This window comes from Vipera berus (assembly GCF_964194415.1).
Source record: "Vipera berus genome assembly, chromosome: 2".
Lineage (NCBI taxonomy): Eukaryota > Metazoa > Chordata > Lepidosauria > Squamata > Viperidae > Vipera > Vipera berus.
The window spans coordinates 136,694,805-136,766,893 of NC_138203.1; the positions used below are offsets into that span (position 1 = coordinate 136,694,805).

At 43.3% G+C, this 72,089-nt stretch overlaps 1 long non-coding RNA gene across 1 annotated transcript; it reads left to right on the forward strand.

Moving 5' to 3' along the window:
* Positions 1–14,047: 14,047 nt before the first annotated feature.
* On the forward strand, positions 14,048–39,555 carry LOC308664166. The gene is made up of 3 exons (XR_014025618.1): positions 14,048–14,139; positions 28,093–28,233; positions 39,543–39,555. It is a non-coding gene; the product is annotated as an uncharacterized lncRNA (long non-coding RNA).
* Positions 39,556–72,089: the final 32,534 nt, after the last annotated feature.

A 72,089-nucleotide genomic window follows, 5' to 3' on the forward strand; every position in this document is an offset into this window, starting at 1 on the left:
CTTCCAACTCTGTTATTCTATTGAAGGACAGTGTAGGTGTCAAACTTGCGACGTTACGTGACGTCGCGCAGAGTATCGGAGCTTTTTCTCCATTGCCGGCAATGGAGTGGGCGCAGTTTCCTGATGACGCGTCCGGCCTGTGGGCCGGCAGTTTGACACCCCTGGTGTAGAAGATGTACTTGAGCTAGTATACCATGAAGGCTTATGGAATACCAAAGAGACCAAACAGGCCTTCAAGAAAGGCCAAATGAAGAAGACATGGCAAGGCAAAGTATTACATGGTTACTATGCACACATCTGTTCATATGTACATGCACGTGTACACGCATACACACATAGGTAAAGCAGATAACAAGATCTGGCAATGGCTAACGGCAGGAAACAAAGAGAGAAGCTACTTCTGGCTGCACAAGACCAAGGCATGAGAACAAATGCATATAATGCCAGAATTGAGAAGACAGCAAATGCCACCTCAGTGAAGAAGAAACACACCTCAGCAAGATCACACAGACTGACTACAAACAATGGCATGGAAAGTAACAACAATGTTGCATTGGAATATCTGTAAAAAATACTGTTACCTGCAAGCAAGAACTGGGGACCAAGAAGTAGACAAAATAGAAAATGAAGCAACTAAAATATGCAGGGATTTTTGAATTCAAACAGACAAGTATCTGCCACACAGCATCTCAGACTTAACAATGATTGATAAGAAAAACACAGTCTGAGTTGTGAATGTTGCAGTACCTGGAAAGAACAGAATAGGGGGAAAAAAGTACTAGATAAAATTGTACTGGAGAAAATCAGAAAATACAAAGACAACAAATAGAAGTAGAGCAACTGTTATAAAAGAAAACAAGGACAGTACCTATAATAATAGGCGCCTTGTGTGCAATTCCAAAACATTTATAGCATCTCGAACACCATCAACATTGCCCAAATCACCATCAATCAATTGCACAAGGCAGCTTTATTTGGAATGGCTTACATCCTGAGACAATACCTTTAATATTATTAAAGAACAACATCTGTCTATCCCAGGTCCTTGGGAAGGGATAGGAGGACAAAAATGCCATATCCAGTCTAAACACTTGACTGACTGCAACCAACCATAATAATAATTTGTTAAATTTATATGCCACCCAATTTGCAACAACTCTAGGCTGCTTAACAGGTATTATTTTTTTTTAAAAAAAAACAAAGAATAGGAAAAGCACGCAGACGCACACAAATAGCATGACAGAAGAATAACAATGGCGAAGAAACCCAGAGTGGAACAGAAAGAAACAAGTATTAATCATCCTCACCAAAGATCTGGGTGAAAAGCCAGGTCTTTAAGGCCCTATGAAATACCAGCAGGATGCGAGCTGTTCAAATCTCAGGAGGAACTTTATTCCAAACGGTAGCTGCTACTACCTAGATGATGCATTTCTGGAACCCCAATAGGGGGGATTGTTTAACTAATGGGACCCAGAATATGCCAGCCCTGCCAGATTAAACATACTGAGGTGCGTTCACATCACCCACACTGCTGTATTCTGGATCAGCTGAAGCTTCTGGATAGTCTTTCAAGCAAGATTTGTTTTTTACATGTAGAAAAAAATCCTTAATATAAACATTTTAAAAATATATGGTAGGTGGTATTGAAAGTTGCCAAGAAAGCAAGGAACACAAGGATGGATCCACCACCATCATTCTGACTCTGCCACAGGTCATCCAGAACCTCAGACTGCCTCAACGCTAAACCCTAGTCTAAAACCAAATTGAAAAGGGGCTAGATAATCTGTTTCTCCCAGGGTTCTCATCAGAAGAAAGTAAAGTTGCCTTGAGTTTCTATGTGAATCTTTTGAGAATTGCAGAGGACAATTAATCAACACTCTTGAAATGATGTTAGCCAGCCACAATGCACCCAAGAGAAAGGTAACACTTGAGGCAATTTATCATGCTAACAGCTCTTTCTGTTGCCACTGTGTACCTGTTGGATACACCGGTGGCAAATATTTAGACCAAAACAGAATAACAGAGTTGGAAGGGGCATTGGAAGTGTTCTGGTCCAACCTCCTGCTCTAGCAGGAGACCCTATACCATATCAGACAAGTGGTTATCCAATCTCTTCTTAAAAACCTCCAATGATGGAGCACCCACAACTTCTGAAGGCAAGCTGTTCCACTAGTTAATTGTTCTGTCAGGAAAATCCTCCTTATTTCTAGCTTGGTTCTCTTCTTGATTATTTTCCACCCATTACTTCTTGTCCTGCCTTCAGGTGCTTGGTAGAATAGCTTGATTCCCTCTGCTTTGTGGTAGCCCCTGAGATGTTGGAACACTGCTATCAGGTCACCCTTCATCCTTATTTTCATTAAATAGCCATACCCAATTCCTGCAACCGTTCTTCATATATTTTAGCCTCCAGTCTCCTAATCATCTTTGTTTCTCTTCCTTGCACTCTTTTGTTCTGTACCAGCCTGCTACCGGCCTTGCAGAAAGGCAACCCCTGTACAAACGGCAGAGGCTGGAAAGCGTCTGAGGCTGGAAAACGTCTGCCAAGTTTATTACACAAACAAACAACAAAACATGAAACAAGATACCGGAGCTTTGATCCTCAAATGGAGCGGTTGCTTTCAGCAACCAGCCCTTCTCCAAACACTCCCTTTATTAGAGTTCAGGGCGTGGCCTCCCTGTGCCTCCTTCCGAGAAGTCCCACAGCCTTTCTCTGCTTGCTCCTGCTTGACTGCCTCCTGCGTCGGGCGTCCTTGAACAGGGCCAGCTGTGGGTCATCATCATCCGCACTGTCGGGCTCGCGCAGCTGAGTCTCCACCAAGTAAGAGGGCCCTGGCTGGGGGCTCTGCGAAGCCTCCAAGCCATCATCAGCAAGTTCGTCTTCAACACCCTCCTCCTCCCCCTCGTCTGAGTCATCCGAGTCATCCGACCCGGCTGCCGGACCCACAGGCTGACCCTGAATCACAACACTATCCCGCACCGCAGGGCCCTTCCCCCGGGGCTGCCGATCCGGATGCGGTCGGGATGGGAATTGTTCGTGAAAAGCAGTCACCAACGCAGGGGCATGAACGGCGGTCGCGTCTTCCCAGGTGAAGTCCTCCGGCCCGTAACCTTTCCACTCGATCAGGTACTGGAAATGACCTTTCAGCCAACGGGAATCCCTGATGCTGGCGACCTCGTACTCGGGGGTGCTGCCTCCATCACGAGGTCCTGATGGGGGAGGTTCCGCTTGGCGGAGTGGACAAGCCGGTTGCTCGGGGACCAACAGAGACCGATGGAAGACTGGGTGCACGCGCAGGGAACGTGGCAGAGTTAAGCGATAGGCGACCGGATTGATGACAGCCTCGACTGGGAACGGTCCTAAATATCGGTGATCTAACTTCCTCACCGGCCGTGTGGACGGTAAGTTCCTGGTGGACAGCCAGACCTGATCCCCCACCGATAGTGGAGGCGTATCCCGTCTTGACCGATCAGCAAACCTTTTGTAATCGGCCTTGGCCTTCTCCAATTGCCGTCGCACCAATCGATGGATCGCCTGTAACTCTGCCATGAAGTCGTTCGCTGCCGGCTCCGGTGAGTCCACGGGAGAAAGGGGGAAAAACCGGGGGTGATAACCCACATTGGCCAAGAACGGTGTCATCTGTGTGGAGGTGTGCTGCGAGTTGTTAAAGGCAAACTCAGCTATGGCCAGATAGTCCACCCAATTGTTCTGCTGCAGATTGACGTAGCAGCGCAGATACTGTTCCAGGATACCGATGACCTTCTCGGTTCCCCCGTCAGTTTGAGGATGATGCGCGGACGAGAGGCAAACCTTGATATCCAACGCATGCATCAACTCCTGCCAGAAGCGGGCTGTAAACTGGGCCCCCCTATCGGAGACGACTCTATCAGGGAGGCCGTGCAACCGAAACACCTGTTGAATAAACATACGACTAGTGGCGCGAGCTGACGGTAAGCCGCGACAGGGGATGAAGTGCGCCATCTTGGTCAGCATGTCCACCACCACAAACACTGTCTTGAAACCAGAGGATGGGGGTAAATCCGTCAGAAAGTCCATGGACACAGCCCCCCAGGGTCTTTTGGGTGTTGGCAAAGGCTGCAGTAATCCAGGCGGGGCCCCTGTCGCTGACTTGGCCTGCCTGCATGGGATGCAGGAGGTGACATAAGACTGGACGTCATGTCGGACTCGGGGCCACCAGAAGGTACGGGAGACCAGGTTCAGGGTCTTGAACAGGCCAAAATGCCCCGCTGCCGGATTATCGTGACACTGGCTGAGGACGAGTCCCCTGAGTGGCCCTCCCGGAACATAGAGCCGGTCACGATAATACAAGAGTCCATCCGTGACCGTCCAAGGCGAATCTGGCCCCACCTCCTCCTTCCGCTGAGCCACCCACGCCTCCTGCTGCTGTGCCTCCCGGATCCGAGCCCGTATATCAACCGGCTCCCGTACCGCAGCAAAAGACTCGACGGGGATCACTGTCCTGGGCAGAAGCTTGTCTTCCACTCGGGTATATTCGGGCTTCCTGGACAGAGCATCCGCTCTCTGATTGTGCCCGCTTGGTATGTACCGAACCCGGAAGTCAAACCTCGCAAAGAAAAGAGACCACCGGATCTGGCGTTGGTTCAAATTCCGAGCGGTCTGCAGGCTTTCCAGATTCTTATGGTCCGTCCGGACCTCGATTTGATGCCGCGCTCCCTCCAGATGATGCCTCCAGGCCTCGAACGCCGCTTTGATGGCCAGCAGCTCCTTCTCCCAGATGGTATAGTTGCGCTCCGAGGGGTTCAATTTTCGAGAGTGATACGCGCAAGGGAAAAGGGTACCGCTGGGTGTCGTTGCCTGGAGTAACACTGCCCCAATGGCAATGTCGGAGGCGTCCGCCTCCACGACAAACGGCCGTTGCGGGTCAGGATGCTTCAAGATGGGCTCCTTCATGAAGGCGTCCTTCAAAGCCTGGAACGCCTGTTGTTCTGGTGCGTTCCACTGGAACCGAGTCTTCTTCTGCAGGAGCCGGGTGAGGGGGGCTGTCAAGGCAGCAAAGCCAGGGATGAAAGTTCGGTAGTAGTTGGCAAATCCAAGAAGTCGCTGAACATCCTTCACGCGACGCGGGGGTTGCCAACTCTGCAACGACTCAACCTTACTCGGCTCCATGGCGATGCCCTCAGGAGAAATGCGGTGACCCAGGAAATCGATGGTCACCCGGTAGAACTGGCACTTCTCCAACTTGGCAAACAGCCGATGTTCTCGGAGTCGCTGCAGGACCTGACGGAGATGCTGATGATGCACTTCACGCGACGGGGAGTAGATCAGGATGTCGTCCAAATAGATCACGACAAACTGGTCCAACAAATCCCGGAAGATGTCGTTCATGAAATGCTGAAACACAGCGGGAGCGTTGGTCAGGCCAAACGGCATCACCGTGTACTCAAAATGTCCATAGCGAGTACCAAACGCCGTCTTCCACTCATCACCCGGCCGAACTCTGACGAGGTTGTAAGCTCCACGCAGGTCCAGTTTCGTGAAGATCTTAGCCTCCCGGAGTCGGTCCAAGAGCTCGGGGATGAGGGGCAGCGGGTAACGGTTGCGCACCGTGATGGCGTTGAGTTTCCGGCAGTCGCAGCAAAGCTGTAATTCGCCCGACTTCTTTTTGACGAAGAGCACGGGTGCAGACACTGGCGAGGACGAGGGCCGGATGAAACCGCGAGCCAAATTCTTCTCCAGAAAGTCCCGCAATGCAGCCAAATCGGGGTCCGACATGGAGTACAAACGCCCCACTGGGAGAGGCGCATCAGGGACTAAATCAATGGAGCAGTCATAGGGCCTGTGCGGGGGTAATTGATCCGCCTCTGACTCGCTGAACACATCAGCAAAGTCGGACAGTTCGGGAGGCAAGGAAACCCCTGGGGAACCCTCCACCTGGCCGGCACAGATATGGCGGGAGTGGTCCACGCACTGCAAGCTTGGGAAGGTGACCAAGTTCTGTGACCAATAGATCTGTGGGTCATGCGCCCGGAGCCACGCCAGTCCCAAGACCACGGGGAAGTGCAGATCTGAGGTGATATAGAACCACAAAGGCTGAGTCCATAAAGTTTGTGGTGGCCCCAGAATCAATTAAGGCATGGACTGGAATCCCCTCTGGCTTGCCAGGAAGGATCAGACGTGCCTCCAAAATCAAATGCCGTGGAGGTTCACAGGCACCATCGGAAAGGCGTCGCTCGGTGTTGTTGTGGGACGCCCGATCTCTCACACCGTCTAGATCGGGCTCGGGGCGTTTCCCGACAGCAAAGTAGGGGACTGTCTCGGGGCAGGCTTGGTCACTGATGCCCGCTGACGCTTCTTTGGGCAAAAAGCAGCCAAATGTCCAGGGTCCCCACAGTAAAAACACAACCCCCCCCGATCGTCGTCTGTTCATTTCAGTCACCGATAGACGAGACCTGGCGGCACCCAGCTCCATTGGCTCCTCCCTTTGAACTGGGGGCTCACGCACAACAGGGGCGGCAGGGGTCTGTGGGGTGGCACGGCGACTCTTTCGCTGCTGCAACCGAGCATCGATCCGCAGGCAGAGATGGATCAGCCCATTCAGGTCTGAGGGAATATCCACACGGGCCAGCTCATCCAACATCTCTTCCGACAATCCATCCTGGAAGGCATCCACGAGCGCAGCCTCATTCCAGGCGGAATCCTGGCTAAGCAGCCGGAAATCGCTGATATAGCCCTGTAGGGGGCGTTGACCCTGCCTCAGAGCTTTCAGGCGTCGAGTGGCAGTCTGCGTCTTAATTGGGTCCTCGTACATCAGACGCATATGGTCACAAAACCCCACAAAGTTGTCCAACAATGGGCTAGGTTGAGCCAGCAGAGGCGTGCCCCAACGAGCTGCATCACCCGAAAGAAGGCTTAACACAAACCCCACCTTATCCCGGTCAGTGGGGAAATCAGCTGCTCTCACGCTGATAAAGAGCTGGCATTGTCCCAGGAAAGCAGGAAACAGTTCTGGAGTACCTGTAAATTTATCCGGCATTGCAACTTGGCATTTTCTCCTGGGTGGGGGTGCAGCATGAACCTGAGCTTGCAGTTGAGCCACCTGAGCTGCCAGCAAAGTGAGTTGCTGGGTGAGCTGAGCATTCTCGGCACGTAGCTGCTCCATAATAGTAGTAAGGGGTGGGAGGCTGAAAGCAAACTGTTCTGTACCAGCCTGCTACCGGCCTTGCAGAAAGGCAACCCCTGTACAAACGGCAGAGGCTGGAAAGCGTCTGAGGCTGGAAAACGTCTGCCAAGTTTATTACACAAACAAACAACAAAACATGAAACAAGATACCGGAGCTTTGATCCTCAAACGGAGCGGTTGCTTTCAGCAACCAGCCCTTCCCCAAACACTCCCTTTATTAGAGTTCAGGGCGTGGCCTCCCTGTGCCTCCTTCCGAGAAGTCCCACAGCCTTTCTCTGCTTGCTCCTGCTTGACTGCCTCCTGCGTCGGGCGTCCTTGAACAGGGCCAGCTGTGGGTCATCATCATCCGCACTGTCGGGCTCGCGCAGCTGAGTCTCCACCAAGTAAGAGGGCCCTGGCTGGGGGCTCTGCGAAGCCTCCAAGCCATCATCAGCAAGTTCGTCTTCAACACCCTCCTCCTCCCCCTCGTCTGAGTCATCCGAGTCATCCGACCCAGCTGCCGGACCCACAGGCTGACCCTGAATCACAACATCTTTTTAGAGTCTCAACATCTTTTTATATTGTAGCAAAACTGGATGCAGTATTCCAAGTGTGGTCTTATCAAGGTTTTATAAAGTGGTACCAACACTTATGATCTTCAAAATAAATCTTAAGTACCAGTAAGCATTTGGAAAACATTAGAGATCAGAAATTTCATCAACTTAATTTTGGACATCTGCATCAAACCCCTTCATGGATTACTGCCTTGTCATGGCGAAGGGGCTTGTGTAATTCAATGAAGCTATGAGCTATGCCATGCAGGGCCACCCAAAATGGACAGGTCATAGCAGAGAGTCCTGACAAAACGTGATTCACTACAGAAGGAAATGGCAACCCACTCCAGTATCTTTGCCAAGAAAACCCCATGGACAGTACCCAAAGGCAAAAAGATATGACATTGGAAGATGAGCCCCTCAGGTTGGAAGGCATCCAATATGCTACTGGGAAGAGCAGAGGGCTAGTACTAGTAGTGCCAGAAAGAATGAAGCAACTGGGCCAAAGCCAAAAGGATGCTCAACTGTGGATGTATTTGGTGATGAAAGGAAAGTCCAATGCTGTAAAGATTTTTTTCCCATAGGAACCTGGAATGTAAGAGCCATGAATCAAGGCAAGCTGGGCATGGTCAAACGAGATGACAACACTGAACATCGACATCTTAGTGACAGTGACAGGACAGGACAGGAATGGGTGAATTTAATTCAGATGGCCATCAGGTATACTACTGTGAGCAAGAATCCCTCAGAAGAAATAGAGTAGCCTTCATAGTCAACAAAAGAGTAGGAAAAGCAATATTGGGATACAATACCCAAAATGACAGAATGATCTCAGTTTGAATCCAAGGCAAACCATTCGATATCACAGTAGTCCAAGTCTATGCTGCAACTAACAGTGCTGAAGAGGATGAAATTGACCAGTTCTATGAAGCACTACAGCACCTTATAGAACTAACACCAAAAAATGATGTCCTTATCATCATGGGGGATTGGAATGCTAAAGTAGGAAGCCAAAAGATAACTGGAATAACAGGCAAGTTTGGCCTTGGAGTACAAAATGAAGCAGGGCACAGGCTGATAGAATTTTGTCAAGAGAATACGATGGTCATAGCAAACACACTTTTCCAACAACCCAAGAGATGGCTGTACACATGGACATCACCAGACGGTCAACACAGAAATCAGATTGACTATGTGCTCTGCAGCCAAAGATGGAGAACCTCTATACAGTCAGTAAAAAGAAGACCAGGAGCTGACTGTGGCTCAGACCATGAGCTTCTCATTGCAAAGTTTAGGCTTAAACTGAAGAAAGTAGGGAAAAGCACTAGGCCACTCAGGTATGAATTAAATCATATCCCTGTTGAATATACAGTAGAGGTGACAAATAGATTTAAGGAATTAGATCTGATAGAGTGCCTGAAGAACTATGGACGGAGGTTTGCAACATTGTACAACAGGTAGCAACCAAAACCATCCCAAAGAAAAAGAAATGCAAGAAAGCAAAATGGCTGTCTGAGGAAGCTTTGCAAATAGCTGAGGAAAGGAGAGAAGCGAAAGGCAAGGGAGAAAAAGAAAGATATGCCCAATTGAATGCAGAATTCCAGAGAATAGCTAGAAGAGATAAGAATGCCTTCTTAAATGAACAGTGCAAAGAAATAGAAGAAAACAATAGAATTGGGAGGACCAGAGATCTCTTCAAGAAAATTGGAGAGATGAAGGGAACGTTTAATGAAAAAATGGGCATGATAAAGGACCAAAATGGCAGGGACCTAACAGAGGCAGAAGAGATTAAGAAGAGGTGGCAAAATTACACAGAAGAACTATACAAGAACGAGCTTAATATCCCTGATAACCACAATGAGGTGGTCACTGACCTCGAGCCAGACATCCTAGAATGTGAAGTGAAGTGGGCCTTAGAAAAGCTGAGCAACAACAAAGCTAGTGGAGGTGACAGTATTCCAGCTGAGCTATTCAAAATCTTAAAAGACGATGCAGTAAAAATGCTACACTCAATTTGCCACTGGATTTGGAAAAGAACAGTGGCTACAGGATTGGAAAAGATCAGTTTACGTTCCAATTCCAAAGAAAGGCAGTGCCAAAGAATGTTCAAACTATCGTAGCATTGCACTCATTTCACATGCTAGTAAAGTTATGCTTAAAATCCTACAAGCTAGACTCCAGCAGTATGTGGATCGAGAACTACCAGAAGTACAGGCAGAATTTCGAAGAGGCAGAGGAACTAGAGATCAAATTGCCAACATATGCTGGATCATGGAGAAAGCTAGGGAGTTCCAGAAAAACATCTACCTCTGCTTCATTGACTATGCTAAAGCATTTGATTGTGTGGATCACAACAAACTGTGCCAAGTTCTTAAAGAGATGGGAGTACCAGGCCATCTAATTTGTCTCTTGAGAAACCTATATGCGGGTCAAGAAGCAACAGTGAGAACTGGACACGGAACCACTGATTGGTTCCAAATTGGGAAAGGAGTCCGACAAGGCTGTATACTGTCACCCTGCCTATTTAACTTATATGCAGAGCACATCATGAGAAAGACATGGCTAGATGAATCAAAAGTTGGAATTAAGATTGCCGGGAGAAATGATATGCAGATGATACCACTCTAATGGCAGAAAGTGAAGAGGATCTAAAGAGCCTCTTGTTGCGGGTGAAGAAGGAGAGTGCAAAAGTTGGGTTGAAACATTTAAGAAAACCAAGATCATGGCATCTGGCCCTCTCAATTCCTGGCAAATAGATGGGGAAGAAATGGAGGTAGTGACAGATTTTCTTTTCCTGGGCTCCAAGGTCACCACAGATGGGGACTGCAGCCAAGAAATTAAAAGATGCTTGCTCCTTGGGAGGAAAGCCATGGCAAATCTAGACAGCACACTAAAAAGCAGAGACATCACCCTGCCAACAAAAGTGCGTATAGTCTAGGCTATGGTCTTCCCAGTTGCAATGTATGGCAGTGAAAGTTGGACCATAAGAAAGGCTGAGTGCCAAAGATTTGAGGCCTTTGAACTATGGTGCTGGAGAAGACTCCTGCGAGTCCCTTGGACTGCAAGGCAATCAAACCGGTCAGTCCTACAGGAGATCAACCCTGACTGCTCTTTAGAAGGCCAGATCCTGAAGTTGAAACTCAAATACTTTGGCCACCTAATGAGAAGGAAGGACTCACTGGAGAAGAGCCTAATGCTCGGAAAGATTGAGGGCAATAGAAGAAGGGGACGACAGAGAATGAGGTGGCTGGATGGAGTCACTGAAGCAGTAGGCGTGAGCTTAAATGGACTCCAGAAGATGGTAGAGGACAGGAAGGTCTGGAGGAACTTTGTCCATGGGGTTGCAAAGGGTCAGACACAACTTTGCAACTAACAACAACAACATCATCAAACTGTATTTAACAACCAGTTAGAAGTTGGAATCCATGTGTTACTACTCATATCCATTTAAAATATATTGTCTGATATTGGTGAGTAATACTGCTTTTCTTTTCTAGTTCTGCTGTATGAGTGTGTGACCTTCTATGAAAAAACAGATACACAAATCAAAACCCATTTTCTTTTGTCTTTAGGAAAATTAATGAAAGTTAGAAATATACAAACCAGATCATTAACCAACTCAGACTCTCACCTTCCCCTAGCAATTTAATCTTTCTGACATTTATATGGAAGATGTTTTAATGCATTGTTCAATCTCCTCCAGTGCTGAATTGGGATATAGCGATGAGTTATTTCCCATTCTACAAAGGATGTCTTGAGGCACAGTTTCATTATTCTTGTCATTATCGTATAAAATTACATCTATTCATAATCCTTAGCTAACAGTTTGTCTTCTGTTCGGCACTACATGGTTTTTGTAGAAATTTTCTGATTCTAGTGGCGCAGAAAAAGGAAAGGATTTACCAGTCATGCCATGTAAGAGTTAATTCAAACAACGCTTCTAAAACAGCCTTCCCCCCCCCCAAACAATGGGCTCTATATAAATCTTCCTGCTTGAGGTACTTCCATGGATGCTGTCTGCTCTAGGAATAAAAACATAAGCTACACAGTCCCAAAAGTGGTTTTTCAAAAGGCAGTTGGACTTTCCTTGGTTTTTTTCAATTCTGAAGAACTGAAGAAGCTTCTTGAATGAGAAGCGAACCATTTTCAAGGAAACACCCTCCCCCCCATAAAAATCCTTTTGCTTTTTAAAAAAGCACCTTTGGGACAACCTGGACAATTGAGAATCTATAGAGACATAAGCTACACAGGTGCTGATTAAAACTTTCTTTCTGTTTTTCTTCACATGTGCCCCTATCCTATCAATCAGCTGCCTTCTACCATCTTCAAGATGTTAGCATGCATGGTGGAAGGCAGCTGATTGATAGGATAGGGGCACATGTGAAGAAAAACAGAGTTTTAATCAGAACCTGTATAGCTTATGTCTATATAGATCAGTGATGATGAACCTTTTAGAGACCGAGTGCCCAAACTGCCACCTAAAACCCACTTATGTATCATTGGGTGCCAGGTGGGAGTGGCCCATTGGGTGGGCATGGCTGTGGTGGTAACGGCAGACTGGGTGGGACTAAAAAGTTCAATCAATCAATCAATTCCAACTTTGTGAGATCTTTTTTTTCCCCACGAGAAGTTGAAATTGATTTATTGATTGAACCATTTTTTTTTCACACGACGGCGGAGGTCTAAAGTGAAAAGGTTTTATAAAACCCAGCTGAAGGCCTAGGACTGGGGTGACGGTGTGCGTGCCCACAGAGAGGGCTCTGCGTGCCACTTCTGGCATGCATGCCATAGGTTCACCACCACGGATATAGATTCTCGATCGTCTGAGTTATGGTTGTCCCAAAGGTGTCAGGGTAGAGGGCGTGCTTGAAGGAGGCTGGAAAGAATTGGCTGCAGGCCTCTGTTGCAGCTCTCTGATTCAAGTGTGGCTAAAGGTAGCAAGAGACCTCTGGCCCAAAGATTTATTGGAGCTTTTGTGAATGACCCTGAACGAATACAGCCCCAATCTGCCATTTAGCAATTAAATGTTACGGCAAGGAAAACATTTCCTCTGAAAGATGGAAATAATCATCCAAAGCAGAAGGGTATAGAACAGGGGTAGGCAACCTTGGCTCTTTTATGACTGGTGGACTTCAACTCCCAGAATTCCTGAGCCAGCCATACTGAGGGGAAAGGGAGAGGTTTCCATGCTGAGCCATCCTGGCTCAGGAATTCTGGGAGTTGAAGTCCACCAATCATAAAAGAGCCAAGGTTGCCTACCCCTGGTATAGAACAAGCGAAGAGAATGTTATATGCAGGATCCAATCTGGGTTGGTCACCGGGACCAGAGGTTATGTTTTCTGAGCTTTCGGACTTGTGCTAGAGCCCATCCTCAAGGGAACATCTCTCTCTCTCTCTCTCTACCAGAATATGTGCACTGGTTTACTGTCAGCTTATCAGGTACTTAGAAGCCTAGGGTGCAGCAGCATCAACATCCTAATTAACAATTAAAAGAACACACAACCAGGCACCACAGAAATACTCGGCATAGAACACCCAATGCACACATTCTGGAGAGAGAGAAGTTTCCTGAGAATGGCCTCCGGAAGGAGTCCGAAAGCTTGGAAGACTAAATCTCTGGTCCTGGTGACCAACTCAGATCCTACAACATTATCCTGGGACACATAGAAAGTGGGAGTGTTGTATGGCTTACAATTTCCTACCTGGGATATATTATGTGGCATTTGTTTCTAGCAAAGACAAGCCCAGAGATCTCTGCATTTTTGCTCTATTTGAATACATTTCATCTTTTTCTCCACAGCCACTCATTCTTGGCAACTTTTGCAAGCCATCTCTCAATAATCATGTTATTTTGTTTATTTTATTGATACAAAAAAAACCCCAACACAACCACTTTCCCTTTCCTTAAGGTAACTGTGAAGCATGGGGGGGAAAAAAGTTTTTAGAGTTTCATAGAAATTGTGCAATATGAATTCCTCATGGCCAGAGAAGACCTCAATGCGGGATACTCCCCAAATAGTTTCTGTGAAAAAGACTCATATTTCTCCAAACTCTGACTCTCCCTTCCCCTCTGTTCCTCATTTCCAAAGTTAAAGCCCTCCCCTTCTAAGAAAAAAAATAATTCATATTGTTGCTATCTGATAGCTGTAGAAAATCTCCTTCAACTCCTTATGGTTCTTTTCAAAACGCAGGAAATCAACAACTTTCGGTTGCCTCCGAAAAAAAAGGAATCTAGATTACGTTGGCATAGCATTAGATGAGGTTAACCTATTTTAAAATAACCACTTCAGAGAAAAGTAGTAAAAATTGAGTTTTTAATAATCTCTTTTGTATTACAGCCAAATCCAATGTTCATTTTTCCAGACCTGGTCTCAGATCAAGGGCAACTTACTAGAGGATTCTAATCCTGGTGTGAACATTCACCAAGCAGCTCTCCCCCAAATCAGGTAATATTACTCAGAGGTTAATGTACATTGTACATATTCCGATTCTCTTCACCTAATTTGCAAAACAGCTGACCGGTATTTAGACCAGCTGGCTATTTAAGACGTTTTATATTCCTCACTAATTTCAGAATCCAAGGTTGACAAGATTTCTCTTAGGATCAAGTCTGCATGTCATCTATTAAGCTGGGCACTATAGTCAGATCTCGTTCAGGCCCAGGCCTCTGTTCTGGGAGAGTCTGTGTTGGCCTTCTTTGCATGACACATTTAAGTGGATCATGAGGAAGAGTGACTAACATGTTGCACTGACCCATCCCTAAGGAGGTTAGTTTTATCCCAGTCCTGCAGCTGTTTGTGGATCTTTAAAAATCCATGCTCCTGATGGTGATGATCCACCGGGGAGATACTGAGCTTTCATTTATTTGTTTGGATCCAGCAGAAAGGAGGAAGCTGGAGCAGTGGTCTCCCGGTCTCTTTTCTGGTGGGTGAAAGAGTTTGAAGATGGTCTGCAGATGAGTGACCTCTTTATTTCAGATTATCTATTCTCAATACACTGTTCTGTACCAGCCTGCTACCGGCCCTGCAGAAAAGGCAGGGACAACCCCTTTTACAAGAAGGCAAGAGGCTGGAATTACGCCTGCCAAATTTATTGCTACAAAAACAAATAGAACAAGACACGAACCAAGAAACAGGAGCTTTTCAAGTGGTTGCCTTCAGCAAACCAGCCCTCCCACGCATTCCCCCTTAAATACAGTTCAGGGCGTGGCTTCTCTCTGCCTCCTTCCGAGGAGCCCCATTGCCTTCCTCTGTTTACTCCTGATTGACTGCCTCCTGCGTCGGGTGTCCTTGAACAGGGCCAGCTGTGGGTCATCTTCATCCACGCTGTCAGGCTCACACAGCTTGGTCTGCGTCGTGACCAGGTGAGAGGGGCCTGGCTGAGGGCTCTCATCAAGCTGTCCAACCCCCTCAGCAAGCTCTTCAACACCCCCCTCCTCCTCCTCCTCTGAGTCGTCTGACCCAACTGCCGAACCCACAGGCTGACCCTGAATCACAACATACACAAAGACAACTCTCAGTCAATGAGAATGGAGCTGGAAGAGACCTTGGAGGTCTTCTAGTCCAATCCCCTGCTCAAGAAGGAGACTCTATACCAGGGGTAGGCAACCTCGGCTCTTTTATGACTCATGGACTCCAACTCCCAGAATTCCTGAGTCAGCATAGCTGACTCAGGAATTCTGGGAGTTGAAGTCCATGAGTCATAAAAGAGCCGAGGTTGCCTACCCCTGCTCTATACCAAGGGTCGGGAACCTTAAACACTCAAAGAGCCATTTGGACCTGTTTCCTACCGAAAAGAAAACACCGGGAGCCACAAAACCCTTCTGCTTCCCCCCGAACGGAGCGCCCCGCCACCACTGCTTCCCACCACCACCCAATGGAGCGCTTCACCGCCACTGCTGCTTCCCCCTTCACAGAGCACCCCGCCGCTGCTTCCCCCAGTGGCGAAGGTGGAGTTTGGGAGGCAGTGGCAGGGTGTAGCCCAGGCATAGCCCAGCAGCAGCAGCAAAGCTTGTCCTCCCCACTCAAGAGGCCGTCAGTGGCTCCTTGGCTCCATCTGAGTTGAAGAAAGTGGAGGCACAGCAGCGGGATTGCTCTCAATAAGGTGGGTGTACACGAGCGAGCAGCGCACCGGCTCATTGTTTGAGAGCAATCTCACTGCTGCGCCTCTGTTTTGTTCAACTTGGCTCCATCCGAAGCTCCCAAGCCACTGATGGCTGCTTGAGTGGGGAGGTCAAGGAGGAGGAGAAGAGCGGTGAGGCTTTGTGCCAACTGGCCAGCCAGGCAAGGAGTAGGTCGGGCAATGGTGGCTGGCTGGCTGGCTGGGGAGGGGGGAACATGGCCGTTCGGAGGGGGGATCTGCCAAGCCTCATGGCAGCGGCATTGGCAGCTCTCCCACCTGGGCTGTTTCCCCGGCTCCGTACAAGATGCTTGGCAGAAACACCCCCCCTTCCCACCCCCGATCAGACCCACGTGGCACCTTCTTTCCAGCTCCGATGCGGTCCTCCGTCACTTCCTCCGATGCTGTATGTAGTCCCACAAACAAAAGACGTTTGTGGGACTAAAAAAAAAATCAGTTCCAACTTTGCAAGATCTTTTTTTCCCCGAGAGAAGTTGGAATTGATTGATTGAACTTTTTTTTTAGTCTTTTGTTTGTGGGGCTGCACATGACGGCAGAGGACAGAGAGGCGCAGCATAGAGAGCCTCATGCGGCTCCAGAGCCACGGGCTGCTGACCCCTGCCCTATACCATTTCAGACAAGTGACTGTCCAGTCTCTTCTAAAAAACCTCCAGTGATGAAGTGCCTACAACTTCTGGAGGCAAGCTGTTGCACTGGTTAATAGTCCTCACTGTTAGGAAGTTTCTCCTTAGTTCCAGGTTGCTTCTCTCCTTGATTAGTTTCCATTCATTGTTTCTTGTCCTGCCTACAAGTGCTTTGGTAAATAAGTTGACCCCCACTTCTTTGTGGCAACCTCTCAAATACTGGAATACTGTTATCATGTCACCCCTAGTCCTTCTTTTTTCTAGACTAGCCGAACCCAAATCCTGCAACTATTCTTCATATGTTTTAGTCTCCAGGCCTTTAATCACCTTAGTTGTTCTTCTTTGCACTTTTTCCAAAGTCTCAACGTATTTTCTGTAATGCGGTGACCAAAACTGGATGCAGTATTCCAGATGCGGCCTTACTAAGGCTTTATAAAGCAGTACTAATACTTCACGTGGTTTTGATTCTATGCCTCTAGTCTATACATTCTATTCTATGCCTTTGTACAACCAAGATTGTATTAGCTTTTTAGGCTGCTGCCACACACTGCTGGCTCATATTTAAGTGATCATCCACTAGGACTCCAAGACCCCTCTCACAGTTACTGTTTTTGAGGCAGATTTCATCTAATTTGTACTTGTACTTTTGTTTTTTTCCTGCCTAAGTGTAAAACCTTGCTTTTCTCCACATTAAATTTCATGTTGTTGAATAGGGCCCATTGTTCAAGTCTGTCAAGATCTTTTTGGATCCTCAGCTTGTTTTCTGGGGTGTTGGCTATTCCTGCAAGCTTAGTGTCATCTATTCCCTCATCTAAGTCATTTATGAAGGTATTGATGACTACTGGGCCTAAGACATAACCTTGTGGTACCCCACTGCTTCCTTCCTTCCATGTAGATGTAGTACCATTAAGGATGACTCGTTGAATACCGTTTGTCAGCCTAACTAACCATTAGTTGTCTTTGTATATTGGCAATACCTTGGAAGGGACGTCTCAATCCACTATATCTGGTAAACAAGCCTTTAGAAATATGGGAAGAGCACATTGCCAGCCTGTCCAGTGTATTCCTAGAGCAGTGGTGGCAAACCTATGGCATGCATGCCAGAGGCGGCACTCAGAGCCCTTTCTGTGGGCACGCATGCCATGCCCCGGAGATGGCAACCGTCCCTGTTCAACCAGCCGTCTGCTAACTCGCCGAGGTCCCACATGGCCAGATGCATCCCAGCACAGCTGGTTTCCCTCCCCCCACCATCCTGTCCCTCCTGGCCTCGCATGCTCTCCTTTTCCCGGGCATGACCCACTGCATCACCTCCTCAGCTGTCGGCTGGCCATCCAGCTCAGAGGTGGCTTCTTTGAACTGCTGGGTGCAGAGCCCCAGAGTGTGCCGGTTGAGGGGCAAGCAGGCTATGGCTGCTGACAGACACCATCGATCCTCATGCGCTCGCTGGCCTTTGTGTGTGTGGGCCGATGGTGTCAGGCAGCAGCCTCCCTGGACCTTGCCTTGCCCTATGGCAATGGCACCCCCGCCCTGCTTTGCCTCACTCTGCAGGATGAGCCTCCTGCCTATCGCCCCACCTGCCAGAGCCCCCCTGGATCTCCTCCATCCCTGCCCACCCCCCACAGGCGTCCCTCCCCATGAGCAACATTGAGGTGACCATGCCCACCTTGGCCACACCCACCCAATGTGCCGTGACCAATACAGCCATGCCCACCCAGTGGGCCATGCCCACCTGGCACCCAGTGATAAATAAGTGGGTTTTAGGTTGCAGTTTGGGCACTTGGTCTCTAAAAGGCTCGCCATCACTGCCTTTCAGCAACCAGACTGTGATTCAGTTTATGCCATCACACCACCTGTTTTGTGGCTCAGTGCTGTGAACCTTGATAAATGTATGTGAACCAGGTTGCTCTGCTTATTTAAAGAACTATGATTGTATAATATTTCTTGCCTGCATCTCGCAGACACCCTGCATCCAAACTCAATTGCTTCGGGGAAAACTCCTCCCCTTCCCCACTTGCCCTTTTGGAAGGATACTCACACAAAACATGGAGAAGTTAGCCCATTTTCGGCCCCTTGTTCCCTACATTTTATTAATCCACACAGCTTTTCTTTCACCCCTATTTCTGTACCTCTGCTAAACTCGGTTATTAACAGCTAGATGCTGAAGATAGGCATTGCGTTTTAATGGTCTGTGAGTTCTTTGTCCGCCCTATGCAAATATTTTTGCTCCATTACAAGATTGGATGTATTAAGCTAGCCTGCAGCATTTTATCAGCTGTGTCACTCACCTTAAACCCAGCTGCTTTGTTTTCACTTTTGTCATAAATGCGATGTGCAGTGTTCTTTACCTGCAGATTCCAGATGAATCCTTTCCTGATTAGACTGCAGTATACCGAGCTTGGGAAATTTCTAGGCTCCGAAGATCAGTCCCCTTTAGGCCAGATATAGGGAGAAGTTTTAAAAGAAAGATACTTTTGTTTTCATTCCAAAACCCCAGAAACAGAATTAGCCAGGATTTTGTAAGATTGCAGCAATGCCACCCTATTCAAAGAAATTCCCAGCCAAATTTCTGGGAATAAAAAGTTTATTTTGGAAAGAGAAGAACAGAGGACAAAAATATTATACAGAGAGAACTCCACAGAAAATGCATACATTCAATCTAATGTACTAACTAGACATAGATCAACTACTTGTACACATTTTGAGTTTTTGAACCTTTGCTAGTATTTTGCAGAAATAATCTTTAGCCTCTAATAAGATGTTATTAGAAAGATTCAGGTAGAAAGCAGTGTCATTTTTATATAAGAATCTGAGTTTTGTGAAAACAGGCTGCTAGTGAAGACTGTTTTGTTCAGTTATATAATATCCTGAATTTTTGATGTCAATAAACTAACCAACAAATCAAAAACTTACCTGACCTCTTAATTATCTTTCTCAACAACTGCAAACATACAATTTATACAAAGCCTTCCAATTGTAATCAGGCGGGCAGGCTATAAAACAAAGTCCTCATGTAAATTATTATGGAAGATCAAAATATAACATCTGGCCCAGTCAGATTTCCCAGCAGGAAGTTAATTTAGCAGACCCTCCAGAGACATTGCTGAACTGCATTAAAAACAAAAATGCTTTATTTCAAAGGTATTTATATTGCTTTAGGGTATACCAACAGTGCAATGAAAGGCATGCTAGTGAAGTAAGCCTGAATGATATTCTTGAATGATATTCTTAAGTAAATGTGCAAAAAAGATTCAGCAACTTTATTGTGAGAAAGAAAATTTTGGGAGAGCCAATTTCATTAAACCAAGTTTTCTCCTATCAGAGAGACTCCAATCAATCAGTTTAAGAATGTTGGGTCAGATCCTTGACCATAATTAAAGACTTGGAAACCCAGGTATCCAAGAGACAAAATATTATGGAATATTTTGTATCATTATTTTTGCTTTTCTGCAATGTTTGTAGAAATTGCAACCTTGTATTTTTTAAAAAAAAGCTTGCTCAAGCAATTTATCGTCAAAATTAAGGCTGGATATATAGCTTAGCGCTATTTAAAGCAAATTGTTTACTCCTATTGATTTCAGTGAGTTTAATCCAAGCAAAGATTACCTTTTATCTAAAAATTCAGAATTTAAAAAGTGTATGGCCTGACATAATGCAGAATCAGCATTAAAGTTGCCTTTGGATTGCTGAAGGAAAAGCTTGAAGACCATGGGTTCAGAATGGCTGAAATCTAAGCGAAGAGAATACAGTATGTGAAGTTGCAAAGCATACTTCGCTCATCCAATTTATGTTCCATGGAAGTTCAGGTCTCAGCAAAGTATAGATGATTGTCCACAAAACAGTGGGCTGGTTTAAAGTACTGTACAATGATGTGTATTACACTGACAACAGTACAGTACAGTTCTCGTTCTCTCTCGTTCTCTCTCTCTCTCTCTCTCTCTCTCTCTCTCTCTCTCTCTCTCTGTGTGTGTGTGTGTGTGTATGTGTTTCTGAGTCTATGCATGTCTGTGTGTTTACCCTCTGAAGGTTATTTACTTTGGTGACTTAAGTTATTTATTACCTTGTATTTCACATCGGGATATAGTTTATTGTTCTGCAGTCTTCTACATCATAGTCTTCAGGTCAATTCCTGGTGACTCTTTGAATACATCCAGGTTATTTTCTTGGCAATAATATAGAAGTAGTTTAGCAATGGCTTCTTCCAGGTGTTTTTTTTTTGAACTTCACAATCCAGGCTATAATAATGCTGCATGTTTTCTAAGGTTTCCTATTCAATACTAACCTAGTCCACCCTACTTAACTTTTTGACATTAGCCAGGAAATACACTGTGAGGATCTAGGTAGAAAATCAAGTAATGTTGTTTCCATAAAATTTTCTGATATAACTATGGGTAAAAAACAATTACAATTTAATTATAAATTTTTCCATCTTTTAAGTAATCAGCAACAGAGATATGGAGTTATTATAAAATTTCTTATCTGTTTGCTTTGTGCCACAAAAGATTAATGTGGTAGTTAATTGAAAAAGCGGTGGAACTGTAAGTATGTATTGCTCTCTTGTGACATAATATGAATCCACTGAAATGAAATTGATTTGACTACGTTACAATTAGAGAGGGATGTCTGTTAACAGTGTATTGAAAATTGGGTTTTGTTCATCATTGGAATGAAAAATGTAGTGATAAAGAGGAATTTGTTTACGTCTCTGAAAACACGTGTTTTGTGCGACTTTGTTTATGTTTAATACTGCAGATTGCCTAGAACTGCAGTGGAGTTGGGCAGCTTTAAAAATCTGACAAACCAAATAAAGAAGTTATTCTTCATCATTCCTTGAATGTTAGAAGGTTTTTATGGATGTATGTTTTTAAGTGTGGCCCTACTGGTCCAATTTTTCTATAAGCAAGATGTTCAATTTTTATTACCGTAATCCCTCTTTTCCCTAAGTTCACCTCTTGTTCATTTTGAAAACTCTTCTTGAAGGTCTTTTAATCTGTAGGAACCACATTTTAATAGGACTAATGAGGGGGCTCTCCCTCTCTGAGGTCTTCCAGATGTGTTGAGACTTGACCATAATTCCCGGCACTCCCAAGGCCATATTCAGGACACGCAATCCTAATGGGCTACATTCCTAGTTTTAATTCTAGCAGATCAGGGAAGGCTGTCGTAACATTTAAACATATGTAAGTTCATGGAGGCTTTGTTGTCCAGTAGGGAGAACCTTGGCCACATCCCTGGAGCCTGGAACTTAGGCACATGGCCTATGAAAGTTCACATAGCATTCTTATCTAGTAGGCTGATCCTTCTGCCAAGCCCTTCCATGTTTTCCTGCCTTGCAAATTCTTTCCCAGGAAACACAGATAGATAATGAAGTCTGAACACGTATAATATGCTGTAAATGAGGATCTAGCTTTTGATTTTTTTGTGTGGCTGTCAAACTGCCTTTTCCTCCCAATTACCATGTACGGTAGTGTAGTGATTACTCTTTGTGCTCAGAAAAGAAAGCACAGGGCTTTGCAAAGAACAATGCCAAGAGGAAAACAATCACACTTCTTTTAGAGTGGGTTAAATCTTAAACATGTTTTTTTAGAGTATAAGTAGTCCACAACTTGCAACAGTTCTTTATTGACCATTCAAAGTTGCAGTCGCACTGTAAATGTGGACTCTTATAACCATTTGTCACAGTTAACGACCTTTGCAGGATCTCCATGATCATGTGAACAAAATTCAGATGCTTGGCAACTGGTTTATATTGATAACTGTTGCTGTGTCCCAAGGTCATGTGATCCCCTTTTGTGACTTTCTGACAAGCAAAGTTAATGGGCAAGGCAGATTCAATTAACAACCAGGTTACTAACTTATCAACCGCAGTGATTCACTTAACAACTTTGGCAAGAAAGGTCATAAAATGGGGCAAAACTCACTTAACAAATGTCTCACTTAACAACAAAAAATTTGGGGCTTAATTGTGGTCGTACATTGAGAACTACCTGTATTGGATTTTGCCTTTATAAAAATTCTGTTTCTTCATTGGCGTTCTCTCAGCCCAAGTACTGTATGCAGCACTACTTTTTTGCAATTTGCTGGTTATTCTTATTTTGGAAAGTTTTTCCTGTAAGTTCATGGGGTTGAACCTAATGTAAGCTATTTGTGAATAATTGGAAAAAAATGCTGAAGACCATCCAACCTCTTTGAAGCACTTTCAAAGACAACGAAGCCTCTTCAGAGTCCTTGGGCTAGAGGTCTTCCCAATGGGAAGAAACTCAGTATGGCTGCTAAAGAAATTAAGCTGAGATCTAGAAAGGACTGGATTAAACTTATCTTCTAACATCAGCTGCTTAGTTGTTAGTTGTACCTAGTCTAAGACTGTTCTTTCAGCTCCCAATTTCAAGAAGCGAGGAATAATATTAATCTACCTTCATATTATTAATTTAAGATTTTGCTGAAAACTTAGTGCAATGCCTTAAATATTCTAAATCAGTGGCCCCCAGTCTTTTGGCTACAGGGATGGGTTCCATTGAGAAAGGTTTTTCCATGGACTGGAGGGGGCACGGATTCGCATGTTGCCCGCATCCCACGGATGGGGCTTCATTTGTTTGCGCGGCCCAATTTCTGGCATGCCACGGACCGGAGCTGGTCCACAGACCGAGGTTGGGGATCCCTGTTCTAAATGTTAAAGATAGCTTAAATATTTCGTGTTATATAAACATGAATTATTCATAAATAATAGGGCTAATCATTGAAAAATATGAAAAATCAAATACTGTGGATACTTTTTGGGTTACCAGAACATTCTGCCTGGCTTACCAGACATTCTATAAAATGATAACATGACCTCCTTTTGTCTTTACAGCATGCCCTTCATCCAACAGATAGAGCCTCAAATCAAATATTGTCCAACTTTTTGAGTGTCTTTCCCCCCCCCTAATTTGGAATAAAAGTGGTTATTCAGAGTTCATGTATTTGTGACCTTGATAATCGGCTGCTTCTTCCCCCCCCACCTCATCTATCATCAACCGACTCAACCCCCTAGATTTACATTATTTCTTTCCTGATTCCAGCAACCAGCTTCAATCCAGCCCCTTCAAAAGTAAAATCAGAGTAAACTGTGGCTCACGTGATCTGTCATACGTTTCTATGGTGAAACTTGGAAAACATGTCATTAATTCTATATTACCACTAGCATATGTTCTTTAAAATCAAGATTTGTTAGAAAAATATTACTGCTGAACAACCAGATGCTAGAAAAAATAATGTCAAGTATAAATAGGCCTAAGTACAGTTTTTGCAAGTTTTTGCTGTAATTTTTCTCATGGTGCTAAGAAAGACAAACAGTTAATGTGTTCTCATTCCGCCTCCTCCATTCTTTTCTAATTGTTTATGTCTTCTTTTGCCTGTTCAGATATATGGTAACCTTACAGAGGTTCACCAATCTTAACTCATATTGCCACTCCAGCTCTCTTGGGCTAGCCCAGGGGTAGGCAAACTTGGTTTTTTTGTGACTCGTGGACTTCAACTCCCAGAATTCCTGAGCCAGCATGGCTCAGCTTGGAAATGTCTCCCTTTTCCCTCAGCTTGGCTGGCTCAGGAATTCTGGGAGTTGAAGTCCACGAGTCATAAAAGAGCCAAGGTTGCCTACCCCTGGGCTAGACCATTTGTATGTGACTTTTGGTATCCAGAGTTCCCTTAACAAGATTAGATGGTACAGAGTTTTTAGTAAACCAGGAAGAAAATAGGCTTATATTGCCTCTTTTAGCTGAAACCAACCAACCAAACAGCATGGAAAAAAGGGCCCCCAATTGAGACCACTCTCTTGACTGATGCATCAGTGTTGTGCCTCTTACAACTCTTGGGCAGCTGAAATTATAGTTGGCTAAAAGGTATGCCATCCCAATGAAGAAAGGTGCTCATCTCTGATAAAAAGGATGGGTGTATTATCATTTTGGAATCAAGGGCCACCATTGAGGACTAATGCAGAAAAGCAAGGTAGGAAAAAAAAGGGCTTATCAATTACATCCCTCTCCCTTAAAACCTGTAGACTTTTTAGAACAGGGGTGTCAAACTGCCAGCCCGCGGGCCGGATGCGTCATGCCGAAACCGTGCCCACCCAATTGCTGGCAATGGAAAAAAAGTTGGGATATGTCATGACACATCATGTGACATTGCGAGTTTGACTTTAGAAAGTGAGTTGATACCTCATGGCCAATCAGCTTCCATTTTTTTAAAACAACTGAATTAATCTCATTTATTTACAGAAATGAAGTAGCAGAAGAAAGCTGGGGTCATTAAGAAAGCCCTGGAGAGGACAAAGTTCACCCACAGTTTTGTGACATCTATTTTAAGTTGTAGCTCTATCAACAGCAATGGGCTGTGCTCAGCCTTTGGTTTGAGATACATAACTGTAATTCAATGTTTCTCAGTCTTGGCAGCTTGAAGACATGTGGACTCCCACTCCCAGAATTGCCCAGCCAGTGGGAAGTGGAAGTCCAGACATCTTCAAGCTGCCAAAGTTGAGAAACACATCTCTTTCTAATTGAGAGGGATACAGCAATGTAAACATTGGAGGAAAAACCTTTAGGGTCTTAGTTCAGAGGAAAAAAAGAGTGTGGATAACTTGATCTCGTTGTGTTCTAGGTGTGTGCAGTGTTCACATACATCTCTTGATAAACTCTCCCCAAGCAAATAAACTCCAGGAAAAAAGAGTTCCCTGTCCCTTGATGAATTTGGGAAGGAGTCTCATTACACCCAGTGGAATCTGTTCCTGTAAGATGGTTCTTTTATTTTCTTTGCTGAGTTACTCTAGCTTTTTTTACTTACTGTACTTTCAAAAAGCACTCTCTTTACCAATTTCTTTTGTCTAGCTTTTTCCCCCCTCTCTTTAATTTGGGAAATAGGCCGAGAGAAACAGTTGACTAATTTGCACATTTTAACAATTCTGGGCTAAAGAGATTCTCTTCTCTCCCCGCCCCCCCCACCTCCTCCTGCGATGTATTAGATGGATGGTATTATGTGGTATTTACATTTTTCATTTTTAATGGAAATAATTTCGTCTTCTTTTCTGAGGATTAGCTTCCAGCAGAGATGATCTTCCTAGTAGTTACTCTTAGCTGAAAGATTATGAGCTCAGGCCACCTTTGAGCAACTCAGCCCAAGCACATAAGGATTCCAGCTGCTTTCCCTCCCTTATTATTCACAGTGAGGTTGATATCTGTTCCAAACTAATAGCAGGAGCATGATCAACCCAGCCTCCTCCCGCTTGCTTGGCTCGCTCTGGATGCATTTATTATTGTTAACCAACACAGCTGTGGATGATGAGCTTTGTCATTCAGACAGGAGCACCAGCTTTGGAGTCTGCAAGATGTCAGGTTGGGGATGGTTGCATTGGGCAAGGGAAACTGCACTCGGTGCAATTTTACTTCCAGAGCAAAGAGAACATTATATGAGCTCTGTTGGCATCTGATAGGTATCTTCTGTAGAACCCGAACCATGATCTAGGCTTGGCTATTTTGGGAAAGGGACGTGGTGGCTGAGTGGGTTAGGACACTGAGCTTGTCAATCAGAAGGTCGGCAGTTTGGCGGGTCGAATCCTGAGTGCCGTGTAACAGAGTGAGCACCTGTTACTCGTCCCAGCTTCTGCCAACCTAGCAGTTCGAAAGCACGTAAAAATGCAAGTAGAAAAACAGGGACCACTACGGTGGGAAGGTAACAGCGTTCCGTGCACCTCTGGCGTCTAGTCATGCCGGCCACATGACCACGGAGACGTCCTCGGACAAGCACTGGCTCTTCGGCTTTGAAACGGAGATGAGCACCGGCCCCTGGAGTCGGAAACGACTACCACGCACGTGCAGGGGAACCTTTACTTTACCTTTATTTTGGGAAAGCAACTGGCTCTTGGGAGTTTTCCACAAAGCTTCCAAACTTTTCCTGATCTGAAAGAAGGAACCCCGTGGGACACAAACTGGGCCACTCTCTTGTTCACATTGGTCATGACCTTTGACATGCAAATCTCTTCAGTCTTGTCAGTATAAGAGTATTAAAGCTGGTCTACTTAAACAGTTAAAAGATTACTACACAACCCCATAATCTGTATGGATCGCTTTTGTACTTCACCAAAGATAGTGTAAATGTTAAGTACTAATCCTTTTCCTCACCCATAGTTCTCATGTGCCTGTGTTGTATAGCTCTCAAAGTGGTCTGTTTAACCTATACAGAACTGCTTTTAAAGTGTTACTTGATGGAATTCTCTCTGCCCTTCTCTTCCTCTCTCTCCCCTCCCTCCCACACAAACATGGTTTTCCATTTCCAACTGCTTCCTTTTCTTTGTAAGAAGCTTGTTAATGGACTCTTGATTGTGTGGTTGCAGCACTGTTTCTTTGTGGAAGCAAAGCTGAAGTGAAGTTAACTACTTCTTCTTAGATGATACATGACAGGCCAATGACTATGTGGTGGCTTGCTTTTTGCACAATTTTTTCCCCCACAAGAAGCACGAGTGCTCTACTTTGCTACATAAATTGCACAGTGAGTAGGTAAGGACATAAAGTACACTCATTTCTGAAATGCCAGCACTTTCCAAAAGGGGTAGCCAAGAAAATTCTACAAGACGGGACGAAACAAAAGGATAAACTGAAGCTGCTTGAGGATGATCAGGCTTCTTACAGCATAATCTTCAAAGCTGACTAAAGTTCAGTTCATCAGATGCGTGTCTTTACAATCCATATCTTAGCAGGGAAGGGAAATTATAAATGAAGTGGCTTAATGGCCACAGAACATAAAAGGGAGAGGGGGTTGTTATCCCTTGTGTTAACCCACAATGTGCTGCTTTGGGGCTTGGCTCTCATGTGAATGAATCCAAGTAATGTGGTGCATAAGCCATGACTGATGGCTTATCACACTAAGTGTGCATAAAGCCAATTGCAGATGAGTTAGGAATACAAGGTAAAAGAAACCCTGGATCTGCATGGTGAATGACTAGCCAGAATCTGAAACAGCTCTGTGTAAGCTTAAATGTATAGTATTTAAGGAATGGCTAGTGTTTGTTCCTCAGTGTTCTCCTGGGCAAGCTAGACTGCTGCGGTTCCCCACTGCTCCCTACTCCCTACTCCCATCCTCTTCTCAACTCATACTTGTCAAGTTATAGCCTTCGGGCAGCTTGGTGGAGGTACAGTATGGCTGTCACAGCAGCGTGCCCAAGGTTAAGCATCCTCAGGCATCCTCTTGTCCAGCCAGGTTGTAGCAGAATGGAAGGGCATGGGGATGAAGAGGACGGAATGGAAAATGGGTGTAAGTCTGAATGTGCCCCTGTCATCGCTTTCATTTCTCAAGGATGAACAGACCGTGTATACCTAGTTAAAAGGTTGGTACAGTGAACTTCATTGTGAGAGTAATTATGGACTCAAAAATACACCCTTCAATAAGCCATTTTTTAAAAATGGTTGGACTTTGGATCAAATGGGAAAAGCCAGGGTCTAGCCCACCCCCAGCCAAAGAAGCTCACTGGGTGACTTTAGACCAGTATTGCACTGTCATCCAACCTCCCCCCCCCCCAGAAATGTTGCTTATCTTATTTATTTGATTTAGAGCAAACTGTTTAATTATAAGTTCAAGGCAACATAAGTGGAATACCTTCCTTCTGTTTCTCCTCAGAACACCCCTGGTGAGCTCGGTTTGGCTGAAGAAAAATAGAAGAGGAGAGTGCCACTATCTTGGGTTTCTGAATAAAAGCAAGATACAAATCAAATAAATAAATAGACCCAGGGAATAACAAGACGCCTACAAATGTGCCGGGTAATACATCTTCTAAATATTCAGAAGATTCTGAAGTGTGTGTGTGTTGGGGTGGGGGGGTGGTCCTTCAGGCAGTCTGGAAAAACAGCCTCACCAAATGGTGTGGCATGTTTGGGCAAGTGCTGAGGGAAGGAAAAGAATGTAGGTGGATGAACAAAGGAGTGGGACTCCTCCCCATCACAGGAAATACCTGTGACACTCAATCATAAAGGCTGTAGTAGACCTACTTGATAAGGTCTGGTTGGCTTATTTGTCTATAAGGTGCTTTGATCACGCTCTTCTATCTCAGCTTCCATATTTCTGACTAGAAATATCAGGGACCAATCCTGTCATTTTTCCAAGCAAAACAAATGTGATCCAAGCTCTTTTCTCTCCGGCAATGCCACCAGGATGGAAATCCAAGTTTTTACAATCCGTCAGAGCTTTCATTGAAAGCTCTGACTTCCATCACCAAATATCCCCAAAGTTGGCAGCTTAGCCAAGGTCAGGGGTAGGCAACCTTGGCTCTTTTATGACTTGTGGGACTTCAACTCCCAGAATTCCTGAGCCAGCCATGCTGAGGGGAAAGGGAGAGGTTTCCATGCTGAGCCATGCTGGCTTAGGAATTCTGGGAGTTGAAGTCCATGAGTCATAAAAGAGCCAAGGTTGCCTACCCCTGGCCATGGTGGACCCATAGCTGTTCATCACATAATTTCTTTTTTTATTTTTCTTATATATAATCAGGGTATCTGGCTTGGCTTGTACATGTTTTTGGAGGCTCATTTTATTATGGCATTTTTGCTGGAGATATATATTTCTCTTTCTTGTACACCAAATCCATTTGATTTTAGTATCCATGATGGTGCTATGGCTGTAAAAGTCTTCATTATACATTCTTTTCCTCAATTGATTGGAACTGGCCATCTGAAACAGTAGGAAAAAATGGACGGGTTGGGGGGAGCGTGAGGAGGAGAAAAGATAGGTTAGTTATATACTCCATGTTGAAATACTACAATCGGACCATCTAAAACAGGGATGTCAGACTGCCGGCCTGCGGGCCAGATGCATCATGCTGAAACCGCACCCACCCCATTGCCGGCAATGGAAAAGTCACGATACGTCGCAACATGTCACGTGATGTTGCGAGTTTGACACCCTTGATCTAAAGGGAACATTAGGAACATTTCTTTTCAGCTTTTAAAATTGATGATTTTATTCCACTGTGTCTCTTCCTGAGACTCCTGAGCAAGACCTACAGGAATTATCTGCTCACATTGAAACCGCTGGTTATTTAATTGTTCCAAATCACGATTCCAATGAAACACCCATTGGGTACATTAATGCATTTAATGGACACAGCTACAAACAGATTATGGTGAGTTATCTTTTCTTGAGAGTTCTGTTGAAGCACTTCCTTGGTAGACTTTTCCCTCTGAGAGAATCCAGAGGGAAAATAAAGAGGCACCGAGGAGACCAGTAAGAACAGTTATTTACTACTTTGGAAAACATAGGTGAACAAGTTGAGGCACAATAAACCACAGATGCATACAGTACATGTTGTTGTTGTTGTTGTTAGCTGCGAAGTCATGTCCGACCCATCGCGACCCCTTGGACCCCATTCCTCCAGGCCTTCCTGTCCTCTACCATCTTCTGGAGTCCATTTAAGCTCACGCCTACTGCTTCAGTGACTCCATCCAGCCACCTCATTCTCTGTCGTCCCCTTCTTCTATTGCCCTCAATCTTTCCCAGCATTAGGCTCTTCTCCAGTGAGTCCTTCCTTCTCATTAGGTGGCCAAAGTATTTGAGGTTCAACTTCAGGATCTGGCCTTCTAAAGAGCAATCAGGGTTGATCTCCTCTAGGACTGACTGGTTTGATCGCCTTGCAGTCCAAGGGACTCGCAGGAGTCTTCTCCAGCACTATAGTTCAAAGGCCTCAATTCTTTGGCACTTGGCCTTTCTTATGGTCCAATACAGTACATACACATTTTAAAAGATCATCAGAATGCCACTGCTGGCATGCAATTGATATAGCTATTGCCACCTTTACTGCTTAATTAAAAGCATCCTTGCTCGTTAAGGCCCACATTAGTTAATTGTTAAAATCTGTCTGTGTCACTTTATTGTGATTGAGCATGAGGTGGAATAGACCTTTCTGAATGATAAAACTTTGGACGCATTAGCCACTCTGATAGATTCAAGCAGGGCTTTTTTTTGTCATAGAACGCTCAGAACGGATTTCCGGCACCTTTTTTGGTTGGAACCTTGTAGGGTAGGCAAGGCGGGTTGTATGACATGTGTGAGTTCTGGCACCTTTTTCTTTTACAAAAAAAGCACTGGATACAAGTGTAGACGTATATGCTGCTTGGACTTATATTCCACTTCATAGTGCTTTACAGCACTCTCTTAAGTAGTTACACAGTCAGCGTATTAGCCCCCAACAATCTGGATCCTCACCTATCCTGACCTATTTTCGGTATGGCTACAGAAAAAGCACATATGGAGAAGGGCCTGTCCCAGCATTTAATGTAAAAAATTATGCTACAGGTTAAGGCAGAAGACTGAAAAAGAAACACCATGTCAAGATTGCTGTGAATGACATATGTTAAATGATGGTAACATACAAACTTTGTTTATTGAGAGGAATGTGTTTAAGAACATAACATGTTTATTAATATCCTTAAAAACTCCTAAATAGACTAGGCAGTATCTTCCCTAAGTCAAGCCACGTTGGACATATTCGAACAAGGCCTGTGTCTCCAGATGTTTGGTAAATTTATCTTTAATGGCACTTTCTGTTATCTTCCCCAGAACAGATGCTCAGCTGACAAGCCTTTAATTTTCTGGATCTTTCCGTGACTCCTTCTTAAAAATTGAAGTTATGTTGGCCCCCTTACATTTCTCAATTACAGAGGCTGAGTGTAGAGACAGGTTACATATTTTAGTGAGAAGGTCTACAGTCTCAGATTTAAACTCCTTAATCCTTGGGTGGATGCCATCAGGGCCTGATAACTAGTGATTATCAAAAGAAGAATTTTCATATGGAAGTGTCAGAATTTGGCTGTTGTTTTCTTCATTGTGCCTAGACTGACATTTTCTTTTGTAGAACTGCAGAGACGTAATTACTAGGTTTAAAGATTGTGCCAAGCCATAGTTTATTTGGTATTGTAAATTGAAAAAAGCAATAGTTTACAGCAGGGGTGTCAAACTGCCACCCCGCAGGCCGGACATGTCATCTGGAAGCTGCGCCCACCCCATTGCCGGCAATGGCGAAAAGGCTCTGATACGTTGCACGACATCATGTGACATCGCGAGTTTAACATGTCTGGTTTACAGCCACATATGGACTGTTTGTTTTGGCTTACCATGTTGTGTCAACTCAACCACTGTGGTCTGGATGTGTGGCTATATTAATCATGGTTATGTTGTGTGAACCTGATCAGTAAATTAGGAGTAGATAACTAGAGACTTAATTTGGTCTTCTCACTCTTCCATATCTAGTTATCCAATTATACCTATTAATTTGGGAATAATAAATAATGGTTGCTTTCATAGATGTTTATGCATGGATCATGTACTTACTTAATCCAGTTGCAGTTGACATACCAAATTAGTCACCCAGGCTAGATTAAAATCATACTACTCCTATGTCTGAACTATAACAATCTGAATAATCACTGGACATTTTAGTTTTCTGTATGTCTGGGTCACTATTTAATGGTCATCTGGATTTACGCAGGGCAGATATGATAGCCCATTCACTGAGCCACAAATTAGATTATAGCTAGCTATCTTATGAAAATGCAGCCACCATGTCAAGGTTTTGTTGTTTAGTTCTTTGCAGAGCCAGAAATGAATAATCTGCACTTTTTTTGGATTTGAAATTTTATCTCATCTATCCCCAAGTTGATTTTATTCCTCCAGGATTTCAGGGAACTCCTTATTAGGAGGAAAGAGAGTAACTCTTCTTTGTGGGATAAAAGTTTGAGCTTTATCCACCTCAAAGGTCTTATTTAAAGTGAGAGGCACAATGGCTCTTGCTTCCAAGGCCTGTTCTCAGTCATTGCACTGAAAATCATCTCCTCTATAATCAACAAAAATATTTTGGCCTGTACAGAGACATGTGCTGACACATATATGTATGTGTTTGCAGCATACAATCGCTGGGATCAGAATATGCTTGTCCCTGGAGCTGAGCTGTGTGATCTATTGCTTACATTTTTCCCTGCAGCACTAGCCTGCAATGCTGCATGTGGTCCTATGCCCTTTTTTTTATTGAAAAGTTTTAAAATACATTTTATCTTTAACAATCCCCCCCTACCCCTCCCCCCCTTTCCCCCTCCCCCCCCCCGACTTCCCAGAGCTAAGTACAGGGTATAAAAACAAAAAAAACAATCATAAGCATCCATTTGCTACCAATAATAAATTCTTAAATCTATCACTCTCTAGCTCATATAAGATAACTACAAGCAATACTAATATTTCATATAGAAAAAAAAGAAAATAGAAAGGAAGACTTATTCAAATGCTAAATGAAACTTTTTAGTCCCATATTTGTTCTGGATATATTCAATCCATTTTTTCCACTCCATAATATAACGTTCTTGCGAATGATCTTTCAAATAAGCCGAGATCTTTGCCATTTCTGCCAGGTCAGAAACCTTTAAAGTCCATTCTTCTATAGTCGGCAGTTCCTCCTTCTTCCAATATTGACCTATTAAAAGTCTTGCTGCTGTAATTAAATTCAACTTAGTGTCCACAACAGTAGCATCTGCAATTATACCCAACAAAAAGAATTGCGGACAAAACTTTATCCTTTGCTTGAAGATCTTCTGCATATTCCACCAAATTTTTATCCAAAAAGCCTTGACCTTTTTGCAGGTCCACCATATGTGAAAATATGTTGCATCTTCGCCACCACACCTCCAGCATTTTGGCTGATAATTCGGATACATACTTGCAAGCTTTTTAGGATCTAAATGCCATCTATAAAACATTTTATAAAAGTTCTCTCTTAGATTTTGAGCTTGTGTGAATTTTACTTTCCTCACCCAGATCTTTTCCCACGTGTCCATTGTAATAACTTCTTGGATATTCTGGGCCCATTTTATCATACAATCTTTAACAAGTTCTGTTTCTGAGTCAATTTCTATCAATGCAAGATATATCCGTTTGATATGTGCTGGACCCTGATTTCTAATTTGCTTTATCAAATTTTCATCAGTCATTGCAAAACCAATTTTCTGATCTTCTTTCCACCTGGCCCGTAACTGAGTATATTGAAACCAAGTTTGAACAATCTTCTCATCTCGCAAGAGGTTGTACGGCTTCAAACACCAGACATTTCTTTCCAAGCTTAAAATCTCCTTATACGTAGTCACATCATGTTTGAAGCCAACATTTATGTTTTCTATTGCGTGCTTTGGGATTGCCCACAACGGCATCTTGTAATCTAACATGTCTATACTTCTTCCAAACTCTCAACAATGCCTGTCTTAAAATATGCACTTTAAACACATTATCTACCTTCTTATCATACAACAAATATGCATGCCAGCCAAATAACAAGTCATGGCCCTCAAGATTTAATAATCTCTCTTGTGTCAAATTAATCCAATCACTTATTCCTGCTAACGCAGCAGCTTCATAATATAATTTAAGATTGGGCATTTTAAGACCACCTCTTTCACGAGTATCCTGCATAATCTTAAATTTAACTCGTGGCCTTTTCCCTGCCCAAACAAATTTATTGATACCCCGTTGCCATTCTTCCAAATTAGAATCTTTCTTAAGAACCGGTATCATTTGAAATAAGAATAAAAATTTAGGCAGGACATTCATTTTCACTGCTGCGATTCTTCCCAGCAAAGACAATTGCAATTTTTCCCAACTCTCCATTTCTTTTTGAATTTTTCCCCATAATTTTTCATAGTTATTTTTATATAACTTAGTATTAGAGGGTGACAAAAACACCCCCAAATATTTGACCCTTTTAGCAATCTCAAATCCAGTTAATCCTTCTAAAAGAGCCTTTTGCGATACTGTCATATTTTTGGCCAGAATTTTAGTTTTTTGTGCATTAACTTTAAATCCAGAAACCCTCCCATATTGCATTATTATCTCCATCAGGTCCACAACAGAGTTTTCTGGCTGGGTCACTGTAACAACCAGATCGTCTGCAAACGCCCTCAATCTATAATCCTGATCTCTAATTTGTATACCCTTAATTCTTTCCGAATTCCGTATTTTAACTAGTAATATCTCCAATGTTAACACAAATAGTAAAGGCGATAACGGACACCCTTGCCTTGTGCCCTTCTCGATATTACATGCTTCAGTCAAACTATTGTTAACTATTATTCGGGCAGTTTGTTTTTGATATAATGCCCTAATTGGTTGCAAAAATTTATCCCCAAAATTCATTTTATCTAAAACTTTCATCAAAAATTGCCAATTCAACTGATCAAAAGCTTTTTCAGCATCTAAAAAAATTAGCGCCGCAGAAATCTGGTTGTTCCTTTCCAAAAACTCTAACACATCAACTATATGCCTCACATTATTTTTCATTTGCCTACCACTAATAAACCCGGTTTGATCCCCATGAATCACCTGTTGCAGAACCATCATCAATCTGTTAGCCAACACCTTAGCAAATATCTTATAATCTGTATTTAAAAGTGATATCGGTCTATAGTTTTTTACTTGAGTAGCATCTTGATCTTCCTTCGGAATCAAAGAGATAAAAGCAGTTCTCCAAGATGGAGGCACCTTTCCCCCTCTCTGAATTGTCTGAAACAGTTCCTTTAACGGCTTTATCAACTCCATTTGTAAATTTTTGTAGTAAACCGCAGTCAAACCATCCGTACCTGGCGCCTTATCCATCTTCAATTCCTTAATTGCTATAAAAATTTCTTCTTCTGTTATCAATTGATTAATCTCCTCTTTTTGTGCTTGCGTAAGAACCGGGATGCTAGCATTCTCCAAATATACATCAATGTCTTTTTCATTAATCTTCTCCTTAGCATATAATTTAGAATAAAAATCCACAAAGGCTTCCTTAATAAGATCCTGTTGAAACACAACCTTTCCCTTATGTTCAATTTTATCTATATTAGAAGCCCTTTGCTTTTTCCTTAGTCTGTAAGCTAGCCATCTGCCTGGCTTGTTAGCATTGCAAAAAGTATTATGCCTGGCAAACCGCAAGTTGGTTGCCACTTGATCAGCCATCAATTTATCAAATTGTCCTCTTAATAGCTTAATAACCTCCTTAGTCTTCACATCCAATGGGTTCAAAATTAAGGCCTTTTCTTTTTCCCTAATTTCATTCTCCAATTCTTTCCTTCTGGCTTCCAAAGTACGTCTGTATTTATTATTCATATATATCAACACCCCTCTCATGTAGGCCTTGCTAGCATCCCAAACCATGTCCATAGAGGTATCCTTATTCATATTAATTTCAAAAAAAATCCTTCATCCGCTGTTTACATTCTTCCACATTTCTCTGATTTCTAAACAAATTCTCATTTACGCGCCACGAGCGCCTATCCCTATTGTCCTTATTAATCTCTAGCCAAACTGGACTATGGTCCGAAATAGTTCTTGCACAGATCTTTACCTTCTTAATCCTAGAAAAAAAATCATTAGTCAGCAAAATAAAATCAATCCTGGAAAAAGATTGATGTCTGTCAGAAAAAAAAGTATAATCCTTTTCATATAAGTGTGTGTCACGCCAGATATCTCGCAGTTCCAAATCATCCTTCATTTCAAAAAAAGATTTAGGCAATCTGGCATGACTCGGAACACGCTTAAAAGAACCAGCCTTATCCATCTGTGCATCCAAAACACCATTCCAGTCCCCCATAAAAATAAATGATTTGTAATCCAATTGAGTAAGCTTTGTATGAAGTGAACTAAAAAAAATCAGCTTGTTGTTGATTAGGAGCATACAGTCCAACTAGAAGCGTTTTTTTTACCTTCTAACAACAAATCTATCATAACATATCTTCCTTGCTTATCTGCTTCAATTAATTCCGCTGTTAGAGTACTTTTAACGTAGACAACCACTCCATTTTTCTTATTCATCGCAGAAGCAACAAATTGCGTGCCCAACCTTGAGTTCGATAAATACTTTTGGTCCATAACCCTAATATGCGTTTCTTTCAAACATATAACATCAATCTTAAATTGTTTTAAATATTGAAAAACTTTCTTTCTCTTCTGTGGTGAGTTTAATCCATTAACATTCCAAGTTAGAAATTTAGTCACCATGCGTGGCGCCCCGAAGCTTTTGGAGCACATCTTCAATAGCCCCTGTATTTTCTTTGGGCCGCGCTCCTCCCACAGCTTCACTATAAGTACGCTTTGAAAGTTCCATAAACTTCTGCTGGTCTTGCTCTTGTGCTTGTCTTGCTCGTTTTAAAGCGGCACACGTCAACCTCTGCTCTCCAGCAGCAGCCGATGAAGCTATAATTTGATCCCCTCCAGCACCATTCTCCTCTGTCTGTCCACCTTCAGCCTCTTGAGGTTTCCCCTCTCCAGATCCCTTTGCAGCTTCCAAGAGTGATAGAGGGGTTGCTTTTAAAACATTGCTGTAGAAGTCACGCGCCTGAGTCACAGTAACCAGACGATATCTTTTACCTTCGTGCATCACCACCAATCCGACTGGAATCTCCCATCTGAACTTAATATCACGTTGCTTAAGTTCCTGTACAAGAAATGCAAAATCTTTCCTTCTCCTTAAAATCTTTGGAGGAATCTCTTTTAGAACCAGAACTTCTTGCTCAGCAACCACAACTTTAGTATCATAAGCAGCTTGAATAACTTCATCTCTAGTTGCTCTCTTTGTAAAATAGACCACCACATCTCTAGGTAGCTTCCTCTGCCTTGCAATCCATGAATTTACACGAAAAACTTTATCCATACATCCCTCTATCTCAGATGCTGGCTGGCCCAATACTGCTTCCAGAGCCTCAGAAATCAGCTGCTTTAAGTCTTCTTTAGGATTCTCTTTTAAGCCCCTGATTCTAATAGCATACTGCATCTGATGGAACTGGACAAGACTCAATTCTCCGTCCATTTTATCCCTTAAATTTTCATTCTCCAGTACCTTTACTTCTAATATAGAGTTCTTTTGACTAAGATCCTCCACTTTTTCGTCCAAACGTTGCACACATTCAGCCACGCTTTCCACTGTAGACAAAATGTCTACCCTCATTGCACTAAACTTCTCTTCCATCCTCTCCTCCATTACGTTAAACTTCTCTTCCATCCTCTCCTCCAATTTCTCCAATTTCTCCTCCAACTTTGCCATCTTATCACCCAGCATTTCTGACATTACCTGGGATTGCTTTGCAAAGGCATCTTGTAAGTCCTTAAGCGTCAATGCCACAGGAGGTGCAGGAGGAAGCAAAGCTTGCAACGATGTCTGTTGCATCGGGGAAGTTCCCGCACTCCGAAGAACTTTAGAGGAAGATTTAGCCGCCATCTTTCCTCACTTTCACTTGTTGCGCACTTTCACTTTAAGTTTATAAAGTACATTGAACTAGGGAGTAAGAATAAAAGTCCTCTTCACCTTATCCTCCTGTACCGCTCTGCCTGCTCCTTTTTACTCCAAAGTCTTTCCTTCTGGCAGGGGTGGTCGCAAACGCCTGGCTCTGCTCCAAAAATCCCGGAACAGAGACGCTAAGCAGCTCGGAGCAACCCAGGCTACGGGGGAGCTCAATCCTTCAGCCGCCCAAGCTTTCAGCTCAGGCGGCCCCGGAGAACTCAACCCCTACCTGGGGCCTCACCCCCTCCTCTTCTCCCGAGGAGGGGGCTTCAATTCCACCTAAACAGCTGATCGGCGCTGTTTTAGGTGGAAAAACTCAGCTGCGAAGCGGACAGCCCGAAACGGCTATCTTCGGCGCCGCGCCGCCACCGGAAGTCCCTATGCCCTTTTTTTGATTGGCCCTATAGCCTTCAGAAATCATTCCAGTCGCCATAAACTGCTGAGAAATAGAGGTATATTTCCTAAAGATTGTTAAGCAGAAAAATATAGTAATTCTTCCCTGGTGAAGGACATCTTATTCCTCTTATTCCGATATTCCTAACCTGTCCAGATTGTCTCATTCTGTCATCATTGGTGTTGACCAAAACTCTCAATTTTATGAAATCTGCAAATGTGATAAGCAGCTCATCAAACCTATTATTGTTCATTAATCAAAATGTTTAATAACATCTGCCCTAAGACAAATATGTGCAATTACTGCAGACCAACAATGTAGAACCATCAGGGCTGACTCTCTCAGTGCAATTGACCAGCCAATTGTGGACTTACCTTATTTATGTTACTATTTATTTATTTGTATCCTGCCTTTATTACTGTCACAGATAACTCAAGGTGGTGAACACATCCAACACACCTTCCTCCTCCTATTTTCCCACAACATCAGCCCTGTGAGGTGGGCTGGACTCAAAGAGAATGACTGGCTCAAAGTCACCCAGCTGGCTTTCATGGCTAATATGGGACTACAGCTCACGGTCTCCTGCTTTCTAGCCTGGTGTCTTAAAACACACTTATTTAAGTGTTACTTATTTAATTTAACAACAGTGTATGAATAATTAGTTTTATTTATTTGTTATTTAAAGCACTTGAACAGGCTGTCAGTAAAAAAAACACACATATAGAACCTTATCAAAATCTTTGCTGTAATCAAGATAGAGGACATGTGTAGCATTCCCCTTCTCTACTAAAATAATTGCTTTGCCAAAGAAGGAGATGAAACTTTTTCACATGATTTTTTTTAACAAAGTCATGTTGACTCTTAAACATCATGGCATTGTCTTCTGCATCGTAACGACTAGCCTCTTCGTTATCTTCTCTACCTGAATTTTCTTTTTCTGTTTTGTTTCTTGAAGAGAGGAACCCCATTGATTCTTCTTCAGTTCTCTGACACAGTTTTCCTTGATTGACAGAGCTTCTGACAGTTCTTCAATAAGTTCCTTTAGTATTTAGGGTGCATTTCATCAAGGCTTGGGGACATGAATGCATTCAAATTACCAAGAAGTTCCTTTACCAAATCTTACATTGTTGACCTACATCCTCCCCTGTTGTGCACACGCCCAGCTTATGTTACCCAAATCTTCATTTGAGTGTGAAGACTTGGCAGTGAAGACAAAAGAAAGTAAGAGTTGAGTTCCTCTGTTTTTTCATGGTCATATCTTCTCTTGGTCACCAGAAGCCTTGATTAAGACTTCTCTTTTTGGAACAAGCAGTGAATACCTTGTCTATTTTGTCTTCTTTTAGCTGTTGACGTTTGAATAAGGCTTTCTTAATGATTCTTTTTTTCTACCAGAATATGTGGAGAGAAGTTCCCTTGAAGATGGGCTCCAGCACAAGTCTGAAAGCTTGGAATCTCTGGTCCCAGTGACCAACCCAGACTGGATCCTGCAACATTATCCTGGGATCCCTATATTTGCCTTCATTCATGAAAGAAAATTATCACCAAGAATTTATCTGACATGGTGTTTAGCAGGACTTGTCTTCCACTTAATGTTTTTGTAGCTGAAATCTCCCATCACAGTGGTTGTTTTTTTTTAATGCTTCTGCATGCTTAAAGCATCTCTCCTAGCAAAATATCCCTTCTGTTGGCTTTCAGCACTACTATGAGCCCAGTGGATCTCTGTAAAGAGAGGCTCATTCCTGGTAAATAAGGCTGTACTGCCTTCTCTCTTTTGCTGATGGTTCCTTTGTACCCAAAGTGTAGGCATCAAATTCAATGTGCTAGTGGTGGAATTCATCCTACCATGTATGTGTAATCCCTGCTGTATTTTACTTTCATAATATTTGACTATGCAGCTTTGTTTCTATTTCACGGCACACTTTTGCCTTCTATTGGCTTGCTTGCTCATGCCTAATATAACCATCTGCACCTGGCCTTCATCCATGCCCATTTAATTTTATATCCCCATTAGTTATGATTAGTTCCCTGAATTATTTTTCCATAGATGTCAAATAGAAGTTCTGCTGTTTCCCAAGGACTTCCTGAACTCGTACACACTATCTCGCATCAACTCAGATTTACGTCATATCCGTTTACAGGGTCTATGCTAATTTTTCATTGAACCAATTCTTTTTGTGCTGTTGCTGCATTGAGCAAATTCTCTGTTTACACAACAGCCAGTCATTGCTTGCCAAAACTGACTGACCAGAGAAATAGTTGTTTTCTTTTTTTTCCATACATTGAAATTTTCTCTCGCCTGTGGTCCTCATCTGGTTCCACCGTTCCTTATCTAACTGTTTTCTGAGAAAGGAAGAGCTTGTCATATTTATTTATTTATTAAAAAAATAACAGTAAGAGGAAGGAAGAATGAGAAAAGTTCAGAGCTGTTCCCTATGGCTTAGTTTTTTTAAAAAAAAAAATGTTTTTCTATCTGTGACCAGTGGGAAATTAAATCAGCATAGATTTTGCTGTCTCCATTATTAAGTCAAGTTCCCTCTATTATGGATGATAGCTTGAGGGCAGTGTCTCAATGTCTCGCGCAGAGAAAGTTGTACTTTCTCCAGCTCCTAGAAAGTCACCAGGTGGCAGGAAAGCCACCTTACCAGCCACAGCACTGTTGCCAGCCACAGACCCAGGGATCCAGCCATTTACCCCCTTCTTCAACTGCCATCTCTGCCAACCTTGAAACTAAACAAAGGAGGCTCCTTTCACGCCTGGTCTTTAAGCTCTCCTCATCTCAGAAACCGAGATCAGACTGAATCGCTGACAGCCCACAGCAAAGAGGGGACCTGTTCTCTCACTTGCTTCAGCATAGATTTCCCATCCTTGCTGCCAGTCATGTTCCGCTCTGTTCAGGCTGACCCAGGCTCCCAAGGCAGGGAACAGCTCAACGATCTGGTGGCTATAGGGGAGAGTCCCATTCGAAAGGGTTGGAATCTCCCCCTTGTCCATGACAGGATGGCTCTGGAGGACAGTGCACAAAGATTGGTTGTGAGGAAATCGTCCCAGAGGTCTAACAAACTAAGATGGCTATGAGATGCTGAACTGATCCCTCCTATTACAGGTCACTGATTGTAGCAACCGGCAGCATGCTCAACAAATTATGCTCATGGTAGAATACAGGTATAAATATACCACTTTAACATTGAAGCAGCTATGGATGCCTTTAAGCCAGTCACGTACGGGATGGAATGCAGTGGTGGGATTCAGATAGGTGAACAACTGGTTCTCTGTGTGGATGCCGCTTCTGGAAGTCCATTCTGGGCCTGGGCAACAAAGAAATTAGCTACCGGTTCTGCTGAACTGGTGCGAACTGGCTGAATCCCACCACTGGCTGGAAGTAAGATAAGGGCTGCCATTGTGGGAAGATGACAGAGAAAAGAGGTTGTAGCCATACCATTGTCAGTGCCAGTGGGGAATGACTGTTTAGGAAGCTAGATGGTGTTACTTTATGCTTTGCAAACAACTGTACCGCACATGAGCACTTACAGCAGGGCTTTTCAACCAGTGGTGTGGGTACCACCTGTGGTACACTGGCACCTGGCAGGTGGTACGCGACCATCCTAGAAAAGTGGTAGCGGGGGAGGGGAATGAGCTGAATGGGTGGCAGCACCGCACAAGCCTGAGCGAGAGACGGCTGGAGCTGCAGGGCTGTCAGGGCTGAGCAAAAGCACCATGATCAGCACTTCTTCGGGGCTGTCAGGGCTCAGTGGAAGCGCCAGGATCAGCGCCAGGCTCCAGCTAGAGCTCGGCGCTGATCCTGGCGCTTGTGAGCCCAGAAGAAGCGCCTATCAGCTGGAATGTTGCAGCATCTCCAGGGTCTTGTGATTTACATTCAGATGCTTGGCAACTGGTTCATATTTATGACGGTCACAGTGTCCCAGGGTCATGTGAAGGGACCAAAACCTGCTGCAACCACCCAGCAGATGGAGGGAATAAAAACCAAACACCCACCCTACCCCACCCCCACTGCCAATCCTCAACAGAAATGCTCACAACAATTAAAACCTCAGACAGGAGAAAGAGCACTGCCAGGTGGGCAGGCAGCTGTCTTGCTCGGCTGTGGCTTGATGGGCACTTTTTTCAGTGCCATTGTAACTTCGAACAGTCACTAAGTGAACTGTTGTAAGTCGAGGACTACCTGTACTTCATCACTTTTTTCCTTCTTTTTTTTTGGTCATCAAGTTTGCTAGACGACTGGTGGTACTTGGATGTTGCCATACCCTAAAAGTGGTACAATGGGTAAAAAGATTGAAAAGCCCTGACTTAGAGCTCCTTCTCATGCTTTGTTTCTCCTAACACGTGTTCCTCCCATTCTCAAGATGGCAGAAAAGTATGCCAGTATAATTTGCCGTACTGTACTCCAAAGGTTGAGCTCTATTTGCTGCCCTCGCCGTTTCAATGTGAGGCTGGTTAAGGGGAAACAAGTGGTGGATTCCCTTGGGTGAATTTCCTCTTCCCACCCAGCGTCATCTGCTGTTGGGAAAAGACAAATCCCTGTCCTTGATGTGTGGTGGAGGAGCTGGTTTAATTGGCTGTCGGTGGGTGCCCAGGGGATAGGCTTGAACCATCTCTCTCGCTGCCTTAGTGGCAGGTTTCTGGTGCAGGAATTATCTGTACCATTTACCTGTCAGTAGGGCTATTTATGAAACAGTTATAGTGATCTTCTGGACAATTGTTGCTAAAACCACATTTGAAATAGTCTGGCCGAGAGGTTGGTGGAGTAGACGATGTGTGAACTGGGAAGGAAACTCTTCCAATAAATTGGGTGACCTCCTGGTTTATCCTGTTCTTTGTACCACCAATGTGTCAGCTGTGTTATTTTTGGACATGTGCTTAGTAGTCTTCTAAAAGATTGCTACTGTATTTATAGACCCAGAAATAGTCCAAATGATAACCATCAGCACAATGGAATTAGTTGCAGGGATCACTAAACCATCTTCCTCAGGTTTTACCCCATGCCCTTCCTTATGACCTGCCCTTCAGGCTAAAAAGAACTCTTGTCAATTTCACCTTGGCTCCCATATATTTCAAATCAATATGGGCTCAAGGAAATAGCAATGCTAATAGCAATGATTCTGTGACTCTGTGGTCATAGGTAAAGGTAAAGGTTCCCCCGCACATGCGTGCTAGTCGTTTCCGACTCTAGGGGCCGGTGCTCATCTCCGTTTCAAAGCTGAAGAGCCAACACTTGTTCGAGGACATCTCCGTGGTCATGTGGCTGGCATGACTAGATGCCAAAGGCACACAGAACGCTGTTACCTTCCCACCGTAGTGGTCCCTATTTTTCTACTTGCATTTTTACATGCTTTCAAACTGCTAGGTTGGCAGAAGCTGGGACAAGTAACAGGCGCTCACTCTGCTACGCGGCACTCGGGATTTGACCCGCCAAACTGCCGACCTTCTGATCAACAAGCTCAGTGTCCTAACCCACTGAGCCACCGCGTCCCTTCTGTGATCATAAGACAGACGCAATTGTTGAGTTTCTGGACTGTAACCTTGATCTTTTCTTTATATCTGAAGTTGATGGAGCTATAGATTCTCTTCTATGGAGATCTTCTGTCTTGTAGTGTGGCAGTACTGGGGAACTACTGGGGAAAAGAAATAGGAGAAGCCCAATTTGAGTCACCTCCTGATAAGGGAGGCTGTATCTATTCTGTATATCGAACAGAACATACAGATTAACAGAGGAGCTTCTATGTATCTGTGGTTCTCCATCTGGAGTGCCTCATTCCATCTGGAGTGCTTCTATACCCTTGCCCTGTGATGCCAATTTCCTGATCCAGATCAAATAGCACAATAAGCCAAATATCTTCAGAATATACATCTCTTACAATCAAACATGCAGATTGATGCATCATTTTGAATCATTGCAGCTTATAATGAACTGTGGAACAACACTTGCTTCAGATTCTGGCTTATTTGGTAGAAGTGGATATTTAAGATCAAGGCTGGGAAGCTTGAACTTACCCAGATGTTGCTGAAGTCTACTCTTTCCCAGCTCTTCTAGCTAGCACATTGCACAGGATGCTACAAATTTAAATTCTCTAACGACTGAAGACTTAAGTAATATCTTCCTGCCTGATACAGTTCACCTAGCAGGAGAATCCAGACAGAAGTGATCAGTCAGCTTCTATTGGTATGAATGTTTGGTCTCCTTAAACCACAATTCTTCAGAATTCTGGCTAATTATCGCACAATAATAACATCAAACCACCTGTCTCACCTGTTGAATAAGCATAAAACAAGACTATCCCAAATACCTTGTTTTAAAAATAGTACAACGAAGAACTAGAACTAAGGAGAAATTTCCCAACAGTGAGAGCAATCTACCAATGGAATAGCTTGCCCTCAGAAGATGTGAGTGCTCCATCACTGGAGGCTTTCAAAAAGAAACTGGACAACCATTTGTCTGAAATGGTATAGGCGCTAATGCTCGGGCAAGGGGTTGGACTAGAAGACCTATTATTCTGTGTTCTATATTCTAAATAGAGTAAAACATTACTCTATTGGCAATTAATTAACTTCTCTGAGATGTATTATCAGGCAGTTCTTCGGACTCCTGGTTTCTTTCACTTTCCATTAATTTGTAGTATTCTGAAAGTTTTATGAAGAGGACAGCTGGAGACCTGTAAACTGTAGAAATTAATAAGCAAACTATGGAATATATATATATGGGAAAGCAGTGCTTTTTTTGTAAAAGAAAAAGGTGTCAGAACTTACACATGTCATACAACCCGCCTTGCCTACCCTACAAGGTTCCATCCAAAAAAGGTGCCGGAACTCCGTTCTGAGCGTTCTATGAGAAAAAAAGCCCTGTGAGAAAGTAAAGAATGTGAGTGCCCAAGGGGGAAGAGAAGAAGCTTGGCAATATGGATGCAATAATTTCTTTCTTGCACAGGAAGGAGACAATGTCTCTTGCAGCTTATCTGCTAGCACGTGTGCCGAGTGTTTTGACTCTCACCATCATCATCACCATCACCCAGGGACCACTGTTGTCATTTTTCCCCCCTAAGGTCTGACTGGAACATCATTAAGATATCTGGGCACATATTTATGATGGGAATGCATGGAAACAGAGGCTGCGTCTAAATCAGCAAATATGGCTGTTGACAAGACCCAAACGCAAAGTGGTTTCCTGGAACAGCATTCTTATTAGTGTCATCCGCTCCAGAGGATAAATACAGCTCTCCTTAGTGTCTGCTGAGAAGGAAACAAGAGACAGGTGACAAATCACAACTTTTAAACATCTCCCCCTCCCCAATCAGCTATAAATATAATAATGAGTCATTAGTAAAATAGCAGCTTGGAGTCAGAAGAAAGGCTGTTTCTGTTCAGAGATCTTGTGCTGAAGTGCACTGTGCTTGAGATACTGAGGCAATTTTTAGCCCCAGTTCATTAGAATCACTTCCTTCTCCTGCCTTATTACTGTCGTATTTTAATTATCCCTGAACAGGTCTCCATTTCACTGTAATGTGTTAAACTCCTGCCATATTTTGCATCCAAAAGGACTGGGTTTTTTCGTACATTTATTACTGAGTCTTCCTGCATTTGGTAATAATTCATAGAGAGATGAGAATCCTAGGAGTTGGCCACTGGTGACCTCAGGGCCAAATCTATGGCTTCAGTTGCCAACCCGCCCTCTCCCACACATTCCAACTGATTTTAATTTTATGTTCTAATTTTATTGCTGCTCTTCTAAACTTCTAATAGCATTTTATTGGGATGAGTCAACAGTAATACAAAATGTTTTTGTGCCTTTGGCCTGCATGTATAGTCCCTTGGCTTATTTAAACCTTAACAACTGTTGCTCCTTTCCAGATTAGATGCAAGTGGACACTTCTTTATCTAATTCATGTAAAATTGAGAGTGGAAGAAGAGCAATGCTTATTTTTCTTATTGTGATGCTATAAGTGAACTAAAATAAGGAGAATCATATTACACAGAGTTGAAGAAAGATGGGTGTTTCTCTCCCTTATCTGCCCCATCACACTTCATTCATGAAGTGAAGTCTTTTGAACTCTAAACCAAGTGGCAAAACACAATTACTGTAGCCACATATCATGCTATTCTTCAGCTAAGACACCATGTGATGGCTTATTGTGATGACCTGATTCACATCATCTGCCAGGATGGTAGCTGGTTTCCCATCAATATGCTGAATGCCAATATTTCAACACCATTGTAGCTTAGACTAGGATGTGGCGCAAACCCATTTAATAGCCTTCTATCTCATATCAAGCTTGCAAATGAACAAAAAGCTAGCTAAGTGATGGCATGGGATAAATAATTCTAATCCATAACACAGCAACCCGAGAGATGTTGTTCCTTCAGAAAAATAATCTCACTTGGGGAAGGTTGTACTTCATTATTGCTGCTATTTGGAGGGACCTCAGACTGCAACCAATGAAGTGGCAAAGGACAATATTAGTTAAGGAAATAATTGATCTTCAGTATGAATGGTCTATGAAATCAAGTATGCTCTACACTTTATTGGTTAAGAGCCAGAATAGAAGAATTAAATTTTCTTCGACAAATGTAGCTCTCTCAAGGCATCTCCATAGGAAGTGTTTTTGCAGCAGTTCAGAAACAACTCCAGATCTCTGGAATTCCACCGTGTTGTTCCCTTCAGATCTCATGGGGTTTTGGTTTTGGCTGAAACCAGAAGAAAACTGATATTAGTTCTGCAAGACCAGTGATTTTTTATTGTTGTGAGTTCTTGCCTTACCTGATTCCCAGCTCCTTGAGATCAGCTACATATTAATATTTCATACTGCAGAGAGGTGGCTTGGTGGCTTTGCAGCTCTCCCGCTCATAGTAACTGTTGGATCATTTCACATAGAGAAATGAATGTAGTGCAGTAATCAAGAACATAGAATAGGGAGAGAGAACATTAGCAATTTATTTTCTTCCTCTTTTGTTTGCACAGGGGTTTTCGTTAGAACCAGCTGTAGAATAAGTAGCTGAGAGCAAATCCTGATTGATGATGTTTCCTTATTATTTCCCAAAGCATTTCAGCTTCAGATAAAGAAAATATTACCATGTTTTTTGCCTCTAAGTATTTCTAGACAGTAGGGAGTGAAAATTGGCAATATGCAAGTGCCTTCAGCTTAACCTTTCCCATAAGCTTGCTGTGGAGATAAATTAGATAGCAGGAAACAGCCATGCACATTGTTTTAGGCAACTTCAAGGAAAAGGGATGGATGTATAAAAATCATAGAGGGGGATGATGCAAAAATTTTTTTACAGTCTTTGTGCACTAATTTCCTGGCCATGGTGTACCCAACTGCATAGAAATAACATATTCTTCTCCAATCCACAGTGTTTCATATAATCCTGGTTTTAGGTACATTTGCTGTTTCATGCATTGAAGGAATTTGAAGCAACCAAGCTGGGGTCAAAATTGTTTTGATTTTGGTTCTTCTTATCTACCCTCCTAAGTTATTGTTTTGTACTACCATCCATAACTGCTGTAACATTAGGCTTTTTATGAGGTCTTGACTGTGAACCTCTTCAGAAGAACTGCCGTTTGCTTGCCTTTGATTGAGATTCGAAACAGAGGCCAACAGGAATTTATGGACTGCTTGATGTAAACAGCCCTTGTGTTAATCTGTAGGGAAATAAATGTCAAATGTTTGCAGATAGAAAGTTCAAGCTGACTGAAGGGGAATTTGAAGGCAAGAAAATAGGAGTCGGTGGAGGAACTTCTAAGCTGTAGCTTGCATTTTTTTGGTGTCTCTGTGATGCCCAGAAAAGGCCTCATGTCTACAATTTGTGTGTGCATATGCATGTGTGTGTGTGTGTGTGTCTGTGCGTGCGCCTCTGTGTCTGTGTTAGGGCTGGATTGCTCATGAAACATTGACTCCTTTTACAAAAAGAGGTGTTGATGATGTGTATTCAGAAAGAAGTAAAGCTATTCCCATTTTTTTAATGTTCTGCCAGTGAAGAACTAGAATTAGTGGCTCTTGCTTTTAACTTTTTTTATAAAAAAATAAGCATTGGAAGATCAAAAGGGAAAAAAAAGGAAACACAATGTAAAAACAATGAATTACAAACAAGCAGATGGCTCTTGCATTTTGCACACTTTAATGTTAATTTGTTTTATAAGCTTCAAATGTATCTTTCAAGAAAAAAAAAGAGAATTTAAGAAAGGAAATCAGAGGGTTTCCAAACGAGCCCTGATATAATGGATTGAGCATTTTACATTTTAATTACCAATGTCAATTGTGAATTATAGCTGTGGGTTGGTTTGGTTTTGGCTAGTTTAAAATAGTTGGACCAATCATTTTTCTCACCACGTTTTTCTATTTGCATTAGTTTAAGAAGCTCCTGTCCCCATCATATCTTGGGCTTCCACCCACACATTGTTCTACAAAATTTTTAGCACCCCCTCCCCCCCCAAAAAATACTTGGCATTTTTCATGCTGGATGTTATGTTGTGCTTTTTAAGGTGGCCTCTGCGATTCCAAATCAAAAACTGGTGCGATGAACACATTAGCAGGAAAAAATGGCTGCAGTGTTTCGCTCTAAAGAAGCCCTATTCACATTTTGGGATGTGTGTGTGTGTGTGTGTGTGGGAAGCAGGAAGATTCAGAAGGCTGCTCAAAGCAGCTGCCGTACATTGGCAGGCACATAAATTCTGAGACTGCTAGAAATAGGCCTGTCAGTTCTGAAATATCACTGAATTTCATTAATCTTGAATGTGCACTACCACTCTGGCTCTGATGGGGACTGGGCTGTGCTCATTACTTTCTAAATACCAGAAAACATGATATGGGCTCTTGAAAAGGAGACAGCAGGGAAGGGCTTACTTAGCAGGCCTGTGAACTAGCCCACTGCCATCTCGTCTGTGAATGAGGGGGGTGGGTGTCTGCCCTGTGGTACTGTGCCAGAGAAGGAGAGGATTAAGGGACAGAGGGCAGGAAACGCAGTAACTACTAGACTGAGGTGATTTTTCAAGGGCAGGAAGAGGTCACCGAGAGCAGCCACTCAGAGCAGATGCTGGATGGGAAGACAATGGATAAAGACCTCTGAACTCAAGGTGCTAGATGTTGAAAAGAGTTCAACGTGGGATGGGTGTGGATGGGCGGGGGGGGGGAGGGAGAGAGAGAGAGAGATGAAAATGGAATAAGAGCAGCACTTGGGAAGAAACTGAGGAGAAATTGGGATAAGAAGTTTGGTAATTGATCTCTGCCTTGTTGCTGATCAGAAAAGAAGCCAACTCTGGCCTCCTCTATATTTATAACAAACCTGATGCTCCCTGAATTATTCAGTGGGAGCTGTGATCTCAATTACAGAGCATGTCCCGGTGGTACAAGAGAGAGAGAGAGAGAGAGAGAGAGAGAGAGAGAGAGAGAGAGAGAGAGAGAGAGAGAGAGAGAGAGAGAGAGAGAGAGAGAGAGAGAGAGAAGGGGAAAATGAGATTGTGGACTGTGCAGACTCTTTAGTGCATAATTTGAAAGGGCAGCGACAGATGGGAACCTACGTTGTATGTAATCAAGCCAGATCTGAATAGGGTCCTCTGTTTTGTTTTGTTTTTTAGATCAACCAAGTGTTGATCCATTGTTTGCAACATGTTGATCTAATTTGGACCTGGCTGGAATCACTATGTTTTTCATGGCATTTTAATACAAACAAAAGATCAGAATGAAAGTAGGTGTGGGCCAGAAAGCAATGAGGGAGTTTACTCAATCTAATTCAGACAGAAAAATAAATTAAACAAATGTTCGTGTTCCCTCCAACGGCCCACTTATTTACATTCTGTAACAAGCTGCTCAGAGGTACCAGCATTTCAAAAAGGAAATATTTTTCAGAAAATGTGTTCTGAGGCTAGTAGGTCTATCTGTTGTCGGTAGTTTGGTCTTCGTCATATTTAATTTTATTTCTGATTTTTTCCCACTGTGGTCTTTTATTTCTAGCACAGTACTAGCGGTTGCAGATTCTTTGCATTTTTGGCTACCAGTGTAGCGACCTCAAGATAGTGTAGATTATTAATGTTTCGTCTTCCAATGACTGGAGTCAAATTAAGCTTTGGTTGTACTTGTGACACACTGTCCAAAACTTGCTTAACTGTCATTACTGTTAGCAGGCAAAGATGCATGTGGAACAGGAACGATTAAGGGATATAATGCAGCAATGAATTGGGATAATAGAAGAACCAGAAATGAATGCTGGGAAGAATTGTGCAACATTCAGAATATGATTCAGGGAGAAAATATTCTGTCAGATGACATGGACAAATGGGAACAAAAGGAGATAATACAATCAGCGTTATTGGGCCTTTTGGATACCCAAGCATAAATGAGAATGGTGATTGTTTAATAAAAATCTGCTTAGGAAAAATGTCCTTCATTCCCCTTCATTGGTAGGAAAAATATGTATGTTTCAAATATGTGGTTATTTAAGTCTATTCGTAGTAATGAAGCCAGAAGAATGATCAAATACATCTAAAAGCATGAATGAGTTGACTGTTTTTTAACCCAAGACTAAGGAAATTAATGCAAGATAGAAAGGACAGATTCTGAATGTGAACAGCAGATATATATATTTTTTAATAGTGTCAAGGGTGAGACTGGAAAAACAGAGACTGGAAAAAGAAAAACTGAACTGGAACTTGAACATCTGTAGGAAGAGAAAGTATGAAATGAGACGATATTAGAAGAAAGACTATGTTCCAGAAAGAATGAATGTTCTGGAGGTAAGAAAAATACTATAGATGAAGAAGCTGCCAGACACAGTGTGAAAACAATGATGTCAGAACAGTGATGGCGAACCTTTTAGAGACCGAGTGCCCAAAAACTGTCCCCCACCCCGCCTCCTGCCCTGCCTGCTCCGCCCCCACTTGCCCCGTCTCACCCACCCGCAGGACCATGCACCGCCTCCACGGCCTGCCGCAGATCGCCCAGGCAGCCCTGCAGCGCCATGGCAGCCACACCCTCCACCCACACCCCGCAGCATCATCTGCACGCTATGGGGCGCGAGAGTGGAGTCTTGGCCCTGCTACCCAGCTATCTCCTTGGCTGCGCTGTTCCTTGCGGGCCGTGCTCGGGGGAGACTCTCCTCCAGGGGGGCTGCTGGTGAGGAGGGGGCCCGCAGAGGGAGGCGGGGCTGGGGCAATGGCGCACGTGACCACAGAGAGGGCTTCAAGTGCCGCCTCTGGCATGCGTGCCACAGGTTCGCCACCACTGTCATAGAATGTCAGAGAAACACATGGGCTGATAGGAAGCAGGAAAAGAGATGCTTGATGAAACCTGAAAGAGTTGCAGATGCAAAAAAAAATCCATAAAAGAGAATGTTTGTTGCCAAAATGAGGATAAGAAAGATATCTAATGTACAGAAACAGAAAAAAGATAAGTTTCAAAGAATGTAATCAAGGAGAACAATAGACATTTAAAACTAGAATAAAGAAAATGCGGATCAGTTTTAGTAAAATTTTAAAACATGTTTTGGAAGTAGATGAAAGGGGCTCAACAAGAAGAGTCCAATAGAATGAACTGAATTAAAAATAAAGTGACAAAATAAATTAGGGATAAAACTAAAATGAGGGGATGCTGGAAGGAGTATATTGAAAATTTGCTTGGGAAAAATACATTGAAAAATAAAATTAAAAGCGATTCTGTGAATGAAAATGGATAAAAAAACGTTCATAGATATTTTAGAGAAATGGATAAATGTGAGGAAAAAACTTTATTGTATGTTTTTCATTAGAGACGTTGTATAAGTAAAGTAAACAAGCTTGACATAAAGGTTTTGTGCTCTTTGATGGTGATTGTTTGCTAAATGCAGTAAAAATGGTGGGTGATCGAAGAAAAACATGGGTAAGAATAAATGAAAAATGTGGAGATTAATGTCACAAACCTAAGACATCTTGAAAGATTCTCCATGGGCTACTTATCTTTGGGCAAAAAGGTGAAGGTCCTGGGAGCATAAGTGGGTTTTTTTTGGTCAGTTTTTCCACTCAAGGTGTTGACATAAGGAGAAGAAACAAAACCCTGGAAGTCAGCAAGTGCCTTCATAGATGATGTTGCTGACAATGGGTTTTTTATTGACTGTCTGCCAACCATCGGGCTGGCGAATTCAAAATTGAAGAAACTCTATGGTCTTGAGGTGCCATAAGAGATAATCTTTATTGAATACACATAGCTGAACTGAAGAAGCAAAATCAACCCTAGTGTTCCCTTGTGAAATTCTGGTTAGTTAACAATGGCTTTTCATAACCCCCACCCACCATGTGTTCACATTGCCCAATCAGATCCTTTCTGTTTGTTATGGGAATGGTCCACTTCCCCGTCAGACACCTGCTTTTGATGACCTTGGGTCTCATGATCCATGGATGGCTTCTTGAAACTCCCATTTCTTTCCCAGGCTTTCCCTCCCCTTTATTTCTATGACAAGTTGAATAGCGACAGAAGTTAGCAAGCATCTTAGCAATGCAACCTTGACGCTGTCTGTCTTCCCTGAGCTTAAAAGCTACTCCAAACAGAAATGATTTTGAATGATATACATCCCAAACTTCAGAGGTCAAGCTAAAGCACAGAAGTACACTAATCAAATTATATCAACAGCATCATACAAGTCGCACATATAACACCAGGTGTAGTGATCAATACATTTTACCGTTAGGAATCACAAATTCTAGCCCCCAAAGGCCTGCTGGAATAACCAACTGTTAATTAATGGATTTTCCGAAAAGCAATCAATTAAGAGTTGTCCAGTTATCTGAGAGGAAAAGAAAAGGAGAAGGTGGCATTTCCTCAGCAAAGGTCTATGGAGGGATGCTGTACCACAACCTATGGGGATGGGCAGATATAGTTGGGAGTCAGAAGTCCCATAGCCAACTCCTGTTCCATGAAGGTCTTTGAAGGTGACAACCAGCACACTGAATTGTACCCGGAAGCTAACTGGCAATGCATGTAGTTCTTGAAGAGGTGGGCAAATTGAAATATACCCATGACTACTACTGCATTCTGCACCAATTGTGGCTTCCAAACACTTTCTCAGGGCAGACTTTGCTCTACAGTTTCCATAGCAAGAGTCCAACCAAAAGGTGATTAAGGCAGGCGTGATTGTGAGGAGACTCTCCCATTCCAAGTTGTAACTGACACAAAAGATAAACCTGCGTGAAGGAACTTGCTTGAGATTGAAGCCACCTACAGGGTATAATGAAGGAAAACAAGAACCATACAGACTTCAAGAAGGCGTTGAAATGTAACGTTCAATGGATTATTGCACAGAATCTTAAAAACAGCAATGGACACCTGCAGCTGGCCCTTTATTGGTAGGTTCATTATGGCAGAGTCTGTATGAAATTTTGAACCTCTTCTTTCCAAGATTTCTGCAACCTGAACGCAACTGCCATAACTGAAGTAAAACCACAACACTGCTAAACGTTGATTGTTTATGGCTAAATCTCCTCCTGTTTCTTTTTTGGCCTCCACATTGCCTTCCTAGCTGTAATTGCCACCTGCTCATCAGGAAGGAGTTCTGAATCCGGAAGGATCTTCAAGCTACAAGCCAATTGCATGTCCATCCAGAACTAAAGATAATTATTTCTCTAGAATTGGATGACTTTTAAACCCAAGGCCATTCCACCTTTCTGGGATTGAGCAATCTATTTTTTATTCCCATCCAGATTTGTTAACCTTCAAGTACCAGGACAGTATATTGATGACATCATTTGTTCAGCCCAAAGCCAAAATGATTATCATCTATTTACTGATAATTCCTAGCCCTACAAAGGCTATAATACTTTGGCCATGTCATGCGAGCTGACTCACTCGAAAAGTCAGTCATGCCGGGAGTAATCAGAGGAAAAAGGAGACGGGGCTGCCCTAGTACCCATTGACTGGACACTAAAGGATGACACCAGGATGATTATGGAGAAGCTAAACGAGGTGGGCATGGGGAGTTTTGATCCATAGAGTGGCTGGGGGGATTAGACACATCTGAATGGCTGACGATAACCATGCCAACCTAGCCCGGTGTTAATGAATGACCTTGCCCTGTGGTTTCATGTAAGTGTGAAATGGGAGTGGGACAGAATTTAACAGGAAGAAAGATAAAATTCTGCACCGAAGTAGGAAAAACAGCAAACATAAATCTAGAATGAGCTGAGCTGGCTTGGCAGCAGTAAACATGAAAAGGACCAGGATTTGCTTATTGACCATTTGGTTGGTAGAAAGGCAAATAACCATCCCAATCTTCTCTGCCATGGTCGTACCTCACTGAGAATGCTGTATCCAGTTCTGGACATCTGAAAATTAATAATTGACTATGGCAAATTGAGTAATTTTAGAGGGTTATCAAGATGACAAGGGGTATGGGAACCTAGCCATATGACAAGCAATCACATGGTGTTTGTCAAATAGAAGAGACAACTGAGGGGCGACACAACAGCAGTTTTCAAATACCTTAAAGATTTAACACATAGGCAAGGGACTGAACAAGGGACTGGTTTGCAGGGATATAAAAATACTGGAATACATAGTGAAAGTTTTAGTTTTAGCTGTTTCCTTTTCTTCTTATCTCATGTCTTTTAATTTCTTTGCCTCACTATTTTCTTACACCTTTTTGATGCTCTGCATCTAGAAGAGGAATAGTATGGTGGCTGTAATATAATAGTATAGTAGAAATGTGATGGGAAAAAGCATGAAACTTTGTCTGGCACTTTCTTAAGGTTTTTAAGGCATTTTACTATATGATGTAAGTTATCGGGTTTCTTCTTAGATTCATGTATTCTTATCCCTATCCTAGATTATTCCTACACAGGTGTCTTCTAGTTGTTTAGGATTTCTAAAAAATTGTATTCTGAATTGGTTGAGGAAATCTACACTGCAACGAATTGTCCACCTGAAGCTTATCATTGGGAGTGTTTCCCATGGGCTTTAAACTAAGGAGAGAAGTGCTTTTGGAGTTATGTTTTATATAGTTGTGTGTCTTCTATAGAGGAAGGTGTGGTTAGGATGTTGCCTTAGGCTTGAGTGAAAATACTTTTTGCATTGGGTCCCCATATTAATATTGGTCAGGGTGAATCATCCACCCTGGGGATGGATGCTGGAGAGAAGGGGCTGAAGAGGGTGTGTTGCTGTTGTGTATGACACAACATGCACCCCAGGAGCAAACTTGCTAACAGTGCTGCTTTCATTAAGTGGAAGCAAACTTTTTTTTAAAAAAGAAAAAAAAAGTTTAAACATATCATTTACTGTGTTTCCCGCAGCTCTTTCTGGATCTGGAGTCTTTTCCCCCCCTCCCAGTCTGTGACAGCTATGCCTTGCAATCATTTGCAGCCAGTTCTTACCAATGTAGCACAAGAGATTCTATCCCAGGTTGCTGTTTGTAAACGTGCACACTATTTGAGCTGGAGGAACAGCATTTTGCCCTCTATGTCAAGCAGCGAAAATGCCTGAGGTTGGCTGTATCCAGCCACAAAGCATAGAGACTATTAGAGATCAGCCAGAATTGCTTCACATAACTTCTCAGCATGAAAGTGAACTGCTCTTGAATACAGGAAAGCTAAATAAAATGACCGCCTCTAACCTTATCTGGAGAAATGCGAAACAGGAAGCCTTTAAATTTATCTTGCTTTCCTTCCTGGCAGTTTCTTCCACTGACTTTCAGCCAAATTGTCCAGAGAGGTTATGCAAGCAATTATAGTTCAGAGGTTACAGATCTTCATTCTGTCCCCTTCCCTCTACTTCTATGGCTTTTCCCTTCCACCTCTCTCCCCCTCCCCCCAAAAAAAAAGAATTTATCCAGATCAATATAGAGCACTTTAGCTCATCCAGATTCTGCTTTGCAGGGAAGGTGTTAAAGCTCAATGTAGCATGAAGATCTAGCTCGCTTTCAGCTGCAACTATCAACCATAGCTGAGATTCAAGCATCTTCCGTCTTGGTGGTGATGTAGGAACAGGTAATTGAATCTCCCTCTGGAAACAACTGTGCAGAGATATTTCTCCTTTTTTATCAATAGAAGGAAATCCAGTGAACAACATTCAGAAGAAACTCAAAAGCAAGATACAGGTGGTCCTCGACTTACAACAGTTCATTTAGTGACCGTTCAAACTTACAACGGCAATGGAAAAAGTTACTTTCAAACTGTCTTTCACCCTTATGACCCTTGCAGCATTCTCACGGTCAGGTGATCAAAATTCGGATGCTTAGCAACTGATTCATATTCTCAGGGGCTGCCACAAAGAAGAGGGAGTCAAGCTATTCTCCAAAGCACCTGAAAGCAGGACAAGAAGCAACGGATGGAAACTAGTCAAGGAGAGAAGCAACCTAGAACTAAGGAGAAACTTCCTGACAGTTAGAACAATTAACCAGTGGAACAACCTGCCTCCAGAAGTGGTGAATGCTCCAACACTGGAAGTTTTTAAGAAGAGACTGGACAGCCATTTGCCTGAAATGGTATAGGGTTTCCTGCCTGAGCAGGGGGTTGGACTAGATGACCTCCAAGATCCCTTCCAACTTCATATATATTATTATTATTATATTATTATTTATAATGTTTGCAGTGTCCTGGGGTCACTGAGAAGCAAAATCAATGGGGAAGCCAGATTCACTTAACAACCGTGTCACTAATTTAACAACTGCAGAAATTCACTTAACGATTGTGGCAAGTGATTCTGGCTTCCACAACAAATACAATTTTCTTAGGACGAGATAAGTCCTATGCTGGAGATGTGTGCTCCTTTCGTTTAATGTACAAACAATGAGCACACAAAGAAGTATGCCTACAACAGGCATACAAAAAATTTCCCAGAGAAATATCATGCCCCCTAGATTCTCATAGACATATTATTATGCTGAACTCGTGACTCAACTCAGGCAAATCTGTTGCATATTGTATTCAGGAAACATCTACATTAATATGTATTTTGCACATACTAGGTGAAAATTAACCAGCCACATTTTAGCCTAGTGTGTTCTGAGCACTCAGTCCATGATTGGTTTATGATTCAGTGTTTTGTAGAAAGATAATATATATAATTACAGATGTGCACATGGTGTGAATACAACCATTAAAGAGCATTTAGTAGTATTTTTGCAAAGGGCCTAACTACTTGTTCACAGATATCAAGCCAGTAAAAGAGAAGCTCTCAAGTAATTGGTATTAACTTGTATTGTTGATTCACAGTGAATCTTGTCCAGTATAGATGGAAAAACCAACTTTCTGGCTTGAAGATTTACTCTTAACACATAATGTAACACAAAATCTTTATGTTCCTAATCAGTTTTCTGTTTATACTGACTTTTGTATTGTGGGAAGTCAGCCCCCCCCAGAAAGAAATATTTTGGGGGATATTAAAAGGCAGAATATTATATTTCCCCAAAGGATCTTAAAGGTAGAAACCAACCCCCCCAACAAGTCTCTCTCCCCCAAACAGAAAACAGGTCTGCAGAATTGCAGATGTGATAATCTTGTCAGAAACATTGGAGCCAGGAAGCTGGGATTAGAAAGATAAAGATCCCTAGAATCAACAATCCCTCACACCAAAAAAATCCAACAGGATATTTTATTTATTTATTTTATTTATTAAACTTATTTACCGCCCTTCTCCCGTAGGACTCAGGGCGGTTCACAAGTTTTTTTTTAAAAAAAACAATACAATAATTACAAAAATTAAAAACAATTAAAATGATTACATTAACCTTGAATACATAAAAATCCCAATTAAAATCCAATTAAAACCCCAATTAATACTCTCAGTCCAGGCCAGAAAGCTCAAAGAGCCAAGTCTTCAGGTCCCGGCGGAATGAGCGAAGGTCAGGGGCAGTCCTAAGCTCTACAGGCAGCTGGTTCCAAAGGGCAGGCACACCCACAGAGAAGGCCCTCCCCCTGGGTATTGTCCACCGGCAATTTTTTACCGGCGGTACCCTGAGAAGACCCTCCCTGTGGGAGCACACAGGACAAAGGGAGCTTGATGCCGGCAGCAGGTGCTCCCTCAGATATCCCGGACCCAAGCCATTTAGGGCTTTATAGGTCATCACCAGCACCTTGAATCTCACCCGGAGGGGAACCGGAAGCCAATGCAGCTCACGGAGCAGAGGTGTTACGTGGGAGTATCGGGAAACCCCCATCACAACCCGCACGGCTGCATTCTGCACCAGCTGAAGCCTCTGGGTGGTCCTCAAGGGCAGCCCCATGTAGAGAGCGTTGCAGTAGTCCAATCGGGAGGTCACGAGCACATGAGTGACTGTGCGCAGGGCATCTCGGTCCAGGTAGGGCTGCAACTGGCGCACCAGGCGAACCTGGGCAAAGGCCCCCCTGGTCACGGCTCCTATATGGTCTTCAAAACTGAGCCGCGAGTCCAGGAGGACACCCAGGTTGTGAGCCCTATCAACAGGGGGCAACACCTCACCCCCATCATTAAAGATGGAATAGACTGGTTAGTCCGAGATGCCGGTATGCACAGCCACTCAGTCTTGGCAGGATTGAGACGAAGCCTGTTTTTTCCCATCTAGACCTGGACCGCCTCCAGGTAACGGGACATCACAGCGAGGGCATCATTGGGTTGGTTTGGGGTGGAGAAAAAAAGTTGGGTATCATCAGCGTACTGATGATACCCCACCCCGAAACCACGAATGATCTCGCCCAGCGGCTTCATATAGATGTTGAACAGGAGGGGAGAGAGAACCGACCCCTGAGGAACTACACAAATGGGAGGCCTCGGGGCAGACCTCTGCCCTCCCGTCAACACCGATTGCTAGCGGCCCAGGAGATACCTCCCACTCCCAACCCCCTGAGACACCGCAATAGGATACCATGATCGATGGTATCAAAAGCCGCTGAGAGATCTAATAGAACTAGGACAGAGGAGCAACCCCTGTCCTGAGCCCGCCAGAGATCATTCACCAGCACGACCAATGCCATCTCTGTGCTGTACCCGGGCCTGAAACCCGATTAGTATGGGTCCAGATAATCAGTTTCCTCCAGGAACAGAGGAAGCTGATGCGACACCACATTCTCAACAACCTTCGCCAAAAAGCGAAGGTTGGAGACAAGACGATAGTTGTTTAAAATCGCTGGGTCCAGGGCAGGCTTTTTGAGAAGCGGCCTCACCACCGCCTCCTTCAAAGCGGCAGGGAAGACACCCTCACTCAAAGAGGCAGATATTACTGCCTGGAACCAGCTTCGTGTCTCCTCCCGAGCCGCATAAATCAGCCAAGAGGGACATAGGTCCAATAAACAGGTGGTGGAACTCAGCCTCCCCATAATCCTGTCCACATCATCAGGGGAAACAAGATCGAACTCAGTCCAGATAACATGCTCAAGACCATCCAATTCCTCCACATCAGACTCTGCCCAGTTAGAGTCCAAACTGGCCCGGATCTGAGCGATTTTGTCCGTCAGATGATGACTGAACTCCTCAGCCCGCCCCTGCAAGGGCTCCTCCCTCACCTCTTGATTAAGGAGGGAGCGAGTCACCCTAAACAGGGCGGCCGGGCGATTATCTGCGGACGTGATGAGGGCAGCAAAGTAATTAGCCCTTGCTGTCCTCATCGCCGCAAAATAAGACCTTATGAAGGTTCTTAACTGCAATCGGTCAGATTCGGAACGGCTGGACCTCCAACCACTCTCTAGACCCCATCTCCGACGCTTCATCTCCCGGAGCTCCGCAGAAGACCATGGAGCCCAACGGGATCTGTGCCGGGTCAGGGGTCGCAAGGGTGCAACACAGTTGAGTGCCTCAGTGGCCGCCCTTTCCCAGGCATCCACCAAGGCATCAACTGGGCTGTGAGTGAGGGCGATGGGTATAGACCCAAGCACCATCTGGAACCGTTCTGGGTCCATTAGGCACCTGGGGCAGAACCATCTGGTCGGTTCCACAGCCCAGCAGCGGGGGGTGGCATAACGGAAGACCAGCCGCAGGAGATGATGGTCGGACCATGACAGGGGAACAATAGTTGGTGAACCCCCTCCCAAATCATCCAACCACTGTCCAGACATGAACACCAGGTCGAGAGTGTGTCCCCCCACATGAGTCAGGCCTTGAATTACCTGGGTCAGGTCCATGGCCATCATGGAAGTCATGAACTCCCGGGCTAACTCTGACGACTCTCCCAGGGAAGGCAGGTTGAAGTCACCCAGCACTATAAGCCTGGGGAACTCCACCGCCAACCCTGAGAGGGTGTCGAGCAGCTCGGGCAGGGCTGTTGCCACACAGCTGGGTGCCAGGTATGTGAGCAACAAGCCCATCTGAACCCAGGGGCCGCATCTCAGGAGGAGGGACTCACTCCCGCCAATCTGGACAATGGTGGTCTCCCGCGGACATAAGGTCTCCCTAATAACCACCGCCACCCCTCTACCCCTACCCTGAGCCCGTGGCCAGTGTAGCACACGGAAACCTGGGTGACATAACTCGATCAGAGGGACCCCTCCCTCCGAGCCCAACCAAGTTTCCGTAATGCATGCCAGATCCGCGCATTCCTCCTCGATCAAGTCACGAATGAGGGGAGCCTTATTAACAACGGATCTGGCATTAAGATAAACCAGCCTAAGCTCAGGGACCTGATCACCCTCATCCCCGGGCAAGAGGGTGCTAACTGGAGGGTCGGAGCGCACCACCGCGCGAAGACAGCGGGGGCGCAATCCCAGATGTTGATGCGGCCCTCCATGCAACCACCTGCCGCCATTCCCTATTGTCGTGGGGATTTGAAACCCCACCCCAGCACACACAGAACCAGCAGCCTCCACCCCCAACCCCATCCCGCCAGGACCCCTCGCAGGCCCAGACTGAGTACCGGTTAAAATTTCCCTCCCCACCCTACTATCCCTCCCCTTCCCTAACCCTTTAAAATACACAGCTAAGAAATGTATCAGGGGCCTCTTAATGCGTCTCCACCAGAGGCCCCTAGTTAAGCCCAGCCACCTCTCGGGGTCCCAACAGTTGGGCCCGTCATCAAGGCAAATAATAGAAAGGGAGGCTGGTCGTATCCAGGAGGAAAAAAAACCCCTGAGGGCGTACAAGTCCGATCTAGAATATTGCAATCGAGCCATGGAATAGTAATGTCCGTATAAGCCATTGTTCACAATTGGGGGTCAGATGTTATTAAGATATTAAAATATTAATTAAGATGACTTTGGGGACATAATAGAATTAACTCACCACCATCAGAATACCAGAAAGGCACACTCAGACTCAGGTCAAAGTACATGACACAGGAAATACAAAGCCTCAAACAGAAAGAACTCCAAATACAAAGCCCAAAGGAGGTATAAAAGCCCACCATTCCCTGCTATATGTGGTCAGTTTTTCCAGAGCCATCTTTCTGTCTGGGTCTCCTCTTCAATAAACTGCAACCTTCTTTCTAAAGCAGTCTCCATTTTGTTTATTCCCAGCTTGGACTCGACCCTCATGAAGATTTTTCTTTCAACAATTTGGCACCCCAGATGGGACTCCAAGCTAATCTCTCCAATGGACTGAGACTGGTTAAGCCCCATCTTGCCGGCAACAGACCCCTTGTGTCTGTGGAAGGATTTCCCAGGCCCTTCCCATGTGGAGCAAGGATAGTAAAGGGAGTTTTGAGTTTGAGCTCAAGGACTGCTTTGGAAAGAAGGTGAGTACCTCTAAATTATAACTTTAAAACCCAGGGGAGTGAGGGAAATGTGTGTATGCCTGTGTGTGTGAATGAGAAGACCCTTTTCCCAATTCCCTTATCTGTCTATCCTTTTCCTGAAATATGAGGTTTGTCTACCTACAAGAGCCTCATGAACTCAAGTTTGCTTGTGTAGGGAAATAACCTTCTTCTTATTAAGTTACTTTTCTTATCCTATTATTAATCAATAAAACTAGTATGGAACTAGTATGTAACAAGAGCCTTGGTGGAGCAGTGGGCTAATGCCTCCTTAAGTAACACCAGCTGCCTGCAATTAGTGCAGGTTCGAGTCCCACCAGGCTCAAGGTTGACTCAGCCTTCCATCCTTCCAAGGTAGGTAAAATGAGGACCCAGATTGTTGGGGGCAATAAGCTGACTTTGTAATAATGCCGCTTGGGCGGGGGCGAAAGCCCTAATAAGCAGGCATATACATAGAATGAAGGCTATTGCTAAGCACATTGATTTGTGCTTTAGATTGTAAACCACCCTGAGTCTTCGGAGAAGGGTGGGATATAAATGGGATTAAAAAACAAACAAAACAAAACTAATCTGGGAACATATAAGCATTTTTCAATCTCTAAAATAATGTGGTCGATTTTAGAATAAATGTTAAAGGTAGATTCTCCATGCCCTCACACAAATTGTACACTCAAAAATACTAGGCTTATAAAATTATTTGGAGCTTTCAGCATTCTCAAGCTGCCCAGCATTTTCAAGTCCTTGCAAGTCCTTAAGTCCTCTTTAACATGTTGCAAATGTTCAGTTTCAGAAGTGAGACCTTTCATTTTTTGTTGCTCTCTTACCAGAATCCAGCCTTTCTTTTGTCATCATTTGTGGTGTCCCCATTTTGTTGTGATTGGTCTTATCTGTTTCTTTAACAATTGCAGTATTAATGCTTTTTCAAACTCTGTCTGCAAGCTACCACCCCTCCCTCCCCAATTCTACTTCTCCTTTTCTTATCCTCTGTTCTCCATGCCTTTGTTGGTGATAGAAATGGGATATTGGCATCTCACCCCTGGAAATTAATTCCTCAGTATTAAATCTTTTAGAGTATTATGCAGTATACCTTTAAAAATGATCTTTTGAACTGTTAACTGGATGCTTTTAAATAGAACTTACAGAATTAAAAAGAATGGGATGTATTATGTTTAAGTGATTAAATCTCTCATTGTGTACTCTGATAGTATAGTATGGATTCTGTTATATGACTTGGATTGCATTTTTAAACTATATGTTTCTTTTTTTGCTTGATTGTTTTGATGTGTATAAAGAGAACAGAAAGAAATAAAAATATTGAAAAAGACATGAAAGAATGGTATATATGGAGAAGAAACTGATAATTGGATGGCTTAATAGCTTAATTAAAATATGGCATATTGCCCATCTTACTGCATTCTGCTACTGTGGCAGTCAATTAAAGAACAAAAAAACCCAGTATGTTTCATAAAGTAAGAGTATCCATTATTGATTACTAAGTTCAGTAGCCATTGCTTAATGTTTTGAGTAGAGGATGTCTTGCAATTAACTAGAAAATCTACACCCACCTTTGTGTCTGGGTTTCAGTTTTTTCAAGCAAGTGTATGTGTTTGTTTGTGTATTTTTTAAGCACCACTTCAAGGTGTGCAGAGTGGCATCTTAACACTTTTGTGCTATCAAATTCTATCTAGCATAGGTAATCAGGAGAACAATAGTCAGATGTTTCCAGACCAGTAGCTGTATTGAAATAAAAAAAACACAATTATTTGCATATTTGTTAGTCCAAAAAATGCTGACAGATTCCAGGGTTAATAAATGGACGGTTATGGAAAAAAAAGCAAGTTCAGGTCACCTATTAACCCCAAGCCATATGCAATGCTTGTTTCTGCCCATCTAATTGGAACAGCAGAGTCTTCTGAAGCGATTGACCTACAGCTCCCAGCCTGCATGGTTAATGGTGAGGAACGTTGGAAATTGTAATGTAGCAGCAATTACAACTTCACCACTCCCAACTTATTTTAGCCTCGTGGGATGAATCTCAGTGAGTATCACCCATGTTCTGGAAACAGGCTTATCCAGTTACTGAGACAAATTCGACAAGACTATAGCAACTTTCTAAAATAGTTGTTCCCTATTCATAAACTCCTTGACTCAGATCTTGTACTTGTGCCAGCTGCCTTCTGCTGGTACAGGCTCCATTCCTCCTCCCTTTCTCTTTTGAAACGAAAAGTATTTCTGGTGTTCTTCTGCCTTGAGTAATGGAAAACAAGTGAATCAGCAAGGCCATCGTTGAAGACTTGCTAGTTCTCTTAGCTCAAAAGATGAGATGGTGATTTCCCCCCCCCCTTCTTTTTAAACAAAATGCCAGTCAAGTACGAAAAGGAATATAAGAGGAACAAAAACCCTTAAAGAACAAAAACCAGACATGCCAACGAAAGGAAAAGAATAAAGGGAGAAAAACTCAAGAAGGTTTGGGGAAAATATCTACCTTAAAAAAAAAGACATTTGTCTAGACCAGTGTTTCTCAATCTTGGCAACTTGAGGATGTATGACCCAAAGGTGATTTTTCAGGAGGCAACTGAACTTTCTTGTTTTTTCTTAAAGGACGTTTTGTTTCTCATCCAAGAAGATTCTTCGGCTCTGACGGGATGGTGGGGAATGGAAAGATTTATATTCCTTGCAGACAGCTGTTCATTTGCCTTCTCTTAGAGAGTCGTTGAGGCCACCTGGAGGTTTACCTGTGTCCTCAGGGTCACCTGAGTAGTGCATATGTGTGTGGAGCCTTTTTGATTGCAGGATGTTTCCTGCCCTGCGTCCTTTCACTGTTGAAGACAGGTGCGGGCTGTTGGGGATGAGTCTGTGTTGTCTGCGTCTCAAACTGAAGTGCCAGTGGTTCCTGTGGTCTGCAATGTTTTCTGAAAATCCATTCATACTCCCACTTCATTCGAAGAGTGTTCATCCCAAAGCACATAGCTAAATGTCTACGGACATTCTCAGTCATCCAGGTCGTGGTTGTCCTAAAGCTGCTTTTCAGGAGGCAACTGGACTTTCTTGTTTTTGCTTAGAAGACGTTTCATTTCTCATCCAAGAGGCTTCTTCAGCTCTGACTGGATGGTGGGGAATGGAAAGGTTTATACTCCTTACAGACAGCTGGGAATTTACATTCTTTTACAGAGTCCTTGAGACCAATTGGAGGTTTACCTGTGTCCTCAGGGTCACCTGAGGACACATTAAGGATGTATAGATTTTTAACTCCCAGAATTCTGGGCGCATGCTAGTTGGGGAATTCTGGGAGTTGAAGTCCACACATGTTTAAATTGCCAAGGTTGAGAAGTAGTGGTCTAGAGCAAGGTTATCTACCAAGAAATCATATGCCAACCAAAAATTAACCTGAATCCTGCATACTTGTGGAGGAAGTGTTATTGGGAAAGGTTTCACTGGATAGTGACCCTCAAGGCCAGAATTAAATTCTCCCTTGGAATCAAATTACACATTGCTCCTTTCTTTGGCTGCTTTCTTAGGGCAGAATAAAACACTGGAGTCACTTCAATATAGCACCAGTTAACTTCCCAGTTATTTTTGAAGAAAGTTGTGTGACGGGCTTCATCACTGAAGATCCCAGAAGCCAGCAGACAGACAGAGAACATCATGGGCCAATCAGAGCTGCTCCTCCTCCTCCAACAACTGACCATTAGGAAAAGTAAATCAAATGTTCCAATATCTAAGGAGCTGCCACAAAAAAGAGTGGCTCAACCTATTCTCCAAAGCACCTGAAGGCAGGACAAGAAGCAATTCAAGGAGAGAAGCAACCTAGAACTAAGGAGAATTTTTTTTGACAGTGAGAACAATTAATCAGGGGAATGACTTGCCTCCAGAAATTCTGAGTGCTTCAACAATGGAGGTTTTTAAGAAGAGATTGGACAACCATTTGTCTGAAATGGTATATAGGGTCTCTCGCTTGAGCAGGGGGTTGGCCTGGAAGATCTCTAAGGTCCCTTCCAACCCTGTTATTTTGTTATCGCTAATCACACACAAATGGAAGGAAGGCAAAGGGGGGGGGAAATCTGCTCTTCAAAAAAGAAAGAGGTAGGTGGATGAGGTGGTCATCCATATTCACTTCACCTGGGCTACTGGACATGTGGGGTTAGTGGTAATAATCTGCAAAGAATCGAACATCCCAGATCAACCCCAGCTGTGTTTTAAAATGGAATCAGCAGTGGGGTATACATTTGTCTGACGGTACAAAAAATAAATAGAAACCAATCTGGGAAGTTGCTGCGAAGGAGAATCTGTGTGGCCATTAAACCTTCTTTCCTCTTTAAAAATCAATGAACAGAAGGTAATGTGAATGGAAGCACAGAGGCAAGCGTTCCCAGAAATGGGGTAAAAGATGGCCCACACATTTTGTAGAGCTTCAGCACTGCAGATGCTTTAATTTTTATTTTTTTTAAAAAATAAAATAAAATTGGATACACTGCAGGAGAGCTAGAGTTTAATCTGCTCTGTTGCTGAAACAAATGATGGCATGGCAACACACACCTCTTGAAGACATTCTGGAGTGATATATAGACCCAGCATTCAGAGATTGCTTGTACTTGCTGGAAATGGTACTTTGCCCAATAAGAGGTGCGAAATCTACCTATCGGCCTATAAATAAATGGTGTAGTTCTTCTCACAGTTGTGGATGGATGGTAGGTATGGTCAATCTGCAATTGGCTCTCTGCTTTCAGAAGATACAATTTAACTATCATTGGCATCTCCTAAATGTGATTGCTGCTGGGCCTTGAAGATGACAAATTGTGATCAAAGCAATGGTTTCACAAATCTATTGCACAAATAGGACGCCAGAAACATGGGCTCCCAGGGAAACCTATCATTTTCCCTGATAGTGTACAGTGTGAGTAAATGGTTTCACTATCTCACATGGCCCCTTCAATAAGCTTGTGATGAGGAAAATAATCAACACCTGTATAGCTCATTTGGCATTAATCAGTTACAGCAGTGGTCCCCAACCTTTCTGGCTTGGTAGTCCAGCACTGGAGGGGGGGGCAGAGATCCGTGGAAGTGGCAGGCGTGTGCATGCACGCCATCACAGCTTCACTTGCACAAATGCAGGCTCCTGTTGCTCGGCAAGTGGAGCTATGTGTGCACAGCAGTGCTTGCCCACCACTCGCACAGCCCTGTTCCAAACCAGCTAGTCTGGTATTGGGCCACGTCCCAAAGCTTGGGAACCCCTGAGTTACAACACCTTAGGAAGCAGAGTATGTTTCTGTGCACTTTTTTTAAAAAAAATGTGGATCTGCACCCCTCTACACACAAACACGGATCCTTGCAATTTATACATTTAATGTATTAACTTTAAAGTGATAGTCTGTTATTTTACTGCACACATTTTTGTAATGAAGAACTCTTATACATATATGAGAACCACTATTAAACTTTAAGAATAGACGTATGAATAGCTTGTACGGTTTATATTTCAGCCATGCAGGCAGGAATTACAATGCTTTGAAATTATTTTTATTTATTTATATCTCATCTTTATTATTTTGGTGTATAACTCAAGGCAGCAATTGTATGTAATAGGAGGCCTCCCTCCTCCTATTTTCCTCACAACAATAACCCTGCAAGGTGGATTGGACTCAGAAATAATAACTGGCCAAAAGTCACCCAACCAATTTTCATGCCTAAGGTGGGACTAGAACTCACAGTCTCCTAGTTTCTAGCCTGGTGCCTTAACCTCTTATCCTGCTCTTCAATTCCAAAATGCAGAAGGAAGGTAGAGGTTGAAATTAAGACTACTGTGGTTTTTGAACGGCAAAACTCCAGATAATTGCTAGATGGCAGGCAAGATGCCCCCTGCTTTCTACCAATAATTGCCTGGATTTTGCAGCTCAAATTCCATCAACCCAATAAAAGTGGTTATGAAAGGACAAATGAGTTGGAAAACTAAGGCAGTTGTGGCCACAATTCGCACAGGTTTTCATAGAGTCTTTTTTCCCCTCCACTCCACAGATGGCAAAAGGATGTCCTAATATAAAACAGAAAGAGATGCAGACCCAAACAAGCAGGCAAGTGCATGAATCAAAACTTCTCCAACTGCAAGTAAGAAGATTTGAAGAACAATCCATTCTGTGCTGATTAAAAATGGAAAGGTCAGAATTATGGGCTGTGGAGTGCCCTTAGCTCTCTTTCTGCACCCGATTGAGTCTTCTACCCATGCAGTTTGTCATAGATTCCCCAACCATTCCCCCCCTCCCTCTGCAGGAAGTAACCGAGATGACATTATATTTAATATGGTTTCCCTTCTGGTTGAATAGTCTGAGACATTTGCATGGCCCGTGCAGCTGTCCTGTGCAGCTGTGAGCTTTTTGTGATAAGCCTGTGTGTCCGATAGGCTTGCAAATCAAGAAGAGAGTCTGGAAGTTCAAGAAGTGCACAGGGATAGGGGGAAGGGGAAGGGGTTAGTTTCTGCAGGATAATACCCCCCTCGTGAAAATTAATCACCGTTGAACTTTTATTCTGGTAGGTTTACTACAGAAGAATCCCTAAGCAGCAAAGAAGATTGCACATTTTTGGCTGTTTGTTATTTGGATTCATAAATTTCATGATCTTGATCTTTGGGGCCTCATTTTAATTTATTAGCTTAAAATATTTGTAGGCTGCTTTTTTGTATTCATAGCTTACTACATAAAGTAAATGAATGTGTTTACTACATGTAATAAGCAAATACTTATAATCATATTAGATGAATGTGTTAAATTGGACAAGCATCAGAGGACTCACATCAGAAAGCAGAATTTCATTCAAGGAAGGGTCTTTGTAAACATTTCTCTTGTTAGCTGCTAGACCTCGGCACTTTGAAATTTGAAGGCTATCTCCATTTTGAAAAGAAATTCAGGGACAGTTACCATGCCAGAAAGTGCCAAATTACCAAATGATTTTTTAATTTTTTTTAAAATCGTACCTTTGGATTTGAAGTAGAGGCCATAAGCTTTCTTGAAAAATAAAGATCAAGATAGCACTAATGCATTTACATAAAATCCATGATTTATGATGCATCTGAGCCCCAAATTTCTGTGCTAAGCAACACCGTTGTTCATTTAGTTTTGCCCCATTGTACAACCTTCCTTGCCACAGTTGTTAAGTGAATCACTGCAGTTGTTAAGTAAGTTACATGGTTATTGTAGTAAGCGAACCTGGCTTCCCCATTGCAAGAAGGTCACACCGCACACCGGGACACTGCAACCATCACCAATACGAGTCATCTGCCTAGCGTCTGGATTTTGATCACATGACCATGAGGATGCTGCCATGGTCATAAGTGTAAAAAATGGTTGTCAGTCACTATTGTCAGTGCTGTGGCAACTTAGCCACTAAACGAACAGTTGTAAATCAAGGCCTCCTTGTATTTTGTAAACATACTGACCTGCACAGAAAAACCAAAACAAAAAAGAGATGGTATGGCTTTTGATCGCATTTATTCTGTGGGGAGAGGGTGCTGTAGAGATGTGGAGAGGACAGCTTGGCTCGTGGACTTCGACTCCCAGAATTCCTGAGCCAGCCATGCTGAGGGGAAAGGGAGAGGTTTCTAAGCTGAGCCATGCTGGCTCAGGAATTCTGGGAGTTGAAGCCCACGAATCATAAAAGAGCCAAGGTTGCCTACCCCTGATTACTGGGGGAAACGGTTGCTGAAAATTCTCTGGCTCTCACCACTAATCTATACCTTTTGAATTATTTCAGAAAGAAGGAAGGAAGAATAACGTTTGTCCATGGTATAAGCCAGGGGTCTTCAAACTTGGCCCTTTTATGACTTCTGGACTTCAACTCCCAGAATTCCTCAGCCAGCGTGCCTGGCTGAGGAATTCTGGGAGTTGAAGTCCAGAAGTCATAAAAGAGCCAAATTTGAAGACCCCTGGTGTAAGCTGTGCCTCTCTAGATCATGCCGAAAACCTTTCTGCAGTTCATTCTAAAGGAATGCAATGTTGGTAATACTGGACAAGCTATATTTAAATCATATATGTTCACTGTTGTTGGATCTTCTAATCTAGAAACCTCAGTGTTCCTGGCTGAGTGGCTTAAAAGCCTTCCACTTAAAAGATGAGGTAATCTAAAGGAAGCAAAGCAAAAATATATTGCCTTAAACAACGCACAGGAAGGGTTGTTGGGTTTTTTTTTTAAAAAATGTCAAGTAGGTAAATTATTGTTCTAAATTATATACACGATAAATTTTGAGCGTTTCCAGCCAGAAGTATTTTGGCAAACTCAATTCCAAACCCAAAGAGTTTTCATTTTTTTCTGATATGCAAGTGTCCAGAAAAACAAGTTTCGCTGCGTTTAGTGGAATTTGTATTTGCATTTATTGCTGTATATTAGTAGCATGTAAGTACATCCCTTCCAGTCTGCAGTGTCAACAGCACAGGAAGATATTATGCATTCCAAGACTCAAGTTTGCCATTAAAGCCCATTAATCTAAAGAAGGTAGAATCTATCTTGAGGATAACGATCATAGGGGCATTTCCACCTATTTTCCTTGGCAGCAATCTTAAAGTATTCATCCAGAATGTTTTTTTCTCTTCTTAGTCTAGCCAGCGGCTCTGGCACTCCCTGTGGATCTCCCATCTGAGTACTGTCTAGGCCAGCATTTTTTCAAACTTGGCAACTTTTAAGATGTATGGGCCCCAACTTCCAGAATTCCCCAGCTAGCATGCTGGCTGGGGAATTCTGGGAGTTGAAGTCCACACATGTTAAAGTTGCCAAGTTTTGGGGGGGAAAAACTGATTTAACCAAAGATTCCTCAAGGTGTCTGGAAACACACATTTTCAAGCAACCAAATCCATCTGTTTCCCATATACTCTGTGGGTCTGTGTACAGGGAGAGATTAATCTATTTGATTTATATTGAAAGAAGGCAGTTGAACGCCTTTGCTATGTAATTAGAATGCCTAGCAATATGAAGTTTAATAATATGGTACTACTGACATGCACAGTACTATTTTAGCTTTTGAAATGAAAGGACAGGGAAGCATGGATGAAAGGTGGGACGAGAGTGCTGTTTTGTTTTGTTTTTTTCTTTTATCAGTGTTTTAAAACCCAGTGGTGGAAAAGACATTCAGCTAACTTTTTTTAAAAAAAACACCTCATAATGTATTCCTCTCCCCTGGTACAATGCTGTAAAAGGAATTGCAAAGGTTGTGATTTCCCCGCCCTCCCCGCCCTTCTTATTCCTTCCAAATAAATCCAGCAATCAGGAATGCTTGCCGGGAGATGTATAAACAACAACAACAAACCTCAAGAGGACAGGTGCAATAATGTGATTGAAGCATCACCTCTCTTTATCATCCATTGCATCACCTGCACACACTTTTTAAAAGGGCAAGTGCCACACTTGCCACCTAGATTTTGTTTTCCTTCGTCCTTCCTGATGCCCCTTACTTGTGTCCTGTCCTATCTGTTGGCTCAAGCATGCTTCTCTCCTTGGTCATTTGGTTCTTTAAAAGGTGTCTTACTGTCAGGCACAAGGAACGAAAACAACTCCATGAGAGGGACAAGCAGTTTCTTTATTGTCGATTGCCTAGTTACCAGAATCTCACCAGACTGAATGCATTCACTTTGGGAACTGGCAGATAAAGCTTGCAATATCTGCCATTTCCTCTTATATTTTTACTCCCCCCTTTAGCTGGTGATTCCACGATACTTACTCAGCTAATTTGGTGAATCTTTTACTACAGAGAACTTTGTGGGTGGCTATATATGTGCATTGGTGCATGCCTTTGTGATTTTCCTTTGTTATATTAAAAGTGTTGTGAAACTTACTCCAAAAAGGAGGTACTGGGGATGTAGTCAATTCTACTGAAGATATATCCCCTGACATAGCTACTTTTTACATATTTATCATCAACATTATTTATTTTTTCACATCCCTCTTTTTTTGTACAGGAATAAAATGCAGTATACTTAGTGTTCTTTTTCCTACAGCCATTGTCAGTTAAGAAAAAGTGATTGGCCCAACATCTGTCAGTAAGCTGGGGTGGTGGATGAAAGTGGATGAACATAGGATTTCCTGCTCCTGGTCCAACACAGCTGCTGCTTTATGACTTTAGGTGGTTTCCTGTAAGAGCTAAAGAACTTACATAAACATGCATTATATGTAAAAACATTTTGCCATTTGATTAAGGCCTTCTTATTCAAATGTAAAATTGTAAAAAAGATATTGAGACCCTAGAAAAAGTATAGAGAAGAGCAACAAAGATGATTAGGGGACTGGAGGCTAAAACATATGAAGAACGGTTGGAGGAATTGAGTATGTCTCTTTTAATGAAAAGGA